We start from the raw sequence: 72,089 nt of genomic DNA, 5'->3' as shown, positions 1-72,089 counted from the left end.
CAGAAAGAGAACACAAACACAATTCTTTTTTACATTCACCCCAAAGTCCTATTGATTTTCAGCACATTCATAACCATGTCTACTCAAAAGTAAATCCTATTGAATTCAATGGGATTTACTCTGGAGATATGGGATTAGCAATGTTTTTACCCCCACAAAAGCAAGTATTGGGAAGGTTTTCAAAACACTGCCCAGGATCTGACTCCTACACACAAGAGGGGGAAAAACTGAAATGTATATACTTACCCAATTTATGAGATGTTCAGATAAACAGGGGAGGAAACCACCTAGAAACTTAATTTTTTTTAAATTAAAGCTGAGAATCAACCCCCTCTGATGGTGTCACCTGGTGCAGTCCGCACCCCCCACACCCCCCTCGTGATGCCACTGTTTGGGTTTGGACCCAGGGCTATTTGGTACGCATTCTTTTAGGATAGGTGCAGCTTCCACAGCAGCTGTTTTGGGATTTGGAAGCACAGCGATTCAGGCAGTGGGGTGCTGGAGATCAGGTGCTTTCCATACTTATGTTAGGCCAGTTAAGGGCCCATGTTGATTGTTGCACTAATGGGTGTATTGTTAATTGTTTCTGTTTTAACAGGTTGGAGGGTGCTGGAGAGAGTCAAGGTACTCATTTGTGGCCATGGCATGGTGTTCTGGGCAGGGCCGGATTATCCATTAGGCTTAGTAGGCTGAAGTCTAGGGGCTCATAGTTCTTGGGGGCCCATGGGGCACTGGCCTGAGGGCCCCTGGAGCTACGGGGGCCCTTCCCTCTCCTTCTGCGATCTGCAGAAGCATCCGCGGACCGCCATCCCCCTGCTTTACCTACCTTTCCGTTGTTTTTTGCAGCGCGCAGATTTGCCATCAATAAAGATGGCAGCCAAGGTTTCCTTAAGGGGCTGAAGCCTCTGCCGCCATCTTGGCTGATGGCACGCATGCGTGCTGCACGCGCACATTGCTGCCATCAACAAAGATGGTGGCAAAGGCTTCAGCTCCTTAGGGAAACCTCGGCCGCCATCTTCATTGATGGCAAACCTGCGCGAGCTGCAAAAACAACGGAAAGGTAGGTGAAGCGTGGGGATAGGGGGCCACAAACAGTACGCTGATGACACGCAGCTCTACTTCTCCTTTTCATCTTCTTCAGGTGAGGCGGTCGATGTGCTGAACCGTTGCCTGGACGCGACAATGGACTGGATGAGAACTTAACAAGCTGAGACTCAATCCTGATAAGACTGAGATGCTGCTGGTGGATGGTTTCTCTGGTCAGATGGTGGATACATACCCTGTCCTGGATGGGGTTACACTCCCCCTGAAGGAGCAGGTTCGTAGGTTGGGAGTCGTTTTAGACTCTTCCCTGTCACTTGAGGCTCATGTAGCCTTGGTGGCACGGAATGCGTTCTACCAACTTTGGTTGGTAGCCCAGCTATGTCCCTATCTGAGTAAGGAGGACCTTACATCAGTGGTGCATGCTCTGGTAACCTCACGATTGGACTACTGTAATGCGCTCTACGTAGGGCTACCTCTGAAGACGGTTCGGAAGCTACAGCTAGTGCAAAATGTGGCGGCCAGACTGCTAACAAGAACCAAGCGGTCTGAGCATATAACACCTGTTCTGGCCCGCCTGCACTGGCTTCCAATATGCTTCCGGGCTAGATTCAAAGTGTTGGTACTAACCTATAAAGCCTTATACGGCGCGGGACCATGATATCTGCTGGAATGCCTCTCCCGATACGAACCAGCTCGTACGCTACGGTCTACTACGAAGGCCCTCCTCCGGGTCCCAACCCATAAGGAGGCCCGGACGGTAGTAACAAGATCTAGGGCCTTCTCAGTGGTGGCCCCCGAATTGTGGAACAGTCTCCCCAAGGAGGTACGCTTGGCGCCGACACTATTATCCTTTCGGCGCCAAGTTAAAACTTTTCTCTTCTCTGAGGCATTTTAATTTTAATTTAAGTTAATTTAAGTAAATGTTATAATCTTATTTTAAATGGTGTTTAATGTATTTGTTATATTAAATCCTGTAATTTTATTGTATATGCTTTTATGTTCACCGCCCAGAGAGCTGTTTGCTAGTCGGGCGGTATATAAGTTTAATAAATAATAATAAATAATAATTGTGATTGCTTTGTTGTTCTTCTTTAGCTTTACTCTGATTTTCGATATGACCATTTCGTGATCTGTACCGCAGTCTGCTCCTGGTCTTGTTTTTGCAGAAAGTATGGAACTTCTCCATCTTCTGTTGCCAATTATATAATCAATTTGATTACTATATTGACCATCTGGTGATGTCCATGTGTATAGTCATCTTTTCAGTTGTTCAGTCTTTTCCAGTTAACTGTCAGGTATCATTAAAGTGCATCCAAACATCTTGTGTCTTAGACAGAGAACTGATCCAGGTGGTTTAAAGATAAAATCAGCAGAATAACTTATATTTTCAGTACAAAATTTCCTACTTGTCCATGGTTTTGGATGCTGTGATTATATAAAAATTATATACTTTTGGTATTGGGGGATCTCAACATTCATGCTGAGGCCGCTTTATCTGGAGCAGCTCAGGACTTCATGACCTCCATGACAGCCATGGGGCTGTCTCAATTTGCTACTGGCCCTACGCATGTGTTGGGGCACACTCTGGACTTGATTTTTGCCTCTGGATTAGGGGATGGTGATCTGAGAGTGAGGAATTTTACATCTATTCCTTTGTCATGGTCAGATCACCGCCTATTAAGGTTTAGACTCACATTGTCTTCTCCCCTCTGCAAGGGTGGAGGACCAATTAAGATGGTCCGTCCCCGGAGACTAATGAATCCTGACGGTTTTCTGATGGCTCTAGGGAATTTTCCGGCTGATAGAATTGACGGTCCTGTCGAAACCCTGGCCATGCTGTGGAATACAGAAATGGCCCGGGCAGTTGACACGATCGCCCCGGTGCGCCCTCTCCGTTGCAGAGCTCAATTGGCTCCCTGGTTTACCCCGGAGCTAAGAGTGATGAAGCAAGAAAGGAGACGGCTTGAGTGCAAATGGAGGCGAACTCCCGACGGCTGTAATCATGCACTTGTGAGGGTCTCTACCAAACTCTATGTGAAGGCAGTGAGAGCAGCAAAGAAGCAATACTTTGCTGTCTCTATTCAGTCATCTCTTAACCACCCAGCGGAACTTTATAAAGTTGTCCGGGGACTTTTACACTCTGGTCCCCAGGACGCAATAACACCATCAATTGCCCGCTGTAATGAGTTTGCGCGACACTTTCGTGATAAGATCATGAACATCCGCCGGGACCTTGACTCCATTATTGTAGCAGTTGATCCTAATGAGGTGTCCAGAGCACAGTCTTGTCCTGTTTTACTGGATGAGTTTCAGTTGGTACAGCTCGAGGATGTGGACAAGGTGCTTGGACAGGTGCGGGCGACCACTTCTGCTCTGGATCCTTGCCCCTCATGGCTAATAAAAGCTAGCAGGAATGGAACAGCCGGCTGGGCCAAGGAGGTGATTAATGCCTCTTTACGAGAGGGAGTGGTCCCACCCTGCCTGAAACAGGCGGTGGTGAGACCGCTCCTAAAAAAACCCTCCTTGGACCCTGATAATTTGGACAACTATAGGCCGGTAGCAAATGTTCCATTCCTGGGCAAGGTCCTAGAGCGTGTGGTCGCTCGCCAACTCCAGGCTCTCTTGGATGAAACTGATTATCTGGACCCATTTCAATCGGGCTTTCGGCCGGGGTTTGGTACAGAAACGGCCTTGGTTGCCCTGTATGATGACCTCTGTCGGGAGAAAGACAGAGGGAGTGTAACTCTGTTGGTTCTCCTTGATCTCTCAGCGGCGTTTGATACCATCGACCATGGTATCCTTCTGGAGCGACTTACGGATTTAGGAGTGGGAGGCACTGCTTGGCGGTGGCTCTGCTCCTATCTCGGGAATCGTCTCCAGAAGGTGATGCTGGGGGAACATTACTCGAGTCCCTGGGTACTCCAATATGGAGTCCCGCAGGGTTCAGTTCTGTCCCCCATGCTTTTCAATATCTATATGAAGCCGCTGGGTGAGGTCATCAGGAGTTTCGGAGTGCGTTTCCAGCAATATGCTGATGATACGCAGCTCTACTACTCCTTTTCATCTTCGTCAGGTGAGGCTGTTGATGTACTAGACCGCTGCCTGGCCGCGATAATGGGCTGGATGAGAGCTAATAAACTGAAACTCAATCCTAACAAGACTGAGATGCTGTTGGTGGGAGGGCCCTCTGCCCAGATGGTTGATGTTCGACCTGCCCTAGATGGGGTTACACTCCCCCTAAAGGAGCAGGTACGTAGTTTGGGGGTCTTATTAGACCCGCTCCTGTCACTTGAGGCTCAGGTAGCCTCGGTGGCACGGAATGCATTCTACCAGCTTTGGCTGGTAGCCCAACTACGACCCTATCTGGACAGGGAGAATCTCACCTCAGTTATCCATGCTATGGTAACCTCTAGATTGGACTACTGTAATGCACTCTACGTGGGGCTACCTGTGAAGACGGTTCGGAAACTTCAGCTAGTGCAAAATGCTGCGGCCAGAGTTCTCACTGGGACAAAGAAATTTGACCATATAACACCTGTCCTGGCGCAGCTGCACTGGCTACCGATATGTTTCCGGGCCAGATTCAAAGTGTTGGTTCTTACCTATAAAGCCCTAAACGGCATTGGACCGCAATACCTGGTGGAACGCCTCTCTCGCTATGTACCTACCCGTTCACTACGCTCGACGTCGAAGGCCCTTCTCCGGGTCCCAACTCATAAAGAGGCCCGGAGATCAACAACTAGATCTAGGGCCTTCTCGGTGGTGGCCCCCGAACTATGGAATGCCCTCCCAGACGAGATACGCCTGGCGCCTTCTTTGTTATCTTTTCGGCGCCAGGTAAAAACCTACCTTTTCGCCCAGGCTTTTTAAACATTTTAAATTGAATTTTAAACCTAATATGGATTTTAATTTATAAACTCAATGGCAATTCTATTTCGGATTTTTATCATGTTATATTTTTCACACTTGCTCATATTTTAATTGTGATTTTATTTGTTGTACACCGCCCTGAGAGCTTTCTGCTATAGGGCGGTCTAGAAATGTAATTAAATAAATAAATAAATAAATATATAAAAATAAATAACCATTCAGTATATTTGCTTTCCCTCTGGTAGGTTTTCAGTGGATCAGGTAGTCAAGAGCACCTCAGTGTCAAACTACATGTTACATGCAAATATGTGTAATGGAGCCCTGATGGTGTTTTTCTTTTCTTCATTTTTAAAGTAAGCAGTTGTCTCCAGAAGCTGCAATTTTATTTATTTATGTGTTAGATTTATATCCCACCCTTCCTCCCAGTGGGAGCCCAGGGCGGCCAATTTTGAGTGGTATGGGCAAAGAGCACTTCAGCATTTTTCTGCCAGCCCCTTTTCCCAGTGAAAATGCCTCCTTCATGTTTTCCCATTTGTTCATATATGTGCTTCTGGGCAATCAGCACTGGACAGTCAGAGCCACTTGAGTGAGATGTAGATATCTCCACAGGTACATCTGAACTAGAATCCTCTTAATTACACATACAAACATCTTAAATATTAATTTGACAATCTCAGTGGAGAAGGGAGACAAATAGACCTCATTCTTCAAAGTCTGAATTCATACAGTCTGGATTCAATATTTGAAGACAGAGACGGTTTTTAGATGTACCTGCAGAGGGAGAGATCTGCATCTAATTTTAATGGGTCAGTATTTCACTTATGTAAGTGAAGGCAACCCAGTATAGAACTTTTGGGGGATTTCATCCAACTGTGTTTTCTTTAGTGAAATGGACTAAAGAACCAGTCCATTACTGAACGGTGGAATACTTTATGAATTAAGCTGTTGCCACAGAATCATCTTGCTGTTGACTGTTTATTGACATAGCTCCCGTCATCTGGCAGTGGAACCCTTTAAAAATTTAAAACCCTTTAAAGTCTGCACCTGTGTTGGAATTGCTTTTTAAACCTTTTAAAAATATTTTTAATCTTAGATGTTCTGAAAGCTTTTTTTAAGTAACATTTTTGAAGATGTTTTGTTTTAATGTGTTTTAAAGTTTGTTTTAATGATGTTTTAATGTTTTTGGTGCTTTTGTTTGCTGCCCTGGGCTCCTGCTGGGAGGAAGAGCGGAATATAAATCAAATAACAACAACAACAATAAAATTACCTTGCAATTGGAGAATTGTCCTGCTTGTGTGGCTCCTTCGGAGTGATTTTGTTTGGGGCTTGTATTAATTTCTTATCCATTGTGTTTTGTACAGTGAGTTCTTCACTATATTATACAGTATATTTATTTGGTTTTGGCAGCCCCTTTTATGGGGATCTCTTTTCCCTCTTTCTTCTGTGCAATTGCAATGGCAAGCGCTAGCTTGACCAATACGGTTTGTGCTTCTGTGCTTTTAGCATTATTTTAAAATGTGCAGTGTCTTAAGAGTCTTCCATTTAAGGATGGAAAGGATTTAATAAATAATATTAAAAATCTTGTAGATGATTTTAAATAAGCATTTAGCCATGGTGGTGCAATGACAGCAGCATTTGAAATGTTATTACAATGTGACCAAAACCAAATGTTTGCAGTATATGCATACCATCATCTGGAATAAACTATTGTGGTGTACACATGAGCCAGCACTTTGCCTTTTAGACATTTCCACCACTGTGGAATGCCAACATGGGCATGTGGTTTTCTTTTGCCTTCAAGTGGGAGCTATGTTTAAATTGGTGCTAAGATCAGCAGAATAGTATAGATGCATTAAACACATGCAGATGTTTTTGAGAAATCTATTACTTACCCCATGGCATGATGCAGCTGCAGCATTGCTTTATTCTGTGAAAGTATGCCACATTCCACATGAAAAAGCTCTTGACTTTACCAGTCATTGTGTGCATGAATTAATTAGAACATAATATAAAGTTCCAAATATCATGAAAATACATTAACACTGATTAAAAAAGAATTATTTTTCCAATCATTGGAAAAAGCTATTTTAAAAATATTTGATTTAGGATAGAAACATGCCAAGTATTTCTCTTTGAGTTACGTCATTTCTTTATTGTACAATTTGACCATCGTATCAGTAATGGAAAGTTTCAATGTATGTCATATGCCTGCATGCTAATTTCATTGCAAAATTAGGACCTTGTGGTTTCAGGTTTCATTGGCTTCATTCTTTTTCTATAATACACTGTGTGATGTTCCTGCTTATAGTGTAAATATGGTAAGTGCTGTTTATATAGAAGACATATGGTAAGTGGAGTGAAAGAGGAGGGGGAAGTACATGAGCAGTAGAATGTCGGATGATTGGCTGAGCGTTTGAATGGCTGGGAGTATAAATGGAAGAATGACAGTTGAATCTGGGTGGATGTTAGTAGGGTGGAGAAGAAGGTGTTTGGTGGTGGATGTTGGGAGTGGGGAGAAAGAGGTGTTTGAGGGTGGAGGTCAGGAGTGTGGAGAAAGAGGGAGTTGGAGTTCTGATTAATAATAAGTCAAGTACAAACCAGGAATAGATGAAACCATATGCTTGTGAAACATTCTAAAACTAACCTTGTTATTTCTGATATTTAATAAATACTTATTTGGTTTACCAAAGGCCTGATCCTTGGCTGGGGGATATACATACCAGAAGGGAGGGCAAGGTAATTACCAAGGCTGAACAGAAACAGTATCTAATGGTGGCAGAGGTGAAGGGAGGAATAATAACAATTCAAGTATTCAGAGCAACCCAGAGTTGTATGCGTTATCTATAAAGATACAAGGGGGTTGGGAACAGCATAAGCATGCAGTCACAAAAGTAACCAGCTAGAGAGAGACTCAGGCAAAGTCTCTGGGAGTATTGGTTATAGGACGTGACTGGTGGTGCTGCCTAGCAGGGGGATCTAGTGAGATCTGTGCTAGAGCGGAGTGAAAAACTATTTAAAGGACGGTCCGGACTGGTGGTATCCCTGGTGGTGCCTAGTGAAAGGCAGTAGCCACAAGCAGGTGGGAACCTGACAGGGAGAACCAGGGAAGGACGTCACACACTGCTATTCCCTGCTCCCACTTTTGATAATTAAGGCATCAATGAAAAGTTAATTCAAATGAATTTATAGCCCTGGAGATGACCTATACAGATTATTCCTAGCCCTAAACCATTCCCTAGACTCATTCTAAGATGCTCTGGATTGTGTTTGTATTTTGATCTAGCACTGGTAACATTTAAGCCTATTGATTCTAAATTAGGGACAATTCTTTTTGTAATAAATCCTTTAATCTATTTCTGGTGCCCAGTGGTTCTGTTCAAATGGCTAGCCCACCCCCATGAACTTAGACTGTGATAGCTGAGGGACTATCTGCAGTCAGATTTTATAATTAAATTGGGATTACACTTTTAGAGAAATTAGACCTAAAAATAATTCCTTCACTCCTTTGCATCTGGTCATTATAGATAGTGTATCATCTCTTCTGAATTTTTTTTTTAAATGTAGAACCCATTTTTAAGGGGTGGGAATTGAAGACTTCATGTTCAATCCTCATGATATTGGGTTATTTGAACCCCAATAGTTGCTTCATCTTATTCTGAAATCTTTTCAATAATGGAGCATGAATGGCTATATAAAGGTTAAGACGTCACTTTAATGTGCTAAACTAAATTATGCCAATTTTCCTGATGAAGTCCGTGTTACATAGTTGCCTTGGGACAAACAAAAGAGGATGAAACAGCAGAAAATACCACATTTGGAAAAGCTAAAGGACCAAAGAAAGGTTACATATGGCTAGAAGGCACATAATTTCATATTTGCATTTATTTTTACTGCTTTCTTCAGCTGAATCTTCTTTTGTGGGAAAAACATTTTATGACAAGTTATCCATTTGCCATTTAGTTAAATTAAACAGAGTCCCCCCACCATACATTAGGAAAATAAGTAAAACAAAAACTGTATGCAGACGCAATCAAGATTCCTTCCTAATGTAAGTAATTTAATCATTTAACATAGTTGCTGGCTAACTGGATTTTTAAAAATTTCACACGCAGGTCTGGAGCCAGGAGCCAGTGAAGTTGGGCCCTGGCCGAGGACCCAACTGCAGCCCAGAAGGGCCCCTAAAAGGCCCCTCCTTAGGCTGGGAGGGTAGAGGTACCTCTCAGTGATCTGTGCCATACTCAGGTTGCAGTAGGGTTGCCAGGTCGGAAGCATCCCAAAACAACCTGAGGTCATGGGGTGGGCCCTAGTGATGTCATGGGGTGGGCCCTAGTGATGTCACGGAGTGGGCCCTAGTGATGTCACAGGGTGGGCCCTAGTGACATCATAAAGCATGATACATTGTATCAACCACAGTTGCTTGGAGCATACCATTCAAACAAACAAAAAAATGCCTTTCCTGTCCAAAACACCTTCTCTCGACTTCTGTGCAAGAACCCAGTAAATTCTTTGCAAACTTCAAGAGATGGACACCTGGGGATATTGGGAGGGGTGTGTGGAGAGAGAGAGGGAGAGAGAGAGAGAGAGAGAGAGAGGTTCTCTCAAGGACAGATCTGTCCTGTTTACTTGCCGCCCTGGACTCCTGCTGAGAGGAAGGGCGGGATATAATAATAATAATAATAACAACAACAACAACAACAACAACAACAATAACAATAATAATAATAAATGAACATTAACACTAGCTCCACCAAATAATATAAATTAATGAATTATTTAAATCACTCATTGCATCTTACAGGAATACAGGAGCATGAAATATGGTCTATCCAGATAATAAATCCAATCTCTTGCACAAATACCTAGAAGTTCAGATTTGATGAAGATCCAAGTACTGCAGGAATTATTTTAGGTAACTGTGATAATCCTTAGGAGAAATAGTTCTTCCACTATACACACCATGTTGTACATTCCCATTACCCTCTGCTTAAGCCAATAACATTTTTCTAAATCCTGTGATGTTAAAATCTAAAGCTCTCCTATAAAATTTTACATTTTATAAATGATATATTATAGATTAATTACAGAACTTCTGAAATATATTTTCCTTATGCTGGAAGCACTGGTTAGTCTCTTTTAAAAAACCCTCCACTTTTTACATTTTCTAGGTTTATTCACTCTCCCACACATGCTTCTTATTTTAAAATGTGTTGTCCTGGAGTGCTCCAAGCAGTAGAGGCCTAAACTCAAGTAGGGAACACATCTCTTCTAGTCTAGCACTGGAAAGCACACCAGGGCAGTTGTTCCACAGAGTCTACAAACCTATAATAGATATGCCATGCATTAATTAGTGCATGGTGTGTGCACATCACCAGCGGCATCTTAAGGCAAAAGGAGGGGCCATATACCTGAGCCTCAGTGTATGAGGTGCAGTCAATGAAGGGGGGGCATAGGCAGCTGCCTGCCACCAAGTCAAACCATTGGGTACATCTATCTCTGTACTGCCTACACTGACTGGCAGCAGCTCTCCTGCATTTCAGGCAGGGAGTCTTCCCAAGCCCCACCTGGAGATGAACCTGGGACCTTCTACATGCGAAGCAGGTGCTCTGCGCACTCAGCCACAGTCCTTCCCCAGGGAGTGTGGGGAGTTCCAGAGGGGAGAGAGGATGCCAGGGGTGGCTCAAGGCATGTTTGAGGGAGAAAGGAAACTGGGGGAAGGGAGGCTCTTTTGGCAGGAGCCCAAACTGAAGTCAACCTGCAAGAAGGTGTGGCATGAGGGGGTGCCCACCTGTATTGACCCAAGTGTGCGAGCAGGGTTTGGTTCAGTTTTGTTTTTTGGGACGAGGGGGCAGGAGACTATTAGAGGGTGGTTAATCCAAGCAGCACCCTATCAGTCCTTGGGAGGGAGCAGCACCAGGGATCAAGGGTGGCTCTCTAGTCCTCATGGAGGATGGTGGGTTAAGAACCTAAGAAGAGCCCTGCAGTGCTGGATCAGGCCAACATGGACTCATCCAGTCCAGCACATCCTCTTCTCACAGTGGCTGACCAGCTGCGGGGCCCCTGCGCTCCCCTTCCGCAATCCGCAGCAGGATAGCAGGGCAGAAGCTTCAGAGCCGCCCACCATTCTCCTGCTTCACCTACCTTTCTCTCTGCTTTTTTTGCAGCATGCACAGGTTTGCCATCAATTAAGATGGCGGCCGAGGTTTCCCTAAGGGGATGAAGCCTCTGCCACCATCTTGGTTGATGGCAGCAATACGAGCATGTAGCACACATGCATGCCATCAACCAAGATGGCGGCAGAGTCTTCAGCCCCTTAGGGAAACCTCGGCCACCATCTTGATTGATGGCAAACCTGTGCATGCTGCAAAAAACAGCAAAGAGAAAGGTAAGTAGAGCAGGGGAATGGCGGGGGGTTTGGGATCTCCTGCCCTGCAGCCAGCCCTGCTGGGTGGCCATGCCACACCACAGCAAACCCCGGAGATCCAGGGACAGGGAGTGTGGTCTGGCCGGGGAGCTAGAAAACACCCCCGTAGCCGGAGACTCCAGCCGAAAACCGGAGATCTGGTAACTCTAGGTTGCAGGACCCAGTGATCAGACACTTCAATTATCCTGATATCTGTTGGGAGACAAATTCTGCCAAACACAGCCCCTCCAAGAAATTCCTGACTTGTGTTGGAGATAACTTTCTCCTACAGAAAGTGGAGGAAGCAACCAGAGGATCAGCTATCCTGGACTTGATTCTAACCAATAGAGATGACTTGGTGGGTGAAGTGGCAGTTATGGGAACTCTGGGGGAAAGTGACCACACCATACTTGATTTCAACAGAAGCAAAAGCTGAGAGTAGCCACACGTGTCCCCTGGACTTCAGGAAAGCTGATTTTAATAAACTCAGAACAATTGTACGTACGGTTCCATGGCAAGCAACCCTAATGAGAAAAGGAATCCAAGATGGGTGGGAGTTTCTAAAAAAGGAAATTGTAAAAGCACAATGGCAAGCAATTCCAACAAGGAAAAAAAGGGGGAAACAGCAGAAGCAGCCAATGTGGCTTCACAAAAAGCTTAGAGATGACTTGAAAACAAAAAAGGACACATACAGGAAGTGGAAAGAAGGCCAGGCCACAAAGGAAGAGTACATGCAGGTATAATGGAATTGCAAGGATGGTGTCAGGAAGGCTAAAGCTGAGAATCAGCTAAGGTTAGTGAGAGATGCTAAAAGCAACAAAAAACTTTCTTCAGGTATGTCCACAGTAAAAGACAGAGAAAAGAAATGGTGGCACAATTACTCAATGAGGATGGTAACATGATAACAGATGATAAAGAAAAGGCAGAAGTGCTCAATTCCTACTTTGGCTCAGTCTTCTCCCCAAAAGGGGTCTATGGCTCTCCCGGGAAACATGAAGTAGAAGGGGCAGGATTGGAGCTTAAGATTGTTAGACAAACAGTAAAGTAATACCTAATCACTTTGAACGAGTTCAAATCGGCAGGGTCCAATAAACTGTATCCTAGAGTATTGAAGGAACTGGCTGAAGAACTTTCAGAACCACTGTCTATTGTCTTTGTGAAATTGTGGAGGACTGGTGAAGTGCCGGATGATTGGAGGAGAGCTAATGTTGTCCCTATCTTCAAAAAGAGCAAAAAGGAGGAACCGGGGAACTACAGACCAGTCAGCCTAACATCAATGCCTGGAAAAACTCTGGAGCAGATTATAAAGCAGTCAGTCTGTAAGCACCTTGAAAGCAATGCAGTGATTACTAGAAGCCAACATGGATTTATGAAGAACAAATCCTGCCCAACTAATCTTATCTTGTTTTTTGATCAGGTAACCTCCCTTGTAGACTGTGGAAATGCTGTGGACATAATATATCTCGACTTCAGCAAAGCTTTTCACCAAGTGCCCCATGATATTCTGAGTAGCAAGCTAGCTAAATGTGGGCTGGATTGAACAACTATCAGGTGAATCCAGAGTTGGCTCCAGAATCATACTCAAAGAGTGGTTATCAATCGTTCCTCCTCAAACTGGGTGGACAACAAAAAGGGAAGAACAAGAGCCCTGTTCCAAAAGATTAGAGAAATGAAAGGGAAATTGAAACCAAGAGTAGCGATGTTAAATAATCAACAGGGGAACACACTGACTGACCGAGATGAAATAAAAGGAAGATGGAAGCAATACACTGAAGAACTCTATAAAAGAGATGCAAGGATGACAGATTCATTCACGGAGAACCATATGATGAAGAACCAGAAATTTTAGAATGAGAGGTGAAAGATGTTCTTAAAATACTTGGAAGAAACAAATCACCAGGAATAGATGGCATACCAATAGAGTTGCTACAAGCTACTGAGACTGAATCAGTCCAAATTTTGACTAAAATTTGTCAAGAAATATGGAAAACTAAACAATGGCCCACAGACTGGAAGCGTTCCATATACATCCCAATTCCAAAGAAAGGGGATCCCAAGGAATGCAGTAATTATCGAACTATTGCCTTAATATCCCATGCAAGTAAAGTAATGCTCAAGATTCTACAACAAAGGCTCTTGCCATATATGGAGCGAGAAATACCAGACGTCCAAGCTGGATTTAGAAAGGGAAGAGGTACCAGAGATCATATCGCAAACATACGTTGGATAATGGAACGGACCAAGGAATTTCAGAAGAAAATCACCCTGTGCTTTATAGATTACAGCAAAGCCTTTGACTGTGTAGATCATGAAAAACTATGGAATGCTTTAAAAGAAATGGGGGTGTCACAGCATCTGATTGTCCTGATGTACAACTTATACTCTGGACAAGAGGCTACTGTAAGGACAGAATATGGAGAAACCGATTGGTTCCCCATTGGAAAGGGTGTGAAACAGGGGTGTATTTTTTTGTTTTGTTTCATTTTTAAACCGCCCATAGCGAATAGCTCTCTGGGCGGTGTACAAAAAGATTAAAATACAAAATATCATGATAAAATCAACCAAACAATAATAAACACAACAAGGAACAACAGAAATATAAAAATTAAACACATTAAAATGCCTGGGAGCATAGCCAGGTCTTAACCTGGCGCCGAAAAGATAGAAGCGTAGGCGCCAGGCGTATTTCTTCGGGGAGGCTATTCCACAATTCGGGGGCCACTACAGAAAAGGCCCTAGATCAAGTAACTGTCCTCCGGGCTTCCTGATGTGTTGGTACCCGGAGGAGGGCCTTAGCTGCTGAGCAAAGTGACCGGGTAGGTTCATAGTGGGAGAGGCGTTCCACAAGATATTGCGGTCCCACGCCGTGTAAGGCTTTATAGGTCATAACCAACACCTTGAATCTGGCTCGGAAACAGATAGGTAGCCAGTGCAAATGGGCCAGAACAGGTGTTATATGTGCTGACCGGCTGGTCCTCGTCAGCAGTCTGGCTGCTGCATTTTGCACTAGCTGAAGTTTCCGAACTGTCTTCAAGGGCAGCCCTACGTAGAGCGCATTACAGTAATCCAGCCTAGAAGTTACCAGAGCATGAACAACTGAGGCGAGGTCATCCCTGTCAAGATAGGGGCGTAGCTGGGCTACCAACCGAAGATGGTAGAATGCATTCCTTGCCATCGAGGCCACTTGCGCCTCAAGAGAAAGGGAAGGATCGAAAAGCACCCCGAGACTACGAACCTGTTCCTTCAAGGGGAGTGTAACCCCATCTAGAACAGGGTAAACATCCACCATCTGAACAGGGAAGGCACTCACCAACAGTGTCTCAGTCTTGTCTGGATTGAGTCTCAGTTTATTAGCTCTCTTCCAGTCCATTATTGCGGTCAGGCAGTGGTTCAGCACATCCACAGACTCACCTGTAGAGGATGAAAAGGAGAAATAGAGCTGCGTGTCATCAGCGTACTGGTGGCAACGCACTCCAAAACTCCTGATGACGGCACCCAGCGGCTGCATGTAGATGTTAAAAAGCATGGGGGACAAAACCGACCCCTGAGGGACTCCACAATGGAGAGTCCAAGGTGTCGAGCAATGTTCCCCAGGTACTACCTTCTGGCGACGATCCGCCAAGTAGGAGCGGAACCACTGCCCTATTTATTTAATCTATACGCAGAACATATCATACGGAAAGCAGGATTGGACCAAGAAGAAGGAGGTGTGAAAATTGGAGGGAGAAATATCAATAATTTAAGATATGCAGATGATACCATACTACTAGCAGAAAGCAGTAATGATTTGAAACGAATGCTGATGAAAGTTAAAGAGGAAAGCACAAAAGCAGGACTACAGCTGAACGTCAAAAAGACTAAAGTAATGACGACAGAAGATTTATGCAACTTTATAGTTGACCATGAGGACATTGAACTTGTCAAGGATTATCAATACCTTGGCACAATCATTGACCAAAATTGAGACAATAGTCAAGAAATCAGAAGAAGGCTAGGACTGGGGAGGTCAGCTGTGAGAGAACTAGAAAAAGTCCTCAAATGTAAAGATGTATCACTGAACACCAAAGTCAGGATCATTCAGACCATGCTATTTCCGATCTCTATGTCTGGATGTGAAAGTTGGACAGTGAAAAAAGCTGATAAGAGAAAAATCAACTCATTTGAAATGTGGTGTTGGAGGAGAGCTTTGTGCACATACCGTGGACCATGAAAAAGACAAATAATTGGTTGTGAGAACAAATTAAACCAGAACTATCACTAGAAGCTAAAATGATGAAACTGAGGTTATCATACTTTGGACATATAATGAGAAGACATGATTCGCTAGAAAAGACAATAATGCTAGGGAAAACAGAACAGAGTAGAAAAGAGGAAGGCCAAACAAGAGATGGATTCATTCCATAAAGGAAGCCACAGACCTGAACTTACAAGATCTGAACAGGGTGGTTCATGACAGATGCTCTTGGAGGTCACTGATTCATGGGGTCGCCATAAGTCGTAGTCGACTTGGAGGCACATAACAACAACAACAACAATAATAAGCCTGCCCCATGCTAGGGCCATGATCTGGATCAGGCTTCTGCATCCCTCAACAAAGATGCTACCTGAGCATCCAGGAACAAATGAACATCCAGGATGCAAAACAGTAGCATCTCTGGATTAAAAAATGGAAATGAACATAAGAACATAAGAACATAAGAAGAGCCTGCTGGATCAGCCAGTGGCCCATCTAGTCCAGCATCCTGTTCTCACAGTGGCCAACCAGGTGCCTGGGGGAAGCCCGCAAGCAGGACCCGAGTGCAAGAACACTCTCCCCTCCTGAGGCTTCTGGCAACTGGTTTTCAGAAGCATGCTAGTAGCCATTGATAGCCCTGTCCTCCATGAATTTGTCTAATCTTCTTTTAAAGCCATCCAAGCTGGTGGCCATTACTGCATCTTGTGGGAGCAAATTCCATAGTTTAACTATGCGCTGAGTAAAGAAGTACTTCCTTTTGTCTGTCCTGAATCTTCCAACATTCAGCTTCTTTCAATGTCCACGAGTTCTAGTATTATGAGAGAGGGAGAAGAACTTTTCTCTATCCACTTTCTCAATGCCATGCATAATTTTGTACACTTCTATCATGTCTCCTCTGACCCGCCTTTTCTCTAAACTAAAAAGCCCCAAATGCTGCAACCTTTCCTCATAAGGGAGTCGCTCCATCCCCTTGATCATTCTGGTTGCCCTCTTCTGAACCTTTTCCAACTCTAGAATATCCTTTTTGAGATGAGGCGACCAGAACTGTACACAGTATTCCAAATGCGGCCGCACCATAGATTTATACAACGGCATTATGATATCGGCTGTTTTATTTTCAATACCTTTCCTAATTATTGCTAGCATGGAATTAGCCTTTTTCACAGCTGCCGCACACTGGGTCAACATTTTCATTGCGCTGTCCACTACAACCCCAAGGTCTCTGTCCTGGTCGGTCACCGCCAGTTCAGACCCCATGAGCGTATATGTGAAATTCAGATTTTTTGCTCCAATATGCATAATTTTACACTTGTTTATATTGAATTGCATTTGCCATATTTCCGCCCATTCACTCAGTTTGGAGAGGTCTTTTTGGAGCTCTTCGCAATCCCTTTTTGTTTTAACAACCCTGAACAATTTAGTGTCGTCAGCAAACTTGGCCACTTCTCTGCTCACTCCTAATTCTAGGTCATTAATGAACAAGTTGAAAAGTACAGGTCCCAATACCGATCCTTGAGGGACTCCACTTTCTACAGCCCTCCATTGGGAGAACTGTCCATTTATTCCTACTCTCTGCTTTCTGCTTCTTAACCAATTCCTTATCCACAAGAGGACCTCTCCTCTTATTCCATGACTGCTAAGCTTCCTCAGAAGCCTTTGGTGAGGTACCTTGTCAAATGCTTTTTGAAAGTCTAAGTACACTATGTCCACTGGATCACCTCTATCTATATGCTTGTTGACACTCTCAAAGAATTCTAATAGGTTACTGAGACAGGACTTTCCCTTGCAGAAGCCATGCTGGCTCTGCTTCAGCAAGGCTTGTTCTTCTATGTGCTTGGTTAATCTAGCTTTAATAATACTTTCTACCAGTTTTCCAGGGACAGAAGTTAAGCTAACTGGCCTGTAATTTCCGGGATCCCCTCTGGATCCCTTTTTGAAGATTGGTGTTACATTTGCCACTTTCCAGTCTTCAGGCACGGAGGAGGACCCGAGGGACAAGTTACATATTTTAGTTAGCAGATCAGCAATTTCACCTTTGAGTTCTTTGAGAACTCTCGGGTGGATGCCATCCGGGCCCGGTGATTTGTCAGTTTTTATATTGTCCATTAAGCTTAGAACTTCCTCTCTCGTTACCACTATTTGTCTTAGTTCTTCAGAATCCCTTCCTGCAAATGTTAGTTCAGGTTCAGGGATCTGCCGTATATCTTCCACTGTGAAGACAGATGCAAAGAATTCATTTAGCTTCTCTGCAATCTCCTTATCGTTCTTTAGGACACCTTTGACTCCCTTATCATCCAAGGATCCAATTGTCTCCCTTCAAGACTGCCTTCAAGTCGATCCCGACTTATGGCTACCCTGTGAATAGGGTTTTCATGGTAAGCGGTGTTCAGAGGGGGTTTACCATTGCCTGCCTCAGCCTGCCACAGCTGCACAAGCCAGCCCCTTCCTTGTCCGCATCTGCCAGCTGGGGATTAAGCTTCAGTTATTAGCCCTCATACAGCTTTTACTGCCTCCTACTGATTCAGAACATCAACAGCTTCCCTGGAATCAGAAGGAAGGGGGGGAGGAGAGAGAGAGTCAGAGAGCGAGGGCACTGTGTATTCTCTGTGTACTTATGACACACACTCCAAATTCCTGGAAGATCTCTCCCTGCAGTTTCATGTGTCAGCTGTGACAGTTAATTTCAACAGCATTTAATATAGCCGACAAAGCGCAACATGCCATAGTTTTAGTATCTGACAGCACTGATAATTGACATCCAATGGCATATTACTGGTGTTCTGAAAAGCTTTACCTTCAGGGAACCCTTTTCACATCAGCTTATCTGCCAAGGAGCTACTGAAGTCTGCCACTACTGAAGTCTGCAAAGGATTCTGAGACATATTCTGTGTACTGCTCATTAGTAGATTTTCAAGGGAGGGGGTGACACACAGTATTGGGGAAACAGATTTTATCAATATGCCCAGAGCTTCTGGTTGATCAAGCCAGAGGAATGGGATTGTTGCAGGAAGAGTTTATGGAAGTTTTAAAGGTTTTATTTGAAAATGCCCAATTAACACAGCCAGGAGTGCTCTTGTGAGTCACTGCAATGCAAGAAAAGTAAGTATGCTAAACTAGGTATGCCCAATATCCCCCATCTTTCATACTGAGACCAGTTATGCAAGCAAGTGCTGGCCAAGCATTGCTGTACATTAGAAACCGAAGAAGATGGTGATGTGTGTGCAGTCCCTTCATGCTGGCTGTGGTGGAAAATTCAACTTGCGTCTGGGTTCTGGGGTGTCTTATAGTCCTGATAATGTCAGATGCCCTTTGATGTCTTCAGTGAGCCTCACTATCTCCATTTGTCATTTGATAGAAACAATATAAACCATTGGCACATCTCCACCCGTTTAGGATTGAATATCCTTTCCCATACCAGCTTGGTGCCTATAGCGCCCAGGCTGCTGATCACAAGATTCTCTGTTCTCACCAGGGTGCTCAGGCTTTGCATTCAAATGTTAACATTATTTATATTTGATGTTCTCCAGACACTCTCTCTTCCTGTCTTCATTCTGGCCTTGGTAACGCTACATGTTATCATAACATAGGCCATACTGTTATCTATGCCCTTGGGCAAGTAGCTAGTTCCGTAGTGTGTACTAGTAGTGTAACAGACACCTTGCTTCGTTTTATAAACAAGATGGACAGAGTTGTAAATATTGGGCCTTATTTAAAATGTTGTTAAATTGCAGGAAACTATGTTAAAGACTAATTTCTACAAATCACACATCTAAAGCGTGAAATGTTTCACTTGTACAAAATTTCCTGGTTCCTGCTTCAGGCCCAGGTATGCTTCTTATGTGTTTTAAAAGATATGATTATAAATGTACAATTATAATTGTGAATATAGAATAGTGCTTGTAATACAAGCATAGCAATAAGAAATATGTTTTGTTAATATGGTTTTTTAAATAATGTTTTAACCCTTTTTTAAAAGATGTTTTTAAAGGTTTTTTTAAAAATGTTTTTAACGTTGTTTTGTTTTAATGTATTTTAAGGTATGTTTTTACGATGTTTTAAAGTGTTTTTAGTGCTTCTGTTTGCCACCCTGGGCTCCTGCTGGGAGGAACGGCAGGATATAAATAAAATAACAAATAAAATAAATAAATATAGTTATGTCAATACTAATAGATGGATCAATGATACAAATGCAAGAGTAAAAAGGAGTGTGTAAGTGTTAACACACAGAGAAGGAGGAAAATATACTTTAATTCATGTCAGGGGCTTACCAGGAGCAGTGGTATTTTTATTATTATTAATAATTAAATGTATATCTCACCCTTCCTCCTAGTAGGAGCTCAGAACAGCAAACAAAAACACATCCAAAACATCTTAACAAGTAGACATTAAAATATATTAAAATAAAACATCTTTACAAACTTATTAAAAACACCCTTTTAAAATACTTTAAACATCTTCAAAAGCAATTCTAACACAGACGCAGACTGGGATAAGGTCTCTACTTAAAAGGCTTGTTGAAAGAGGAAGGTCTTCAGTAGGCGCTGAAAGATAACAGATGGCACCTATCTAATATTTAAGGGGAGAGAATTCCAAAGGGTAAGTGACACAACACTAAAACTCTGCTTCCTATGCTGTGCGGAACAGACCTCCTGATAAGATGGTATCTGCAGGAGGCCCTCACCTGCAGAGCGTAGTGATCGACTGGATATATAAGGGGTAAGATGATCTTTCAGGTATCCTGTTCCAAGCTGTATAGGGCTTTGTACACCAAAACTAGAACCAACTTGGCCCGGTAGCAAATGGGCAGCCAGCGCAATTCTTTCAGCAGCAGGGTGACATGTTGGCGATACCCTGACCCAGTGAGCAGTTGTGCTGTTGAATTTTGCACTAGCTGCAGCTGGACCAAGTTCAAGGGTAGCCCCCCCCCCCATAGAGCTCATTACAGCCATCCAGCCTGGATGTTACCAGTGCATGGACAACAGTGGTCAGGCTATCCTGGTCCAGAAATGGCCACAGCTGTCTTACCAGTCAAAGCTGATGACACTCCTATCCACTGATTATCCCATAACCAGGCCTGAACCTAGACTGGAGTGGGTTAAGATCATCTGTTTCATCCTAGAGTACTTGCAATTGCTGTGCCACAACCCTTTCAATCACCTGTTTGCGGCTGGGCAGTAGTTGTCACAAACCAGTGGGTCCAGGATGGGTTTTTTCAGGAACAGTTGGATCACTACCTTTTTCAGGGTGGCTGGGACTACTACGTCCCGCAGCGACACGTTGATTACACCCTGGATCCACTCAGTTATACCCCCCTGGCAAGCTTTAATAAGCCAAGAAGGGCAAGGGTAGAGAGGACACATTGCTGGTCGCATCATTGCAAACACCTTGTCCACGCCATCAGGCACATCAGCTGAAACCAATCCCAAGAAGTTGCAGCAGACATTGCACTGGACACCTCACTGGCGACTACAGTAGATGTAGCATCAAGATTACTACGAAGGTGAGTAACTTTCCTCTCAAAGTGCCTTGCAAGCACATTTTCCTTTCTATTTTATTTTTCTATAAATCCTTTGATTTTAAAAGGTGGGGAAAAAACCTTGATTATTTACAGATCATTGTGGTGCGTGGTAGGATTTGGCTGACACTAGGTAAACTACTGCTGCCTTCAGCACCTGCTAAATGTCCAAGGTCTTTTTGCTTTTAAAACCAATGCTATAAACAAGAAAAAGTGGATGCCACTGCTGTTTGCAATAAGTTCCCTCCCAAGAAGTTGGCCAGTGATTTTCAGAGCCCCTTAAATTCTCTCCCAAACTCTCCAATTTCCATCAAATAATTTTGTTTTACACCCTTTGAAGAAATCTATGAAACGTTCATCTACATTAACTGCATGATTATGTGATAGCAATTTGGAACAGCTATTAGAGTGCAGCTCTAGTTTATGGATGCATATTCCATTGATGTGGTGCTGTTGGGCCCAGATGTGGTGTCAATTTTTAGAATATTCAGTTTGGAATTCCTGAGGCCATTACAATCTAGGTCATCTCCTGCCCGTAATGAACTTGGTGTTAGTCCCAGATTCGGTACTTCTTGCAGTCTCCCATTCACTTTCCTATTCAAACCTACCTCAGAGTGGTGATGGGATATGCTGACACTAAGGCCTGCTGCTATATGGAGTTTCCTATGGCTCCTAAGCCCTTAGTCATCATGCATGCTGGAAAATTATATTTCCCAGTTTCCTAGAGTTGAGGAAGCTGTTGTGGCAGCTTTTTGGACCTAATAAATGTCTTGGTGCTAGCTTTTCTTGGCTCAAGGCTTTCCCTGCTGTCACTGTCAGGTCTTGATGGTGGTGTCTCAAGGGTGGGATGGGGGGGTTGCATAAAGGTTGATAGGAAGCATTTGTTTCAAATGTTTTCCCAGTCCATAGGGAGAACAATGGGTCTGCACTTCAAAATGGGTTTGAAAATAATGCAGTTTACTTCACTTTTTTTTTAAAAAAAAATTGTTTTCACCGAGCCAATTCCAAATCAAGATATTTGTGAAAAGTGTATTACGAATTATATTTTTGAATGTAATACTTTCTCTGTTACTTATGTATAAATTACACTAAGACAAAAAAGTAACAACTTTATGTTTCAACTGAAGTGAAGTGAAAGGTTGTGGCAATTTTTAAAAATGTAAAATAAACAGTATTGTTTCTTCTAAAGAACAGGAACTAGTACAATAGGAAAAGTGAGAGAAACAAATCTTGAAAGCAAACAAAAAATAACTTGTATGGCCTGTGTGTGTGTCATTCACATTAGTGTCATGGGTCCCAAGAAAATCCTTTGGCAAGATTGGGAGAATGAAGAGTGGGTTACAGGTGTCATGGAGGTGGCTGGGGAAAACATGGGAGAAATGTTTCCAGAAATTTCTGGCAGCTCTGAGTCTGGTGCATCTAATGGTGCCCATAATCCTCTGCATCTATGATAGAGGGAAAGGAATTCCCGCTGGTACCCAGCCCAGATCTAGCTGTTGGACAGATGAAACTTAATTAACAGCTCCAGAGAGATCAAAGTGAAAATAGTATGTCAGAGTCAGAGATGACACTTTCGCCAAGGTTGTATAGATTAGAAAAGAGACAGTGTCAGCTAAAGGAAATGCTCTCCTCTCCTAGAAGAAGCCTTGCAGCAAAAAGTTGGAAAGTACTAAAGAATGCTCAGACAAGTAAAGTGTCCGCCCATCACTCTTATATTTGGAATAGCTGGACATAATTAGGTTGTTGTGACAACAATCAGCTGTTGCCTCCGCATGCCTAGTTTGTATCTTGAGATATGCCTAGTCTGTTCATGTTCTGTATCCTGAATCATGCCTAGAATGCTTGATGTTACATTTCTGGAATAAGGCTTTGTGTAAAAACCAGTCACTGAGTCCTGAATCTGCTTCTCTCATTGGGAACCAGGACAATTTATTTATTTATTATTTTATTTAAACCCTCCCTTCCTTCCAGCAGGAGCCCAGGGCGACAAACAGAAACACTAAAAACACTTTAAAACATCATAAAAAGACCTTAAAATGCATTAAAACAAAACAACGTTAAAAACATTTTAAAAAAACTTTAAAACATCTTTTTAAAAAGGGTTAAAGATATTAAAAGACATATTAAAAGCAATTCTAACACAGACACAGACTGGGATAGGTCTCAACTTAAAAGGCTTGTTGGAAGAGGAAAGTCTTCAAAAGGCGCTGAAAAAATAGCAGAGATAGCACCTGCCTAATATTTAAGGGGAGGGAATTCCACAGGGTAGGTGCTGCCACACTAAATTAGGGCTGTGCACTGTACAAATCACAAATAGCAAACCAAATAGGGTTGATTTGGGTCTATTTGTATTCTGCCCAGATTGGGTTGAAGTGCTGCAAATCTCTACAGAGTGCATTGGCTAGTCCCAAATTAATTTGTAGAGATTTGTACAGTATCTAATGAACCTAGATACGGTGTCTCTGAAATGGAGCAATTACACTAAGGTGGGCAGAGAGTGAGGAAGGCTAGACTAGAATGCTATCACCCCACCCAATGCTCTCCAGTCACAGTGCTTGGAAGGGCCGAAGTCTTAAAATGCAGAAATCTTTTGTAAGGTCTATCTCCTAGAAATGTTGGGTGGGGGTTGGGTGGCATTTGTTCAACCTGTGTATGTTTCCTGTTCTTTCCCAATCAATCCCAGATCCATCCTTATTTACATTTTTTTAAAAAAATTGTTGTCTATTTTTTAATTCGATTCTCATTGCTGATAATAATTATTAAGCCTTATGGTCATATTTAGTCACAGCTTTCTAAATTCATTATTAATATTTTCCAGTTACTTCCCACTAACAATAAGAAGCAGCCATCTTGTGTGGTTACACTTTAAAAGTATTAATATTAGTTAGCCAGCAAGCCAGCCTTGTGGGCATATTAGCCAGCATTCTGAGTTAAGTATCATTATCATTATTATTTCCAATTGCTAACTACAGTGAATATTATTAATATTAAATGTTATTTTTATTTTTCCCTCATTCACTATGGCTGTGGCAATCTGCCCCCTATATGACAGGGTTTGTTTTTTTAAAAAAAACTTTATTGGAAAAAACTAATTTTAAAGGTGGCTAGCATGAAAACCCCTGGAGCAATCCACCAGCAACTTGGCAGGTTTAATCCCCCGTATGGCAGCTCCCATCTCAGCAAATGTCATGTCTCTATGTCAAAACACGAGAAAGTTATGGCTGTTTTGGTTTTTTGCAATGTAAGTCAATGGGATTTTCTGAGATTTGTAATGTCTAGATTGTGAGCCACATTCAGATCCAAATTGGACTGCATTGGGTCCGACTCTGTCCAGACTGCATTGGGCCTGATCTGTATTTACAAATCAGAGCCACAAATCGGATTAGAGGATACATGCACAGCCCTAATTCACATAGCCCCTGCATGGATGCATTGCTCTGTGTGAGGGGAATGGGCCCAACAGTGCAGGAAAGGTGGCAGCAGGGCAATTCCATGTGCAAAGCTGAGCTTGTGGATGGGAAATATGCAATAAGGGAATGGATCATTCCCTTGTTTTTAAAACATTCTAAACTTTCCCCCATAAACATACTTTTAGACTAACAACTGGTAGAGGGTTATGCAGCAAGTTTGTACAGGTTTCTTTCTTGTTAGATGCCCTGCTATGGATTCTCCCCTGCCCCCATCCCTTGTCCTGCCGAAGGATTTGTTTATCTCCATGACCAAAGGCAATACTCTTTGACAAACTTTCCTGTTGGCAGCATCAAGTGACCTCTGGATTAAAGTGGCCAGATTATTCATGTGTGTCAAACCAGAAATACAACTTTGACCTTAAGAAAGCTGTATGTAGTGCCTAAAGGCCAAAACCCCTAAGAAACATAAGTTGGGATAAGCCAACAGACGAGGCAGTTTGTATTATGAGCCAGGGGAACCAGGGTATAGTCCTGGAACCAATGTTCCAATGTACAACAAAGATGTGGAGTAGAAATTGCAATAAGCAGAATAAAACTGGACAACATGCAGAACTGTCAATCACCACCTCTGCATAATCATAGCTAGTGCTTACCCAGGTTGGCCACAGAACTCCTAGGTCACAGGGTGCAACTTCAGCATCCTGATTGAAGATCCCTCCCCTTTTAAAACAAATCCTGTAGATTCATCCCCTGACAGAAAACACAAGCAGATACTGGGGGTGAGGCAAAGGGGAATATTACAAAAAATATCAAACTAATTCCAATTAATTATTTTTTGCAAAGGATTTCCTTATTGATTGATTGATTGATTGATTGATTGCATTTATATACCGCTCCATAGCTGAAGCTCTCTGGGCGGTTTACAACAATTAAAAACATTAAAAACAAATATACAAATTTAAAAACCCATTTTAAAAAAGCAATTTAAAAACACATGATAAAATGCCTGGGAGAAGAGGACTTAAACAAAATAAATAAAAATACTTTAAAACAATCAATAGCATGCAATCTCAAGTTCTGACTAACCTCCACTTTTGAAAATAAATCCAAATGAGATCAACATTATTTTAGAATTCATGCTCAAGTAGTTTAACTAATGCTTCACATAAGTGAGAACATTAATTCCTTCAGGGAAATCTTCCAGTCCCGCAGGGAAGAAGTGACATTCTTTGCATTTTCTCATCCGTTTGCTCTCAGTATGTCTTCAGGATGGGGAGAAAAGCTCCTCTAGAAAAGTATAGAAATGCCAGTGCTAACTACATCTTACTAATCTAGGCCTTCTTTTCTTGGTCATACTTAACTAACATACAATTGCACCCAACCATCAGTGACCACACTTGGGATTAATCTCACCATGACTCTACCCACTCCCAGCCACAGAATGATAGGGCAATGTGAAGACTGGCTCTGAGATGGCCACCGTTTCACTATCTGCAGTGGAAAAACTCATCAACAACTGATCTTTGGTTCAGTGTGTTGTTGAATTGCCTTTACAAAACTGAAAGAAAAACAGATGTAGTGAAATGGTCACTTATTTTGTAGAGCACTAGAACAAATTGTCTCAGTATAATAAGAAGCGTAAAGCAATCTGCCCCTTGTCTCATGCAGTGTACCGAGTGGGCAAGAGTATATTAAGAAACAGAAAACATATAAAGTGCAATCCTAGTACAGTCATTCTTTTCTTTAGCTCCAGCTTGATCAGGGTTGATGGGTTCTAGATAAATAAAAAACTCACTCTTAATAGTTGTTTTGAAGGGAAAAAAATTGAATGGGAAACTATGGAGACAGTAGGAGAAATAAAGCCGTGGTGAGAGACCAGATCTGGACTGGCTTGCACTGATGCTTTGCTAATTCCACAACCGCTTCCAACCACAACATAGTATCTAGCTTATTTTCCACCAGTTTAAGGAGACTTATGCGCAAACGATCTAACTTACTGGAGGATAGCAATTTGCTATTGTCTGCCTGCCTATTTGATACATATGGCATGTTTATATTTATTTACAAATGGTGGTGAAATGATTCTATTCTATCAAGAATTAAAGCATGACCTGGTGCTTTGTATATTTTCTAAATACAATTAGTGAGGAAGAAACAACAAGCAATCGTTCTGGAAAAAAATCTGGCCTGAAAGTCCTGCTAGGTTGCCCCAAATATGTAGTTTTAACATTCCCTCCCTGTTTTATCCTGTTTCTCCACCTTCACACTAGCAGCAGTGAGATGTGCATTTACTGTTTTCACCAAAAGTGTAAAAATTAATTGTGCTGACATTCTTTCATAATTGCAGGTATGTATGGAGGCTTAGAAACTGAATGTGGAGATGTGGCACGTAGCACCCTTTTGCATGCAGGGGACCTGATTCAGTAACAGGATCTTTGTGCAAAACAGAGGGGTAACAAATGAGCAAAAATTACATTTTAAAAGGGAAAATTTCAAAACAAATGACCACCCCCCAAACCAGGGAGCTGGTAAAAGAAAATTACATTTCTTAAAATGTCAAGACAAGGTTAGATTCTGCTCAACCCCATTACTGAGATAAGGCTCGCTGCCAAAAAATTTTTAGTTCTCCTATAGTAATATTAGCATTCTGTTTCATAATAATTTATGTAGTGTTTGAGCTGATTAGTACTTCTTATAAAATATATTGCAAGCATGTATGAAATACATTTTTAGTTGGCTGCAAGCAAAATATGAAAAAAATAATAGTCTTCGTTATACTGAATTATATTTGCATCTGTAATATAAAATCAGTGTTTTAAAGTACCTATAATTATTAATAGTTCTGAACTAGTAACAAATGATGTATCTGTATAAAGTGTGAAAAATATAAGAGCACCCGTGCTGATTAGAGTGTACAGATTTGGCTGCATTCCTTAAATCATGGATGCAGATAGACACTGATGTCAGTGCACCAAATCCAGAACTGATGACTGACATTCCTTTGCCAGAGGAGAGCAGCAGCTTAGAGATAATTCACCCACATTCTCCTGCTTTAAGGTTATAAGCCCCTGAAAGCAAAGACTTGGCCCAAATATGCTCTACCCAATTTTTCACTTTTTAACAATCATCTAGTTCTTCTGTCCCATCCCTCATTCTGGTTCCCGTACACTACCTCCTTACTTCTTTTCTCCTGGATGACCAAGAGTCATTTGCTGATGGTGTCCCAAGAAAGTGCTTGCTAAGGAAAGTAGCAGTGCGTGAGGTCAGTCCAGGTACAGTGGGGAGAGTGTGACCGAAGAGATGATAATGCTGGTGATCATGGAGATATAAAAATGTGATAGTGAATGGCAGGGGTGGGATGGGATTTAACCCAGCCCTAAGTTTTAGTTGCAATGGAAAGACTGTGGTTTCACAAACTAAGAAGATTCCTCTAAAGCCTGATGCATGAGAGAGAAGGGTCAACAGGAAAGGAGTGTGCAAGCTGGTCAATTATTTCCACTACAAAATAATATGGGATTGTGGGATTGGGAATATTATATATAAACTGGGTGGTAGAGATCTCCAAAATATTGATAACAGCCATTCAAAATTCTTCTATTTGGTTAAAGAGTTAAATTAAAGCCACTTCATAGAATGTATAATATAACCTTTATTTTTTTATTTCCTCCTGGAAAGTTACATAACAACCGTGCTTTAGTTAGGACACCATTTATAGACATTTAAAATGCATCTTTATAAATATTTTACATTTGGTCCATAGAACATTGCAATTTTCTAAATTATATTGTACTCTCTCTTTAAAACAGGCTCTATATATATTTTAGAATATGTATATATTACATATATATTTTTATATAGAGATAAATCTGCTTGGTGTTTAGAGAATAATTAATTATTGCAAAAAGCATATATGATCATATATTATTTCTCTTTTAAGGGCAAATACTACAAAAAGATACAGCTATTCACAGTTTACACACAGTAGTTCTACAACACTATTTTTGTGCTATATATGATACGTTTGTACAGAATTTTGCTAAAGAGCAAATCTGTCAAACATCTGTCGTAATTGTTTTACAATCAAACATTGAATACTGCATTTTTCTGAGAACAACATGGGACTTGGTTACATAAACAAAGAGGAAGTTTTAATTTGTCTCTTAAGTCTAATGAAATTCACAGTTATAATGTATATGGAGCATGTGAAGTATGACATGTTTTATTTTTTTCTAAACCCTGAAAATCTACAAGACATTTGGATTTTGTGAGTTCATCTATAGATATTTAGCATGTATCATAGATTTCTGAATATTTTACAGTTGATCTACTGTATGAAATAGTTTAGAACCTACTAAACAATACTCTTTTTACGAGATTATTTATTTGTTGAAATATATGTATATATATATTTTCTACAATGTGCTTGACATTCTGAGAATACCTTATTGCAAGAACATATGTTTGTTACCTTCAGACGAAAAACAACAAAAACCCCAACATTCACAGTTAACATGGTGTTCACATAGTAGTTCTACATGAAGTGTGTGCTATCTAACATTGTACGTTGCACAAGGTTTTGCTGAAAAGCATGTTTCATTGCACAGTTCTGTCACAGTCATTTAAAATCAAACATCACATACCATAGTTCTCATGATTCTCACTGTCTCATAGCTGCCAAACAAGAATTGCTTTTACAGACTCTAAGTCTTGCAGTTTTCTACACAGGAAGAAAACCATTAGCCTTAGATATCTGTGTGGAAACTGCAAGCTAGAGCCCAAAGTGCAGCTGTTTATGGCAAGACCTTTTCTTCACATTGGCATCACTACCATGAAAAACACATACCTAAAAAAAAACAAAAATAAAATTCTTTCTGCAAAGTGCTTTATAATATGCTTGCTAGTCAACAACCTTCATTATTGATAGATGTTGAACAGACTGACTAGAGAAGTGTGAATTTTAAAGCCCTAAATTATATTCTGTGGGGAGCATTTTGATATATAAGCTATTTGTTTGGTTCTATTTCTGTGTTAAGGTGTTACACCTGTCAATGACACAACTGAAAGTGAAACTCAACCTGGCTTAAATGAAAGATAATTTGTACAGCTTTAAATGTGGCAACTTGGGGAGGGACTCACAGTTTGAAATTAAATATGTAGTCATATTATCGCTCATGTTTTTTTAAAATTATCCCAATATTTTGAAAGATGCTTACATTGAAAATATTCTAAAAGACATATTGCTATAAAATAATATATTAAATGTTAGAAGCCCAATAGGTAGACTTAGGTAGCAGTGCAATTTAGTCTATACGGTGTAACCCAAACCAGCTTACTAATGGCATTAATTCAATATACTGTTGTACGTCAGGAGATTTTCAAGAAAATTAGAAAAACCAACTCAAGAATACAGTTGGTTAATATATTTTGGGCAGTATTTTCACTGTAAATTTTCTTTGTAAAAAATACTTTGCTGGTGAATACAAAACAGCTTTCCAATTTAACTGTTCTCAGAAATAACAGTCTTGGGATTCAAACAGTAAGAAATATATTAATAAAAATCAGCTGCACAAATTGTGTGTTAAAAGGTAGATTAAAAATGGCCTACATGTGTTTATAAATTCTCAAAAGATATTCAGCTCCTACTGAGAGAGAATAAAAATGTTAACAGTCTATGGATTGCCAGAAAACTCAAAACATTGTCAACAACTAAGCCCACAAAATGGTTAGATTGTATCCACATTGCTTCCCTTATAGTGGTGATGGTCTTTTGTGCCACTAGAGGTAGGTAATCTTATTCTCAAACATAATTTTGTGGTCATATTCAACCATGTTTCTTTTTTGTATGTTTTTGCCCCCCCCTCCCCCGAGGAAAGCTTGTATCATTTCAGTGACCGAGACTATATATATGCTTCTTTGTTTGAAGAGTTGCTCTGCTGAGCTTGTTCAGGTCCATTTTCAGGATGAGTAATGTCTTCACTTGGTTGAATCATTACCTGGATTCGCTAAAGTAAAAAAAAAAGAGAGAGGGAGACAGAATACAATAATTTCACTGTTCTTAGTTTGATTGGTTTCCTTATATAGAACTTATACTCTTGTTTTTTAGTTGTGCTTCTCAAAGGGTGCAATTCTGAGGAGGGAAGAAAGGGGCCACATTTCCTCAACAACTTTCTAACATATGACATCATCATAACTTCATGGACGGTAAGTTTATAGAGCAGTAAATAGATAACTGGCAGTAAATCCTGCCTAATCAAAATGTTTGTCCTAACTATAGTTAGAGGATGCACATGTAACAGATGAGATTCTGTCCAAAGTTTTGAGTTCAGATGTTGGTGAAGCTTGCTGGGCTAAGATTTAGATACAAGCTTGTATGTGTGTGTGTATACACACGCAAATGCTTGCTTCAAAGAGCAGCTACACACGGAGAGACCTGAGGCAGAGAAGAATTCCGATCTCTATAGTAATAATCCTAATTTCTATGTGAATTCTAAGGCTCAATTTGTCTTCATTGGCATTAGGAAATAATCCTGTATAATGAAGTTCCACATCTTTGTCCATCTGACCGCCTCCTGCTTCAAACTGATTTGCTAGTATGGCCAGGAAAGGTACTCTCTGAAAGCTGAGAGATAACATTTGGGAAAATCCATTAAATGTCCCTTCTCAGAAATAATAAGACTAAAAAGTCTCCTCCTCTGACTAACAAGTGTAAAAAGTCTCATTTTCTTATATCATTCTGCTTACCTGCTGAGATCTAATGGAAGACATGTTCTGCCACCCAACCCTAAGAGTATCAGGCGACGGGATGTTTTTGCAACCTGGGTGGCAGAAGGGGTGGCCACCTGACAAGCTGTATCAGAGTGCATGTTCATTAGGAGGTGGGGCCGGCTGCTCCCTCCCTAGCTCACAGTGTGATTTGTTTGGTTGCTCTGAGCTGAGTAGGAATCTTTTTCTATCCACTGATTGGCAATGGTGGATTGGTTTTTTCACCTATTCCGTTCTGTGTGGCAGGTATGTGATGCTTTTAGTTGTCCCGCTGTGCTTAAATAGGTTAATTTGGTCGCTCGGGCAGTTTTATGCAGGAAGGAGAAAATTTCTGTTTGGTAGGTACCTTAGGTACTGTTCAGGGTGATGGGTAGGATGAGAGGCTTACTGTTCAGGGCTATGGGACCAGGGAAAGGACAAAGACCACCTTTGGGGCCAACCTGTCTCATTCAACTGGAGCTATGGAGCCCCAGGGGATGGTGATGCCTCCCTATTCATCCTCTGGGTGAGACTTTCAGAAAAGGGTAGGCGATACAACCGTATCCTATTTCAGGCAGGCAGAGGTTGTCATCCTATTGGCTGCAGGCTCTGCCTGAGATCCCCATAGTTATTTTCTTGCATTAATAGTTTTCCTCTGCAGGTGTCTCCACCCCCCCTAAAAAATAATAATGAAGTAGCCCATAGTTCAACCCAGGCTTTATTGTCTGACTCCTTATTCAGCCCTTGGGCCACAAAAGCCCTTCTCCGTATCCTGACATGGGAAGATGCTAGGTTAGCTGGAATGCATAACAGCCCCTTTTCTGTATATAGTAAGTTTATTGTTGTTGTTACCACAGGTCAAAGCATACACAAGAACATTAATACCTCATAGATCCAGTAGAATTTAAAAGCATTAAAACATCATACATCCAAAATTAATAAAATAAAAGTAAAATAAAAGTAAAACTGTGAATTCAAAGTTCACAGTTCATGGCTCAGATTCTAGGGCAAGTCCTAAAACTACAATTTAGCCAGGTATCTGGTAGGATTTGCAAATACAGATCTCTTTGTGATTTGAAAAAATAAAAGGGTAAAAATGGTGAGCAGAGGGGAGCAGAGCCCTCATGTCATTTAAAAGATTTATATGCCATTTTTCAACCAAAGTTCTCAGGCGATTCACAGGTCATAGAAAGATAAAATAATATATCTAACCATTGCAACTGTTTTGGACAAAGCATAAGAAAAGACTGACCCAGAGACAATTTACTGTAGCTAAGAGGTATATTTTAATATTCTAACCAAGCATGTAACAGCAGTTTGTGATTTCTAAAACTGGAAGCTTCCCAAGTATAGCGACACATTGTTTACCTGTTTTAGGGAGCCTTTTAATGTAAGGAACATGTATGCCATGTAGCCTGGAATCAGCACCATAGATGACAGAGCCATAAACCAACCAACACCTTGGCCCCACTTGGGGAACACATAATCGCCTAAAGTGAGAGGAGTCATTTGCACAGCACTGAAGATAAATACACCCTGGAAAGAATATTTTAAAAGTTAGTTAGCAGTGGTTGTTTGTTGTTCTTGCTGATAGTTCTTGCTAGGACATGAAAGTGAAGAGGCATTTTACTTTTTAATTCCAGACATCCATCTGTTTACCTATCCAGTTTCTATTGGTATGCAGATGTGTACTTGTGCTTATAGAGAGCTACTATGGGAATTGCCATAAGAGAAGATGTCCTCTCGCTGAACTATGTATGGAGGGGCTGCATTGCTGACCTGGCTTCCCATTCGGTGCTGATTACTGAGAGGAAGAGGGGAAGGGAGTCAGGCTCCCTGCTATCTTGCCTCTTCCTCTTCTGGTAACTGGCAATGATGGGGGGGATTGCAATGGGAAGCCAGGTCAGCCATGCAGTGTGCCTGTGCCACCCTACCAGCCACTACAGCTTTTCTACCCTACAAAAATTCCACACATGCACACACCCCAAATACTCAGGAAGGGCTATCACTCAGCTCCAGAGCTGAGCCTTTTAGTGCTAAGAAGCACCACAGGAAAGATTTTAGGAAAATGAGAAAGGGATAAAGATGGCCTTTTTTCTTTCCCTCTTCCAGCAACCTTCCACCGTGCAAGTTTCAAACAGTGCCTACAAGACTCCTGTTCCAGGAAGCCAGGAGCCCTAGAAGGAGCATTCCTGTTAGAAGCTGGTTAGAAGACATTCTACAGCAATTTCAGTTATTTTATTCTGTCCTTTCAGCCAAACAGCTCAGAGTTGCACACATATGTCTCTCCTCATTTTACCCTCACAACAATCCTGTGAGGTAGCTTAGCCTGACAGACAGAGACTGGTCAAAGATCATCCAGTTTTTCCTTCCAATACCAAACTTAGTGATCCCTTGCCCAGCAGCTGAGCAGTGAAATAGGGCAATGACAGGCAAAGTATTTATTTACTAATGGATTAAAAATACATTCTGCCTCAATATGAGACACTCAAGACAGGTCACAACCAATACAAAACAATACAAAATATAAAATAATAAATTATTAAAAAACAAACTACAATTCACATCCTAGAAGCTAAAAGTAACAGATAGAATCAATAATCTCAGGCACCCAAAAAGCATCATAAAGCCCCCCCAAAAGAGAGCCAGGAATGAATATAGCAATTTCTGTATCCCCAGGAGATACAGTATATTAGGTTGCAAATTTTAAAATAAAGGGGGGGAAACCAAGAGAATGATTGCTGCCTTCCAGGAGGCATGGAATGTAGACAATGTCATGGGAGTGGAAACAGGGTCAGAGAGAATTAGCCTGATTGAGTCCCTATCAGTTTAAAGATTAAGGCCCTGCAACGTGTACTGTGATTCATGCAGCCCCAAACCTAATTCTTTCCCCCACTTCCCAAATTCATGGTGCTAGAACAAGGGCTGCCAACCTTTTGGACCAGAGGGCAGGTTTCAAATTTTGAGAGAGTGCTAGGGGTACCGGTTACAAAATGGCTGCCATAAGGGTGTGACATAACACAAAATTAGATAGTACTCATGGTGAAGCTTTTCCCATAACTGTATCATCATGCCAGACAAGGCTTGACATGTTGAATTTCTGCTTGCCTTAGAGCTGTTAAAGTCACAAGAACCCTGTTTTACCCCAATGCCAACCCTAAACCAAAGCCTAGGCTGCCATCCTATACCCACCTATCTGGAAGTAAGCCCCATTAAACAAACAAGACTTAGTTCTGAGTAATCATGTATACCATTGTACTGTAAGGTAGTGAATTCTTAATAAGACTCTGGTCTTTAGTTCCTGCAAAGCATGGAACATGCCTACGCCTCTTTGCAAAGTTTTCACATTTGCCTTTTGGGGGGAAGGGGATTCTTTACCATTCACCTATAGTATTATGTAGTACTATAGGCACTACATGATCTCAGGCAAACCCTCACAGGATTCATTCTAGTTGCTAGGAAAAAAGGAAGAACAAACTATGAAGATTCCAAAGACTAGAAAAAAGTGCACTACATGGAGGGGAAAATGGCAGCTCTTTGGGGCCCCAGGAATTCTGAGTGCCTGGTGGCCAAACAGCTCACTTACCAATCACAGCTCTGACTTCACTCCTTGGCTAATAATCCTGACAGGCAGGAGCATACTCCCACATTCTACTCCATAACTTACTTTCTCGGAGGGCTGGAGACTTTTAAAAAAAATCAAAACTCTGATTCTGGACTACCTGCTGGGAGTGCCACTGAAGGCCTCTGCAGGTGCCACCCCATCTTCAGGCAACAGGTTAGTGACCCTTGTGCTATACGTTTTTAAGAGCTCTGACTACCTTGAAGCTAAAACAGTCCTGGTGGTGGGATTAATGGGATTAATTAAGATTGAATTAACAGTGCTTTCTCTAATGTTATTTTTCACTCCTCCAAGAATAATTTAAGTTGTGAAAATGCAGAGCCCTTAATAGCTTGAAGTCCCATGGAAGAAATGAAATTAGGGTTTGAAAATTTACACTGTGAGACACACATCCCTGATCCCAGTTTTTGACCCAGTGTCTCCCAGACCAGAGCTGGGTGCAAATGGCTTCTCAAAATACTTCACCCTATTTATAGGCAGAGAAATTGGGGTGGAGGTGGGGTTCTCCACATCTTTCTTTCTTTCTTTCTTTTCTGCTGCAGCAAGTGGCAACAGCCACAAATCTGTTAGCAGGTGGGTCACAATTTTGCATCCTCTTCAGTGCCCTAGAGTAGACATAGCACAATTCTGTGTGTGTGTGTGTGGGGAGAGAGAGTCCATACTAAAGATGGTGGGAAATGTTCATTGGAAATTCTGCAAAATGTCTTCTGACAAATTTTAGCTCATCTCTATCCCAGGCACTGTGGTGTGGGAGATGTAAATATTCCTCTATTTTCCATCACTGAACCATCAAAGTTCAGGACTAGATGAGAAGCATCTTTCTCTCCTAACTCCAAACCTCAGCAGTCAAGCCCCCACACCTAGGACAAAGGCACTAGAGCTCTAGAATGCTGGTTCAGATGAGTAGGAAGGTAATCCAGAGCTCATCAGTCTCATAGTATTGTGATATGGTGGGGGGGCATATCCCATTAATTTATTCCTCCACCCCTGAAATTCCTCACAGGCCCTCAACCTGCTGCATTTGTGCACTGCAAAATTTGGCTCATAGACTTTAATTACATGTTAAAGCATTTGATAATAATAAAAAAGATCACTAAAATTTGCTGTCTAACTTAACTAGAAAAGTAGCCCTAAAAAGTCTGGCATGCATTTCTACATGCAAAAGAAAATATTTTGGACCTTATATGTTAAAAGTGTTGAAATGATAGTTGCACAGATCTTAAATTCCCCCTAGTTTCTTGTTATTTTGTACATTTTGTTTTGTATGTGCAGAATAAAGCAAACAATTGCTTTGAGGTTTGAATCTGCTTTACATGTTTTTCTCTTTGCTTCTCAATATCATAAAATGTTTTTTTCTGTGCATTTGCATCATGGCCATTATTCTTGCCTGTTGCCAGCAACAGTCCAAAGCTATATTTGCTAACCGAATCAGCAAAGAAAGACAAAAAGGAGAAAGCTTCTGGAAAGAAGAAAACCTAAAATGGCACCTTTTATATTGGATTATCATAACCTGTGCACTAAAAATAAACACTGAATTCTCTAGAATATTGTGTCTCAGGACAAATGGGCAGTTGTTATGCTTCTTCCTTTCACACCGTTAGAAGATTAGCATTTCATTTAAAGTTATTTTAATTACAATTATTTTAATTAATATTAATCCCAGAAGGAATAGTTAGACCAAAGTATTTAGAAAATAAAAACACAGGAAAAGGTGTACTTTAAACAAAAATTAACCTTGTGAATATTTTGCTTGCATTAGAAGTTCTGTAAATCATTGTTCATTATAGGAAAGCACAAGTTTGTGTGTGATCAAACAGCCAAATGTAGAGATATGAAGGACTGGGGGGGGGAGTCTGAAAAATTAGGGAAAAATGTGTGTGTGTGTGAAAAATATTTGGAAAAAACTGGGTTTGTTTCCTTCAATGTTTACATTTTTCCCCAGCCCTTCATATCTCTAGCCAAGTGTAGTTGCAGTTGCTTAGAGGGTTTCCAGATTTCCATTATATTATGCATTCATGATGATTTAACTTAATTTAATTCTTTAGACCTTTTTATATAAAATAATTATTCGCTTTTATCACAGGATAATTTTAAGTAGATAGCAAACATTGATAATCCAGGGACTGAGGGGTGATTCCATATTATTCTGGGAAGCATCTCGCTTTGGGCTAGATCCAGCAAAGTATTTCCATTAGTGCAAGGAATTTTGCTTACACAATGTGACTTTCTCTCCCCCTCCTCACATCCTGTGCATCCCCAAACTGTTTGGGGGATTCTCTCAATCTTCTCGAATATATTTGGGTGGTGCAGGAGCACACAGTGAGAAGAGAGGGAAAGTCTCATTGTGCAGGTGGAGATCCTTGTACTAACAGGACAACTTTGTTGGATACAACACTTTATTTTGAGTTTGAATGTTCTCTGACTTACACCAGAGAAAAATGGCAGAAAGCAGAACTCTTATTTTTTTTAAAGCCTGCATTCATTATATCTTACTCGGTAAGGCCATTTAATATCTTTCGCTTTATAAGATAAATATTTTGTTTCTTACTGCCACAACGATTGGAGTGAAGAAAGACCAGCAGAGTTTCCACCAGATACAGGGTCTGTATCCAACCATCTCCTGGATATTGTCATAAAATCGGTTTACACCTAGATAGATAGATAGATAGATAGATAGATAGATAGATAGATAGATAGATAGATAGATAGATAGATAGATAGATAGATAGATAGATAGATAGATAGATGAAATACAGTGTCAGTTGGTTGAATGCAACACTTAATAACTATGAGAGAGAAATTGTATGTGTGTGTTGTGGTTTTTAAATATATCATAAAGGCTCGTTAGAAAAGCTCCCAAAACTCTTATTAACAACACAGTGCTGTTAATAATTCTATAGTGCTAGTGGGTCAAATTAAAAGGATGAGATAGTCCTCTCTCTCTGTCTCTCTGTCTCTCTCTCTCACACACACAGAGCAATACCATTCCCCACACATTTAGTGGTAGGAGATGCTGCCACTGATGGTTTAACTAGAAATAAGAATAATATCTCTCCCACTTCAACAGTTGGGATGGCTCAAAATTGCCTTTCAAACTCTGGGTATGGCATTAATTTGTTATTGTTAAGAAAAGCATGACAATTACAGAAGATAGCAATTTCAGCAATTTGAAATAAACCTAATAGTTACTTATTTTTATCTGGTGACACCGTTACATACTTTGTACATTTTTATGGCTTATTTTCATAAATTTCAAGATACTAAACCGTCACATACCATAGCACCACGATATGGAGATACACTCAAAGAACACAAGAAATAAGAGACTCATTCCACTCGCAGAGTAATAGTCGAAAAGCTTGAACACATATAGTCCCCCCTGCAATGTATAAAAGTAATTCAGTGCATAACACATACTTCTGAGATTTCCTTCCCTATTTTGTTTAAGATTGACATTAACTTTACTTTTCCATTTCATTTATGTTTGTATATTTGGAAAGATTCTGAAGGTTTGTGAGCATTCATTGATCACCTACCCTGGGTACATGTGACCTCTGAACCATATAACTGCAAATGGCTAGTGAATTACCCAATTGTATATCACTATAAATACCTATGGTGTGTAATGTTGCAGAAGACACTGAACAACCCCTTGTCCCTACTACAGCTGTCCCTGCACCCCTGTTTATTCCTTTTAATCTAAGCAAACACACAATGAATAGGGAAGAAATAATAAATGTGTAGATGTTGTGAACCTGAACAAAGAAAATACCATAAATATATACACATTTTGTGTATTGGTTTTAAATGTTGCCATAGCTTTCAGCTTTTGCAGTAAAGCATGACTAACTGATTGACATTCCATGCTGTGTAAAATATTGTTCCTGAGCGCAGCAACTTCATTGGCTAATACTGAAGATAACCAACACTTTATGTTTTTTTTTTCTATTTAAGGATATGAGAGAGTTAGCAAAACAAGATGGAATCTTCAGTGGTTGTAAATCAATTTAAGCTGAAACAAGCTTTAAGTTTTAAGAGGGGCATTAAGCCTCGCACCACCCCTGCAAATATAGGTATTATGCTCATATACATTATGCTAATCTCAAATCCTTTAGACGATATTGACATTTGAAGGTTTAGGAAAAGTTGAAATCTCTCCTGTCTGCCCATCCTCTTAAATTCATAGGCATACCAGAAAGGACTCTGATTTCTTAATTCTGTTGAGTAGAAAATCCAACCATAACAAATTAGAGATATGTAGTTCCCAATATGTGACTTACCTGAGTAATATTGGACAGTCCTATCAGATAGGAAACGATACACACAACGGCAATGAAAATTTCTCTTCGACTTCGTAACAACCTTGGAAATTCATCCACCAGAGCTGTTATGAATCCTTCAACAGTACAGAACTGAAAGTGGAATTACACACAAACCAAACCAGCAACATTAGATTGCTTTAAATCTCTAGCTTTATCTTAACTTCCCCCAATTTCTTTTCTCAAAATTCTTTTATTGTGGTGCAGACTAATAGGTCCATGTCCAGCTGGAATAGTTGCCTAGTTCTCATATATTTTGATAGGACTAATGTTCAGTTATTTCATGAGTAATGGTGCAATGTCTGCATTTTGATCCTGCAGTCATGTTAAAACACAGGTGGGTTATTTATGGGACATCTTTTCTGAATATATCAGTATATGCCAGAAATAAAAAATGGGAAAGACATGACCATTTCACCTTGTAGAATTGGGACAGGTCTCTGGACTAACTATAATTAAGCTAACTTGTTCCTGCTGAAAATCTAGACCTCAGTTTAGAAACAAAATACTCAGCCTGACTTAGAACCCCTTGTGCACTTCGATGCACTCACAGAACCCCTGTGCATACTTAAGCTCATACTTAAGTTCCTTTTTAAGGACAGAATAAGTATTTTGTTCAACTTGAAAATACAACTGAAAGCTGCCTCTTTGTGGTGAGTAATAGCTGCCCTGTTGAAAGAACAAAGCATCTGGCATTCTGCCATCACGTTATGAGTATTTACATGCCTGACACGCATTTCTGACAGCCACTCAGAAGAGAATGAAGACATAATAGTAAGTGATTCAATATGTTATAGCTGGGCTATGGAGAATATATCACAAGGACCATTTAAGTAGTATCTGCGTGGTGACAGTAGAGTGGAAATATTTCATAAACTACAGATGAAGCAGTTGAAGAAGGTACAAAAAGGAGCCTGAAACCCTTAGACACAAATCTAGTTTAAAAAAAAACACACAGGCTGCTTTTCTCAAATTTCAGTAGCCTAAAACCCCACTTAGTTAAGGATATATTTGATTAAATATATTCATATATTTGATATTAAATTCACAGCAGTTTCTTCAAAATGAATTATTAATGTTGCTTTTCTTGAGAGCCAGTGTGGTGTAGTGGTTAAGGTGTTGGGGAGACCAGGGTTCGAATCCCCACATAGCCATAAAGGTCACTGGGTGACTTTGGGCCAGTCACTGCCTCTCAGCCTCGTGAAAACCCTATTCATAGGGTCGCCATAAGTCGGAATTGACTTGAAGGCAGTACATTCACATTTTTTTCTTTAATAAAAGAACTTTAGGCTTCATGAAAGAATGAACGAAAGAGTCCTAAGTTTATTTTTATCCTATTATAAAACAGCTATTGCAATTGCTCATATACTGTGTATGCACTTTCACGAAAAACTAAAGTAAGGTGGGCCATATTTCTTGGCATTGATTATTTTGTATGTGGGTATCTGCATTCTACTCTGTTTTTTTTTTGATGAGTAAAGGGGATTTAAAACAATTCCATATTTTATCTTCTCATTGCCCTAGAAATGTAGGTTAGATCTATGACTTGTTCCAGACCACCCAATGAATTTCATGGCTGAACTGTTTGTTACAGTATATGAAGTTGAGCCTTCCATACTCAAAATGCAACAACTCTAGCTTTATTGGTACAATGCTAATTGAAGTTTTCAAACATAGTGGTGTATAAATAAGAAGGCAACCTTTAACAAGAACAAACAAGAATATGACCTTTAAGACATAATACTGTGGAAATTCTTGTTTGTCAGGCACTACATCATAGGGCACAGAGGCTCCACTTTGTGATGGAAGTAATGTGGCATCACTGGTGCTGGCATATGGGTATCCTGATAACGTGCTGGCACCCCCACAAAAAGCTTCTCCCAAGGTGCACTGGAGAAGTGGAATACTTGGTTGTGGGGCCAAAGACAGTAGCTGAGCTGCCATTAGTAAAGAAGCTGCCACTGTTGATGGCAAGAACAGCCTCATTCGAGGGAACTTCCATATAATGTGCCCAGTACCTGAACTACTAATAGGGAGGATTCTGTAGATCAATGGAACTGATGTTGATGATGTGGTGAGTACGTTCCCTTCTTGCATAGGACACTGGGGAACAGAACCCAGGGCACTCAAGGGATGTAGCCAAAGCGGGAATGTGTCCTCTGAGGAAACAATAAATGGGGGACATGGGGGTCAAACCTTCACAATGTTTGGCAAGATCAGTATCCTGATGGTAGTTAGAGTGAAGAAAGGTATGCTACTACCCAGGCATTATCTCATGAGATAGGATAATAGCTTGCTGCCCATTTCAAGAAAATATACATAATTATTTTGCGCTCAAAACTGTCTTGAAAATTATTTATACACCAAAAAAACTCACAAATTAACAAAAAATAGCATTAAAGATATTAAAGGAAGATGCCTCACAAGACATTTTTTATGTGTAATTTAGCATGCTTGTGCCAATTCTACTTTGGCACAATGAAACAGCAGTGTTAAGGGTGATCATTGGTTCAGGAGAGGAGAACCTTTAATCCTGTTCTCAATGTGACTAAGAAAAATAACAGCAAATGTTGCTGCTTTCATGAACCAAAAGCACTTATAGGAACCAAGACAAGAGGAAGGTTCACTTTATTGGATACCATATTATAACCAATGATGGAGATGTACATTTTAAAGGAAATTAAATTTATGTGTACCACAATGCACAGCCCTATTGGTATTGCAATTCTACCATTGCTAAGGACCCAAGAGTATAGTGTGGCCTCCTCATTTAACTTCTTCGTACAAAGAGGAACTTCATGTCCTGTCCTTTGTCCTCTTCCTGCACTACAATAAACACCTGACGTGACTTACTGATTTGGGTGCAGCTGAATATTAAGTCTACTTTTTCTGGCATGAACAGGTTTCATTCTGTTGGACATACTTTCTTCCTCAAGCAGATTTCTTTAAAAAAAAAAAGCTCTAGAATATATAATATTTGCATATTCATTGGTAGAAATATTGTTTATACTTTTCAGTTTCCTCCCTTTATCTCTCATTTTGGCCTCTTGAGTGAAATTAACCTTCCTAGAATTGAACAGGTTAGTCTTACTTAGGATTGCTGCTTTCAGAACAGAACCCTGTGCCCGTGAATTATGGGAGAAATTTCACAGATACATCTTTCACTCCTAAAACACTATTTCAGTTGTATATTACGTCTGATAACATGTCCAACTCAGACTCTGTCCTCTCTGGAAATCAGAGGTTCTAGCTTGTCTAGGTGCAAATATTATTTTAATATGCTTGCTGTCTTTTCTCCTCCAGTCTATTAAATATGAAGAGGAGTATTTGTAATTCCAATGCCAGTAAAAACCATTTCACCTCCCATTTGCCACTAAAACAACTCTAAAACAACACTAAAAGAAAATACTTGTTAATTACTGAAGTTGCTGTTTTAACTATGGTTATTAGTTACCTTATTGGCTGTTTTTTCTATATTGTTTTATTGTCTGTAGAAATACCCTAGAATCACTAAGAAATTTTAATAAATAAATGGTTACCCACTGTAGATTTTTCACTGTGCCTAGAGCTAATGGTCCAGTTCTGGCATAGGCCTCATTCTGACATAGTGCTAAACTTTAGTGAAGTGTTATGTGAACGAGCCTTGGACTTGTGCACTCCCTTCCCTTTTCTTCCTGTGAAGCCACTACAAGGAGAAGATGAGAAGCTTTTACTTCCATTTTTAACCAACCATAGTTTAGTATTATGTTTGAATTCCACCACACTGGTTAGTCTTAAGTATGGTTTAAGGAAACAAGTCAACTTCAAACTGTGGTTTATGAAGATGCCTTGTATCAATTAATCAATAATAGCATTTTTAAAATAAGAATCCAATACTGCATCTTTGTTACCTGACTGTCAATTCCAAGCATAAGCAGCATGGAGAAGAACAGTACTGCCCACAAAGGTGAGACAGGAAGTTGTGTTACTGCTTCTGGATAGGCTAAAAATGCTAGCCCAGGACCTGGCAATGAAACAAAATATACACATTGTTAATTTTACGAATCATTCAAAATACAGTGGCCTATTTTGTATTATAAATATACTGAATCTTTACTATACATTTAATATCTTATATCATAGTATAACAACATTAAAGATGAAAAACTGTGAAAGATGTGAAATGGAGCTTAGAAAGAGCAGAGATAAATGTGTTCAGACCAAATATTATAACCAAGTATGAATGAATCCTAATCACATATGACAAATATATTAAGTCAACTTTATTATGTGCACATAAATGTCAATATTATAATTATGCTTTTGTACAATTATTGTAAATTTTGTACAATACAGTTACAATATTTTCTTTTTTCTATGCTATAGCAACATTATGAAGTTGTCTCATGTAAACATAAGAAGTTGCTAAATATCAAGTCAGACCACTGGTCCACCTAAACCAGTACTGCAAGGGTGGGGAACTTTTCCCTAAATTCCCTTGTGGCAGGGCCAGAGACAAAAGTGGGCAGAACAATGGATACCACTCTTAGTTGCCAGCCACGCAGAAGTTTTCTACATACATCTCCCCATCCTCCATTTCAGCAAGGAAGAGGCATTATTACAGTTCAAGAACACACGCCAGCCAGGCAAAACCACTTGATAAGAACATGGAGCAGGGCTAGTGAGGGGTGTGGCCTGAGGAGGGACTTCACCATAGAGTCTCATGGATCTGATAGTGCACTGTTTTTCAATTTTGTTGTTGTACTACAACTCCCATCAACCCCAGCCAGCTTAGCCAATGGCAAGGATGTTGGGAGTTGTAGTCCAACAACATCTGGGGACCCAAGGTTGAAGAACAGTGTGATAGAGAGTCTTGGAGGGCCACATTTGGCCTGGGACTGAGGTTGCTCACTCCTGCGGTATTCTCTGCACTGATTAGTGGTAGCTGTCCAAGGGGATCTTTCTATGGACAAAGTAGTTTATTTTGGAAGACAATCTTACTCGGTTACGAGTGATCGCCAATGAAATGAATAAATGAATGACTAAAACAGTGCTACAGAGAAAACAACACTGGGCAGTGTAAGTCTCTTTCTACAGTAAAGATTTATCTGTTTTTTATTTCTCCAGCTATTTGATTTATTGGTGTGTATGGGCTGGGGGATACTATAGGACAATTGGGAGAAATGGTGGCCTTTGTCTTTCCACTTGGACTGTTGGGAGGGGGTGGTTGCTGAAGGTGAGTTAATTTCCCATTTCCATGCATGCACAGCCTTCATGTGCTTTTTTTGGGAGTGGGGTGTGTCTGCCTTCCTCTCCTGTAAATTTGTTTGCCCAGGAGAGCCTTTGGAAAGTTGGGAGGAGGTGGTGGATTGTTGTTCCAATCCAGTTTTTGTTCCCCTTTCTAAGGCTGCAATCCTAATCCAATTTACCTGGGAGTAAGTCTCCATGGACATACTTCTATTTATTTATTAGATTTATATCCCACCCTTCCTCCCAGTAGGAGCCCAGGGCAGCTAAGATTACACTATGAGATTGTGATCTGCCTGACTAATAATTGTGGTATTCTTTTTAGATCTCTGGCTGCATCAGTAAAGTTTACAGTGCAGTCCTATATATAAAAAATAAGCCTGGGTTGATAACTGGCCTAAGCCAAGAAGTGAGCAAAATCAATGAGTTAACTGGATTTAAAATGTTACACTGCACATGCTCAGAGGATCTTTTGTAGCCCATGAAAGCTTATCTAACTTATATTTTTGTAGGCTGTCATGCATGAGGGTGCGGTGGCAGGCAAGGTGAGGGAATGAGTGAAGCAAAGATGGTAGATAGGTGAAAGCAGGAGGTGGGTGAGTGTGGGGGAGCTGGCAGACGAACAAGCAGTAGCAATAATGCAGGAGGATGTTAAGCAGTTGTGGTGAGGCGGTGATGGCAACCTGGGCAGGTGGGAGGCCTGTAAGCTGCCTAAACGTGGTGGCAGTGGGTGCCGGGGGGTGGGCATTTTGGGAGAGGTTTGCGTGTGTATGTGTGCTTGAGAATCCCCGTGTATGTGTTTGGGAGTGCCTGGTGTGTGTGTGTGTGTGTGGTGCCTGGGAGTCTCTGGATATGTTTGTATGTGTGTGTTTGGGAGTCCCTCTGTGTGTGTGCACACGCGCATTTGGGAGCACCTGTGTCTGGGAGTCCTGGGGTTGGGAGATTGTGTGTGTATGTATGTATGGGGGGGGAGTTGGCACACAGACTGTGCAGGGGCAAAGCCCCTAGTATCATAATAAATTTGTTAGTCTTGAAGATAGTACAAGACTTATCTTGTGGCACCTTATTTCATAGGAAAGGGGAGGCCTATTCTGGAAACTGCATGGGGGCTTTTTTTTAGGTGGGGTTTCTTCATGATTACAAACCTCTTTACAATCAGCCTTGTTGGAGGGGAGATATTTCTGCATTTCTTATTCCCAACGCATCTGCCGATGCCAATCTGGCAGGGTTGAATCAATCACCCACGTCCTGCTACACTGTTCATATTATAAGGACATTCATTCTTTTTATATTGCTCCAATTTTAAAAAATGTAGCAGGTTGATCTGATACATTTTATACCTCCTCCCTTCTCTCAGATTTGAGAAATGAAATAACTTTTAAAGTGGCAAAGTTTTTTGCTACTTTGCTTTATCGCTTTAGCATGTACTTACTATAAGGAAACAGATGTTTAATGCATCTTAACTTTAGCATACCAGGTTTTATTTTTTTAAGTTTGTTCATATACGAGTTATATAATTTAACTTGTTTACTTGTTTATATGTAATTCTTCTGCCTTTCTGTGTTTAAATATTTGTATCTGTATCACTGGTCAATGACCACAAACAATAAAGATGAAGATTACAGACCTGCACTCCCACCCCTCCCCCAATTCAAAACCAGGGACAAGCAGGCTGGAAATAGATTTCTTTTTATTTTGATTACTCCTTATTTATCAGTATTACATTTATATCCACTCCACCTTTCTTCCAAGGAGCTCCAGGTAGCATTCATAGGTCTCCTTTCCTCCATGTTATCCTCACAACAACCCTGTGGGGTAGATTAGCCTGACAGCCAGTAACTGGCCCTAGGTCACACAGTGAGTTTCACAAATGAGTGGTGATTTTAACCCTGGTCTCCCAGATCTAAGTCCACTGAATTTTCCTGCAATTTATTTCACATTTTGGAAAGATGTAGAAATGACTAAGCTGGTGTTGATGGGTAATATTTTCCCATAGATCTAGAAATGTATGTTGTTCCTTCTAAACAGTCCTGTGTGGCACCATTCAGACTAATATCCTGTATATACATACCAGGGAACAATCCCCATGGAATTCAGTGAGGGCTTACCTCTGAGTAATGAACAGTTATTGTGGTGTGAGTGCACACTAGAAATGGTGACAGCAGGGACCCTTCTGAACCAGAGTAAGACATTTTTCAGTTTAGTTATGTGCTGCTTGTACAACAGTAATGCTTAAGCGTCTACTGTATCTTTGCATGCCCCACCAGGTCTTATATATCCAGTTGATCAATGCACTGTGCTAGTGATGGTCTCCTACAGATACCATTTCATCAGGGGGTCCATTCCGCACAACATAGGAAGTGGACCTTTAGTGTAGTGGCACCTACCCTTTGGAATTCACTCCCCCTAAGTATTGGACAGGTGCCATCTCTGTTACCTTTTCAGTGCCTACTGAAGACTTTCCTCTTTCAACAAGCTTTTAAGTAGAGACCTTACCCTGGTCTGGGTCTGTGTTAATTGGGACTGAAGGTATAGCCTGAAACTGAATTTATTTCCCCTCTTTAGAGTTTTACATCTTTAGCCCCCTTTTAATATCACTCTCCTAGATTTCTTAACTGTATTTTATGTATTTTTATCTATTTTAATGTTTTTGTGTTTTTATTGTGTATGATTTTATTGTGAGCCGCCCTGAGTGCCATATTTTAGGGTAGAAGGGCGGGATAGAAATATTTTACATAAATTGTTTAAAGATGTTTTTAAACTTTTTTAAAAAAATTTTTTTTGAGATATTTTATTAGAGTTTTGTCCCTTGTTTGCTGTCCTGGGATCCTTCTGGGATAGAAATTTAATAAACAATAATAATAATAAATAGTAGGCACCAACCAGCACTGCCTTTCATTGGAAGTGCAAGAACTGAATCGAGGATCTTACATGCTTGTCCTCCATCACTGAGCTATTTGCCTACAACTGCTCTGCCTAGGATAATATAATTATGTTATTTGCTTTATCCACTTTTTAATCAATTCACTGATAAATTGCTGAATTACATTGATCTATATTTTGTTGACAGTGACACCGATATGCAGTTAAATCCTGCCAGTCAAGATTTTTTTTGGTTACTTTTCTAAAACAAACATGATTCTGTGGAGCTCTTTATAATACAGCAATATGTGGTCAAAATGAAAATTATCACACATACTGTACAGATGTACATCTAATGCAAAATATTTGTGATACCATTGGTCAAGTACTGACAAAGTACTTTTAATGATACAGTATATGGAACTAAGAATCATTCTATCTCCCCATTTTATCAGCATTATTGTTTAAGAAGCCATTGCTAAAAAGTAATTGACGAAAGTAAGGCTCACTATAGAGGCCACTGAGAATTGCTCTCTAAGTAGATGGCACATTCTTTTAAATGTTAGTATTTGTATATAATATACAGTTTTGCCAAATTGGCTTTCTAAGTTCTCACTTTGGCAAATTGCCTTGGGTCAGGACATTTAAAAAATAAATAACTAGGGAGATTTCCACTTGATGGGAATGCATGTGAACATGTTAGAGATATAGGCAGAAATATTTGACCAGACTTTTCCAGTAATTTGGGGAAGTGGGTGGGGCGAAAGGGCTGCCATTTAATCGCAGTATTTTCAGAGGGGTTATGTATTATTTGTGTCGGGGGGCTATGCATTATGATGAGAGGTGGCAGAGGGTATTCTCCATTTTTTCTTTAAACAGAAGACACATTGCTGCCACTTGTGATTTCCATGCCATACAATGTGGCTGGTTGCCAACTGCAGCTCCACTGCTATTGCTTGATGTTGCAGCAAAGCTTTGTTTTATTTAAATAAAGATAAAGGAGAAAATCCACTGCTGCTCTTATAATAGGCAGCCCCCCAGACCCAGAAAATAAATTAGAATTCTCCTCTCCCTTGTGAAAGCGGCCAGCCTCCCAATGACAGAAAATGTATCCATAAAGAGGTGGTGTAGTTCTTCTTCCCAGTTGTACTATCTTTACCTTCCTTTCTCTCTGCCCCTGCTCCTCCTCTCTCCATCCATTGAGACTCTTCCCTCCTTCTGCTTTCCTTCTTCTGTACCCTGGCCTCAGGCTCCTGCCTCCTCCACTTCTTCCTGAAGCCCCTCTCTATTTGACCATCTTAATGATCTGTCAACCAAGTTCTCCAGACTTTGGAGAATGAACATTTGGGAGTGTTCTCCTAAGTGCAGTTTCCCCAATCATAGACTATTATCTCCCTCCATGTCAACTTTCAATGTTTCTTTTGCTTGCACTAGTAAAGCAATTCAGGAACAGAAGGGAAAGAGATAGACAAATAGACCTACAATGGCACAGGACATTATTATAGAAAAATTAGAGTGGTTTAAGAACAAAAACAGAAGTATCATTGATGTCCATGTCAAAGACTTCCTAAACATATCCAGACCAATTGCTGCTGGTGTGGTAGAATTGGTGCGGTAGAGGGCAATAGGTCTGCCCTCTTTGGCCTTCCCAAATCATAGGACTAAGTCATATCATTTATAGAAGACAGCCGAATAGTGAGAGATTAGGTGACTCTCACAATGTTCAGAAAGAGTTAATTGCCTTTCAGCTTCTGAAAAAATAATAGGATGCAACTGTTAAGAGGTAGCACACCTGATTTTGCAACTTCTTCAATAGGACGTTTGGTGACATGAGCCATGAATCCAACAATGGAGAAGATAACAAAACCGGCAAACATGCTGGTGCAAGAGTTTATGCAGCACACTATGATGGAATCCCTGAAAGATAAGTAAGTAAGTAAGTAAGTAAGTAAGAAAGTAAGTAAGTAAGTAAGTAAGTAAGTAAGTAAGTAAGTAAGTAAGTAAGTAAGAAAGAAAGAAAGAAAGAAAGAAAGAAAGAAAGAAAGAAAGAAAGAAAGAAAGAAAGAAAGAAAGAAAGAAAGAAAGAAAGAAAGAAAGAAAGAAGGAAGGAAGGAAAGAAGGAAGGAAGGAAAGAAAGAAAGAAAGAAAGAAAGAAAGAAAGAAAGAAAGAAAGAAAGAAAGAAAGAAAGAAAGAAAGAAAGAAAGAAAGAAAGAAAGGAAAGAGGATAGTAACTGTACTAAGTCAGGTTTTTAATAGCTGTTCTGTTGACATGGCAGATTGTTTAATGCTTAAAGACACAGGATTGTATATTTAAAATAAACTTTTTTTTAAAAAAAATCAGTGTACTATAGTTAGCTGTTCTCCATGTGAAAAACAACTTATTCCTTGGTCTGTCCTTATTAAGAGTTGTATCTGTTCAGTATGGGAAAGTACCCAGTTCACATCACATTGATGTGTGGTGGCTGAATGAATCTCACCAAGGAATAACCATTGTATTGATGTATCCAAAAGCAACCTTGCTTTCCTAGACATTCTGAGTCTCAGGAGCTTGTATGGAGGGTCATGGCTGACATTACAAGTGGGGATCTGCAACAAAATATTGCAGTGAATTCATAGCTCCTAAGAATATTGCTCCTGTTCAGAGTTCCAGCTATTCTTGCATGGCTGTTCATGACTCCCAGGAAGAAGGGAAGGTTTCAGGATGATGGAAAAGGGATAATTTAATCTTTCTTAATCTCCTGAAAGCTTCCCCTGCTATGCTATATGCTAAAAGTTGCCAGATCCAACCAGAATGCTTTATAGCTATATAGCTTGAAGGAAGGGATTGCAGAGAGGGAGGTGTGTGGAAACTAAGGTCAAAGTTATCATTTTTCCTTTCCTTCCTCATAAAACATCTTACATTTAGTGCAGGAGGAAAGTATTTTTAACCTTGTGACATACTTCCCTGCATGTCCTTCACTTGCATACTATAAGATGAGGAGCAGAAGCAGACCAATTTGCAGAATGTTGAAGCTTTCAGTTGGGGGTGGGACAAATATGGAGGACAGTTTAGGGTCTCAAGAAGAAATTTGTCCTCCGTATTTGTCCGCACCCCCAGCTGAAACCTTCAACATTCTGCAGATCTTGGTAAAAGCCAGTGAATGCAAGCCTTTGTTGTGATTTTTTTTTAAAAAAATGTAGAATCTACTACTATATTTTTGAGCGGTCTCATTTTGCTGCAAAACTGATAGGCACCAGATCATCCAAGTGAAGTATTAAGAAGGAATGATGGTGTCCGCTTTGCATCTCATCAGTACCTCGCCTCGAACAATACATCTGTCACTCTAGCATGGAAGCAGTCCAGTCAATCCTACATGCCCTTTAGACAGAGCTTGGAAAAGTTACTTTTTTGAACTACAACTCCCATCAGCCCAATCCAGTGGCCATGCTAGCTGGGGCTGATGGGAGTTGTAGTTCAAAAAAGTAACTTTTCCAAGCTCTGCCTTTAGACAAGTGGACAAAATAATTTCCTTTGGGCTTCTGAGGGCTTCTGTTTGTGCGCTGTGAATTGTATCAAGCTTGTAGGGAGCCTTGTAAAGAATAGTACCTGCTTTACCTGTAAACATTGTTGTTGAAAGGGTTGTAACTTCCAAGAGCAATCAATGAGCCAAGACCCAAACCATAGGAGAAAAAGATCTGTGTGGCAGCATCCAGCCATACCTATAAGATTATGATTGGTGGATTATATACAGTTTCAAATAGGTGATAATAAGCAATAAATGCATAATGAATACATAGTGCCAATAAGAGTAATATTGCTAATAATATGATTATTCAGTTAAAAGCCTGAATGCTTACCTCAGAGTCAGAGAGCTTCTCAAATTTAGGAGTTACATAGAATAAAATGCCTTCTTTTGCTCCAGGTAATGTAACTCCACGGAAGAACAAGATGAGCAACATGACATATGGATATGTGGCAGAGAAGTATACTACCTGATAAAAAGAATTAAATGCATAGTATTAGAAACAATTACCATGTTGAGATCTCTCCGAGTTTAACATTGGGCATAAGGAATACAGTGGGAAAGAAATGCAGTGATGATGTACAAATCTGAAATCTGATACTAGAGATTGGTAACCTCAGGCCTGGGGGCTAAATGAAGCCCTCAAGGCCTCTCTGTTTGGCTCTTGGGGCTCTCCCCAGGCCATACCCACTCCCCAGCCACACCTTATACCAGCCCTGCTTTGCATCCCTTTAGTGTTTTTGCCAGGCTGGACTGTGTCCTTGAATTCTGACAATATTTCTTGCTTTGCTAGATGGGGGATGGAGGGGGTGTGCAAGTGTGTGTGTAGAAATTAGCTTACTGAGCAAAGGTCAATTTCCCATTGATTGCTCTGGCCACTTTTGCCTCTAGTCTCACCCACCACTGGTGTGTGGCTCCCAAGTTTGCTAATAAGGGAATGTGGCCCTCAGGCTCAAAAAGACCCCTAGATAGATGTAATAGTACAGTATTCTGCTCTTTCTTCTTGCCATGTTAAGCTCAGGCTTGCAGAATTCACTACTTACTAAACAGCTCTATAATCTGTTCTCTCATGTACTGCTTGTCCCTTCAATCTCAATTCTGCTCTTAATCACTTTTAAAAGCCTACTTTCATAATAATATCACCCAAATAATTAAAAGTTCAATTTGTACAAAATGGATAGGATTTCAATATAATTTACAGTAAAAAACAACAAAGTATCTTGTGGCATCTTAAAATCTGACACATTTTATTCAAGCCCATAAAAACATACGACATAATAAAATTTGATAGTATTTATGGTGCCAGAAGACTCTTTGTGGGTTTGGCTGCAACAGACTAGCTCTGCTATGCCTCGGGGTATAGAGGTATCCAAAGGGGTTAAAAAGACACCAGCATTTATAGTATATAGTATACCTCATGGAAGGATGCACCAGCAAGACTAGTCTATCTTGATAAATAAATCTTTAAAATACCGTGCTGATTCAGAGTACCATGTATAGGTTTTCAGAACGTACTCTTACCTTTCCTGTCCAGCCTACCCCCTTCCAGATGCAGAAATACACTAAAATCCAGGCAATTGCTAGAGTAATTGCTAATGGCCAACGGATCGGGCCTGGTTTTTCCAATCCATCTGACATTTGGTGCATATTGCGTCTAAAATCAAAGAGGAAATGTATAAACTTCTCTAATTTAACTGGCTGTGCATATATAGTAAGAGATTAACTACACATATTCACGGGAATGAGAAAAAGATGTTTTCAGCTTACTCCCAGAATTCCAAAACAGCACTTGTCATGTTGGTAGTATTTGTTATACTGTAATTTGAGAAACAGTGGTCAGTGTTCCAGGGGTTATCACAGTGGCTCCATGGAAGAGTCTAATTAAAAAGGAAGGGAGGACGAGGAGGGATGAGGATAGACGGGGGAAAAAATCAACATTTTAAAAAGTCATCATAACCTCAGGTATATCCTGCGTTTCTAGAAATAATAGTCAGTGTGAAAACTAATCTGGTTTCAATTTTTCAGCGCATTAATCTTCCTCAGGGTTCATGTCTGCTATAAATTGGACTTGTTTATTGTACAACCACAAGAGTGGCTATATACTATAGCCAGCATGGATTTTTCACATTCTGCCATGTTACATTGAAAATACCCCCATGCCATTCTGCTTCCCATAAATTCATTTCAAAACAAAATCTTACAAAACATATAGTCCTGAACTCAGAAATGCTTGTGTAACAACCATCTAGGTTTTCATGACAATACACAAAACACTCAGAAAGAATCCAGAGTTCAAAGTCTAAAACAAGAGAAAAAAATATCCAGAGCCCTGTTGGACTTTTTCTGTCAGTAGTCTCATAATCTGCTGAAACTAATTAAAAATCAGCCATCTTCACAAAGTACCTGTAATCCTATTACTGACCTTGCCCCATTCTCTGACCTTCATCTTCTGCAGTTTAAAATGCCTGGCTGATTTTTAATTAATTTAAGAAAATTAACACTGGAGTCTTATGATAGCGCAGGTATGCTTGGTAAGAAGAACCAACTGTCAGTGTTCTAAAACGCAGACTCACAGTTGTTTGGCTTAGCTAATCAGGGGGCCACACCCACAGCAGACATTTTTTCCACTTTAAACAGCCATGGTGTCTCACAAAGAAGGAGACTGGGAAGTGTAATTTGTGAAGGGTGCTGAGAGTTGTTAGGAGACTCCTATTCCCCTGACAGAGCTCAGTGGCCAGGATGGTTTAACAGTCAGCCCCTCTTCCCAGAGAATTCTGACCTCCCCCACCATAATTACAAATCCGCTTGAACTCAATAAGAATTCAAATGATCAAACCTGCCCTCCCCTCTTCCTCTCTCCTATCCCCTCCTCTCCCCTTTTCCCCCTTCTCCTCTCCCTTCTCTTCTGCTCTCCCCTCCTCCTCACCTCCCCATTCCAGCCCTCCTTTCACCTATTCTAAGCATGATTGCATGGGAGTAAATCCCATTGAACTCAATAAGCATGCAAATTATCAAACCTGCCCCCCTTTTCTCTTCCTCCCTTATGGTCAGTTTCACATATCCTAAGCATGATTGCATAGGAGTAAAACCCACTGAACTGAACAGGCATGCAAATGATAAATCCATTCTCAGCAAACTTGCAAAATCCCATTTCTTACCTCCCAGATTAAACAACAGAGAAATTCACTAATAGGCAAAAAAACCCCTTGCGGTTGAAGATAGCATAGTGGGGAGGAGAGCCTGGCTGGTAGTCCAGAGTCTGTGAGTTTAAATCCCCGCTCGTATCTCCTGGGTGTAAAGGGCCAGCTAAAGATCACCCCCACAGTGAGTGGCTCAGGGGTTACATGCCCTGCCACCTGTGCAGCCGTGGGCAAGCTGCAAAGTCCCAAGGAGCCCAGTTGCCCCCCAGCTGGCAGTTGCGGACAAGGAAGGGGCCGGCTTGTGCAGCTGTGGCAAGCTGAGCAGACCCTAGCCAGCTGGGGAGGACGAGCCTCAGAGGGAGGCAATGGTAAACCCCCTCTGAATACCACTTACAATGAAAACCCTATTTGTAGGGTAGTCATAAGTCGGGATCGACTTGAAGGCAGTCCATTTCCATTTTCCATAGCAAACTGCTATTTCTATCAAATTTTTAAAAAGAGGGGAAATTGGGCAGCTATAGTGAATGCACTAGGGCAGCAGGAGACCTGACCTCCTCTTTGAGATATTGTACCACCCTACAAATCTATAAAAATGCAAACACAATTTGGGTTGATCTTTCACAGTCCAATCCACTTCTTCTGTAGCTTGGAAGAATTGGGCAATATGTGCCTGTGAGCATATGATGAGTGGTGGCTCCTTGGGTAATGTTTTCCTTAAATGAAATGAAAATAAAAACTAATGCATAGTTTGAATTGCAGTTAGTGAAAGCTACATCATTTATATGCCAAGACATCAGGCAGGGTAAAGCAGGCAGATATGTAATGGTTGAGAGAATGGTGTTTGAAAGACAACTCACTTTGGTTTGAATTTATGGGCCACACAATTCTCAGGGCAGGATTTACAAAATATTGTCTGAGCAGTTTGAAAATTTTGCTGTGGGTGATCTTATATTAGGGGTATAAATTCACGTTTAGATAGACAACTGGGAAATAATTTCATTGGAAACCTCCATAAGAGTTTTCACAAATTAACAGAGGACGGAATCCTGGAGATATTTGAACAGCAGAGAATGAGACTACACCTTTTACTTGTTATTACAAAATTCTTATTCTGGAATTGACTATCTAGTGTCCCCAGCTTTAATAGGTCAAATTAAAGTGAACCTATGATTTGTGCAAATCATGGCCCAATTGGTAATTATAGATGCATCGTGGTCTCTCTATATCTATATATATGTCAGCATTATAACGTCCCAGGTTTTAGTATTGTTAGAAAAGGAGGCAGGAGCAGTTAAATCATTTTTCGTCCACCTGCCTAGGGTAGCCTGGTGAAAAAGAGAAAAAGACTGCTGCTGGATCTTTAATAGTTGGTAGAAGGGGGAATTTCAGACTATGCAACTTATCATACAAAGATGAGTCCTATTTTCTTTTGCATCTTGCCATCCTACACCAATCTCTGTCTCTTTTCTCCCTTCTAGGTTGCCAATTATGCTAGTCATGGTGAAACATTGTTGCCACAAGTGCAATATGATATAACATTATACACTTCAATAATCATTCTGGGTTTTTTTCCATTTCCAAATTTTTGTTATGTTTAGATGTTACTTTTCTACAAGAGTTTTCCTAACACCTACAGGCCACTGCTAGAAACAATATTTTCTATGGTGATATTTGGAGAATACTAACAACCAATTGGATCTGGCCAGACCCACTGTAGACAACAGAATAGACTGGCTATTATAGTCAAGACTAGTGAACTCAGACAGAATATAACAACTGGAGCTGACCTTATAAATGAATACATACCACGACATTTTCAAAAAATTAGTTCAGCTTATCACACTGAACTGTAATGAGGGTTTTTAAAACAAGAGAAGAAAGATCACTTACTGTGGTGAAAGAGTTATATAAGTAATATATAGCCCAGGAAATAATAACAATGTAATAAATATTAAGCCAGAAGGACAGGACAGCAGCAGCTAGTCCCACACCTGTCAGGAGGAAAAAACAAAACCAACGTGTTAAGATGACTCATGTTCTTAGCAGCAGAGCTTTGGAATATAAACATTAGTAAAACAGTAACATTTAGAAGAGTTTAACCTCAAATGAGATAGAATTGCTGTGTTTTCTTACATTTATACTAAGATGATAATCATGATCATGACCATTCATGACAGAGTAATGTCCGAATGAGCTGTAGTTTTGAGTTAAGAGTTTGAAACCTTAATGAGGGTTGCATAGTGGTGTGTGAAACTGCACCTTCTGTTTATGCTTCTGTTAAGTTAGATAGCCCATTTTTTATGGGCAGGGAACAACTATAGGAAGGGGGGGACAGAAATCACAAGAAGGGTGGCTGTGTTCATTAGAAGCCAGCAAATTCAGGTTGTTAGACAACAGAAAGTGGGTGCATCTTTAGATACTGGTCTTCTGTTGCCAAATGAAATAGCTTTAGTTGCCAAATGAACGCTTAGCCATTCTACAGCTGGAAAATAACATACAGTGAAACAGATGATGACAATAACACATTGCAACATTGAAAATATTCAAGGGATCTATATGGAAAGAAAGAAGATAAAGAATGGAGACCCAAGAGTGGGTTTAAATTCCTGCTCAGATAGACAAGACTTTCCAAGACTACCTGGTTATTCCTCTCTCTCTCTCTCTCTCTCTCTCTCTCTCTCACACACACACACACACACACACACACACATTTCCTCTGGTTTCTTGTACAAATGTAGAAGACAAAATTGTAAAGTACTTTAAACATTAGAAGTGCCATATAAATGTCAATAAATAAATAAATAAATAATTAGTTGAATGCAAACTAAGTTAGCTGAACTTAGGCAGTGTTCAATACTAGTCCTACTCAGAGTAGACACACTGAAGTTAACAGATATGACTAACTTGTGTGTGTGTGTTATGTGCCTTCAAGTCGATTATGACTTATGGCGACCCTATGAATCAGCGACCTCCAGTAGCATCTGTTGTAAACCACTCTAGGTTCTTTAATTTCAATGGGTTTACCCTGAGTAAGACTTAGCTGAACTTAATGGAACCAAGTTTTAACTTGATTTCAATAGGAGTAAATTTCAACCAACTTTATCTGTAACCAATTCTATGATTATTAAGCCTAACTAGAATTCAGGGGGTGGTTTCTTCATCTGAAATTAATAGGTATCCCTGAGGAAAGGATCAGTTCTCCCTTGTTTCAGGAGATCATGCTATCACTCCACAAATCTGGCCAGATCCAGAAAAGAAGGAGAGGAAACAGTGCCTTCAAAACATTTTAACAACATGGTGTTTGCTGGAGAGATAAGATGTAAAAATTGTACCTAGACAGTGACAAGCTGCAGCTACTCATCAACAGACATGCAGAGATGTCTTTGATCAGATCTTATAAGAAATAATACATTGATCAAAGGGAATTATATAGCCACAAGAGTGGCTGTATACTATAGCCAGCATGGATTTTTCACATTCCGCCAGGTTAAACTGACATACCTCCCATGCCATTCTGCTGTTTCCATAAGCTGATTTCAAAACAAAATCTTACAAAACTTCTAGTCCTGAACTCAGAAATGCTTGCTTAACAATCCTCTAAGTTTTCATGGTGATACACAAAACACTCAGAGAGAATCCAGAGTTCAAAGTATAAACCATGAGGGGGAAAATATCCAGAGCCCTATTGGACTTTTTTGTCAGTCATCTCATAATTTGTTGAAATTAATTACAAATCAGCCATGTTCAAAGAGTACCTATAATCCTATTACTGACCTTGCCCAATACTCTGACCTTCATCTTCCGCAGTCTAAAAGTTAAAAAAAAAATGCATGGCTGATTTTTAGTTAATTTAAGAAATTTAACTTTGGAGTCTATGATAGCGCAGCCATGCTCAGTAACAACCGTTAGTATTCTAAAACCAGACTAACAGCTATTTGGCATGACTAATCAGGGAGCCACACCCACACCAGATATTTATTCCACTTTAAACAGTCCAGGTTTCCGCCAAAGAATCCTGAGAAGTATAGTTTGTGAAGGGTGCTGAGAGTTGTTAGGAGACTCCTATTCCCTTGACAGAGCTCCAGTGGCCAGAGTGGTTTTACTCTTGTAGTCAGCTCCTCTTGTGGTAATGGAAAAAATTTAAAGACAATTTGGGTTGGTCTTTCACAGTCCAATCCACTTCCTGTGTAGCTTTGGAAGAATTTGGTAACATGCGCCTCTGAGCGTATGGTGACTGGTGGCAACACCTGCAATCAGGACTGCATCTCCTAAGATGAAGAGTTGAATTTTTGTATGTTTGTTGGTGTTCTTACTTTGCTTCTTTCCTGTGTTACTACTGTTTCTAGAGAGAATCTAATCTAGAAAAGTATATTTCTCTAATTATTCATTCTAGAAATCTGTGAAATTTATTTTTATTAATTTCAAAGCCTTTTCACTGATCAGAATCATATGATGGTGAAGACAGCCTTTTGTGTTTCAAACTGAAAGTTGTATCTATTTGGGGTGCATTAATAGTTGAATCTGAAACTGCAGTTTTATGTAAAATTAGACTTATGTTGCTACTTAGGCAACGAATCTAGCTGTTGGAAAAAACAAACTTGGCCTGCCCAAGATACATGCTTTCAGCCTGCTGTGCTTAAACCATTCCACTTAAGAGTGGACATGGTCAATTAAAAACAGAGAGCACTCCTAGAAATTTGCTAGAATATATTTCACCTCCCACTGTTTTATCTTGTGCAAACTGAGACACTCCTCATGTCCACTGGAGACTATTCTGCAGAAAAGTCAGCGCCATTATTCCACAATTGTTTTTGGAGGGTTTTTTTTAGTGTAAATTATGCCAAGTGTTGTTGTGCTTGTTATTATGCCAAGCATTGCTGTAAGTGTGTTCTGTATTCATAGAAACAAAAGCAAAAGAAAATGATTTACTAGAGGAAACTTCACTAAAATTGCAAAGTAAATCAAAGATATTTAAAGTAATTATTTCAATTATCTACTGTCTCAATATTGTTGCTTCCTTCCTGCTAAAACAAGATCAGCACAGCACATGCCTTGTTTTGGTTATTTGGGCTAACTGCACGTGTTGCCATCACTCACTCAGTATAATATCTCAGATAGGAGGTCAGGTCTCCTGCTCCCCTTGTGCATTCACTATAGCTGCCCAATTTCCCTGCTTTTTAAAGTTTGATTGAAATATCTGCTGGCTTTTGGTACATTCTTAAATTGCAAGGGGTTTTTTTGCCTATTAGTGAATATATACTAAAGTATGGAGCGTGATGGTATTATGTAGTTTGAAAGGCTGAAGCTGTTGAAAATTGTACTAATGTGGTATGCAATGTGATGATGGAAATACAACACTTATTCTTGTAATTGTTCATAACTAACTTAACTTAATTTATTTTTTAGCTTTCAATTTATACCAGGCTGTTTTACTGTTTAATATGTATGCTTTTTACTGACCTTTGTAATTTTATTGTATTTTACTCTATGCTGTGCACCGCCCTGAGAGCCTTTTGGCTGTGGGCGGTATAGAAATCGAAATAAATAAATAAAAATAATAAAATAAACTAAGAAAAAAGAATCTTATTTATTTTGTTTCTTTAAACTTTGGAATGGGTATTCTTTCAATCGTGGCATCTGAGATCTCAGTTTCAGAGGTACTTAAATGTTGTTTTATTATTTCTTTTACAACAGACATTTATGAATTTGGTGGATAGTTTCATATGCTTGCATAACTTTGAATTTCTAGTCTAGAAAAAATGGACACATTAAATTGCATTTAATTCAATACTACCTTTGAACATTGGAGCAAGCTTCCAAACTCCAAGACCTCCTATGGACGTGTATTGGCCAAGCGAACATTCCAAAAGAAATAGGGGAACTCCAGCAAAAAATAAAGTGAGGAAATATGGAATCAGGAATGCGCCTAAAGGGATACAAAAAATGAACAATTAAAATCAAATTCACATGTTTCATTAAGTAAGTTACATTAATTTGCCTGTAAGTGCAGCAGAAGTGTTGCTCTTAAAATCTGTAGTATTTGCCTACTTCTACTAGTTATGGAGTGTTATCTCTAATGAAAATTACTAGAGGCTAAGCTTCTTTAAGTTTAGAAGATGGGCTAAAACAATGGGCATCATCAAGCCTAAGTTAAGCACTTTTCAGTTCCGCTGATTTTTGTCTGAGACATTGTCAGGGTCAGACCACTTAGCTCCAGCAATTATAAGATAGGTCTCCCTTGATACCATTGCCCTAAGCGTATGCATGCCATCTCTAAGCATATGCTTTTTCTACTGTGCAGTATGAGTTTGAGTCACATGCTACAAACAGTGCTTGTATATGAGTTTCTGTGATTGTTTTTGAGTGGAGTAGATGAGAGCAGACACCCTTCACCAACAGATGGGAACACAAAATACATATATTTCTTGCAGCATACACATTTGTTCTATACTGCAACGATGTTTAAAAATACCAGAGAGCACCAAAAGTGGATTGTCATCCTTCAGTGAAGAAACCTCTTATTGTAGCCAAGGCATCTAGTGTGCAATTGCAGAAATCATCTGTTGTAAAATTTATTTAGCAAATATTACCAAAAAGCATTGTGCATTTCCAAAATGCATTTCTAAGCTTTGTTAACAACTGTAACCTGCTCTCATGTGTCCCTTCTCTGCTGCTGATTTTGTAAGATTAACAGGAAGTAATGGATTCTAAACAAAAATATTTAGCATTTAATTATGTAAACTGAAATATGTACCTCCTCCATTTTTTCCACAAAGGTATGGAAACCGCCACACATTCCCTAAGCCAATTGCATAACCAACACAGGACATAAGAAAGTCAAATTTTCCTTTCCAAGTGTCTCTGTCTGGAATATCTCCTTTTTTCTTCTGCACCTTCACTACCAGTGTCTTAGGCTTATCATTGGTGATTGAGGCATCACTGAGTTCTGTGGAGATCTGTCCATCAGCTACTTTTGTTCCATTGGTTGCCATGTCTCTAGGTTTAGATGGAGAGGCTCTCGCAGCTGGACGAGAAATGTCAGCACCAGTCCACGTGGACAGCAGCTTTGCGGCTGTTGACTACCAAACTAAAGACTGATGGGGTTGTCAAATTAACAACAGAGATGATGCTTGAACGTGTTTGGATTTTAACAGGTACCTTGTAATAGCAGTCAGTATTAATCTGTAAAACAAGATTAGGAGACATTTTATTGGTGCTTATATGGACATTAATCACAAGCAGTTAGATTCAAAGCCTTCTAGTAATTTGAATATTATCCTTGGTTCAGACTATGCCTGTGATTCAAAAGCCGCCATGAGATGACATTTCTTATCTAAATATGGGAGACTTTCATGGAGTGAATGGGAGTTTAACTGTTGACCTTCATGAAAACTCAACAATTCACAAAACAAATAAGGCACAAGGAGAGATGCACAAATCTATGTTTTTCAAAACACATCTTTTAGAGTTAGACTCAGATTTTCAAAGTTTATTCAGAAGAAATGCCTGCAGCAATAATAAAAGCAGCAATAATAAAAACAAGGCACCTATTAACACTCTATTTTATGAAATTGAATCCTGGCAAGATGGACGCTGTGTGGCGAGCAGTTTTCAAGTTCAGGAAATAGGGCAGTTGCCTGTTCTTGATGAGGTTTGCACTCTTTTTGAAGGAGCAGGTACACAGCTTGAGAGTAATCCTAGATAAATTGCTACAACTAGAGGCACAGGTGTTCTCAGTGACCAGGATTGCTTTCTTTCAGCTCTGGTTGGTGAGATAGCTATGGCCATTCCTGGGCACAGATAGTTTGGCCATAGTGGTGCAGGTATTGGTAACCTCTAGACAGGAGTACTGTAATGTATACTACATTGGGCTACCCTTGAGGGTGGCTCAGAAATTGCTGCTAGTGCAGAATTTGGCTGGAACAGATCTGTATCAGCATATTACTGGAAACTCTGTAATGGCTAGTAGTATTTTATCAAGCTAAATTCAATATTACTGTAAAGATAGAAACATACTCACTGTTCTGCTAATGCCAGTGCATCTCCTCCTCTCTCTACTGAAAGGGGGGACACCCAACACTAGTCAAACCCTACCCTTTTAACTGTAAAACCTGGTGAAAACAGCTTGAGTGCATTTTTTTTAAAAAAAATCAGCTTCAATAGACTTTGCAAGTGATTGGCAGATCAACCCATTCCCCCTCTAGGTGCGGCTAATGGAAAAGCTTTGCTCTGGTGACTAGTGTGTTCACAGCCTTATTATAAAGCGCCCTAAACTGGGACCAGGTTACCTGAAGGACCGCCTTATAGGCCAGCAAATCACTGCAAACATCTGGAGAAGTCATCCAGATTGACCTATAGTTACCACACATTCATTTATCTTCTACTTGATTCAATGGTTTCAGTGGAGTGGCATCTATATGTTGTAACACTGTTCCTATTGAAATTAGACAGCCAACTACAATTCTGATGTCTGCTGAAAACATTTTCATTTGTCAAGCATTTTTAGAGAATTAGTTCCATTCACTGTTGGTCATTTGGTTTGATTTATTCAAACCAAAATAATGCTTTATAATACTTCTAATGCTTTTAATGCTTTTTAATACTTAGTGTACACTACTACAATATTTTTCTTATGAGTTGGTGGTTTATATGTAAAATAAAACTGTTTGGTGAAAAATTTCATCCTTTCTCAACAGTTGGACTATAAAAGATTAGCAAATCTTTACACTTTTGACAGAGATTATGGATTTAAAGATAGGAAGTTGTCTTACACTTTGGCCCATCTAGCTCAGGGATTGAACCTGGAATCACCTGCATGCAAGGCATGTGTTCTGCCACTGAACTATGACCTTCCCCTTGTGGGGTTGAGTCAATTGTTCACTGAAAAGCTGCTCCCATGCAGTTAGGAGAACATTCAGGTGTTTCTTAAGTACATGAATACAGTGTATAATTGTTTTGCCCAGCAAATTATTTTAATTGTATTCTTACTTTAACAGCATAAGAGACACAGAGAAACCTTCTTAGCAGTCAAGTCTGACTATGTATCTTAACTTGTAGGTTCCTTTTATCATTGCTGGATTTCTTTGAGGAAAAAACAACAGGCAACATTCATGCCAAGTACATTTTATGGTTAGGATAATGTAACACTGTTTAATAGCATTAACCATTGCTTTTGTAATACACCTCTCAGGGAAACAAACCAGAACAAAGTAGATAGAACCATCCTAATCTGGACAAATGATTGACTATGCCTGTAATTTCAGTTTATAGTAATCTCATCATTATTTTTATGATGTCACATTGTATGCTATTGGAACTTTAAAAGTGCTATTTGAGGTAGCTGTCATGCAAAAACCAAATTACCATATATACCTCTGTTTGGTTAATCACAATTACGTTCATATATATATATATTACAACATGCTACATCTCTGTTTATATCAATGAAACTAAAACCTGTCAAAATAGAACCCTATGAATATAGAACACAGACTCATACATTTTAACTTTTACTATTTTAAAGAACTAGGAGATAAAACAAATATTTAATATTGAACATATAAGGAATGCAAGCTTCAGTTTAAAACAACTCAGTGAATGCCATATGGACAACTGCTGCATTGCCAGAAAGACTAATGAGAAACCCATCATATTAAATTACAATCCAAATGTATTCATTTTCAAATACAGTCTTGCTGCCATTATTTCCAATGAAAACATCAGTAATCAGTACTCTTTCTATAAATTCTTAGCTAAATTGTTCTCTCCTTTATTCTTGGGTTGCATCTCAAAGCAGCTGCATTGTATTTGGACAAATCACCTTGAATGTGCTGGGTTAAGAAAGATAAGAAGATAAGTTTAGCATGCATGCATTTTGTCCACCTTTGCATTTAGTCACTGGCAATTAGCATTTTTAGATATCTGTGCATCTCTGTTTGAAGTACATGCCTATCTGATTGTTGAGATTATATTACACAATCAAATCTATTTTATATACTGAATTTGGTGGAGCAAGACTATGTAAAGACAAGTTACTCATTTTATTGGGACCAGCTCAAATTCATCTGTGATTTTCAGTGGTTCTCTTTGGTCCTCAAAGTGCTGGCTTCTTTTTTCCATCATAATCCACACTTGATTAAATTTCACTTTATTATGGTGATCTTCCATTTCATTTTATTGTGGTAAATTTCCATATGTCTTATAATATTTGATATTTCTTGCATTTATTTTATTTCATTACCCAGCAAATGAAAAATTGAAAGATGAGCTAATGAAGATAAATAAAAAGATGAGCTGCTGAAAGATGAGTTGATGAAGTTGTCATGATTTTCTATTTCCAAAGAGCATCACTTGCATTGTATCCATTTGGGCTTGTAAAGATTGCTGATCCACAAATCCAAGTAGAATTCAGTTTTTCCACGATCTGTTAGTTCCAACATATTTGGTGATGAATTGAAGATCATGGGAAGATAACCTTCATTAATTTTTTTTGTAATGTGCTTGTAAATGCAAACAAAAAGGGGTAATGGGACAGGAGTGATAATGCTCAGCCTCATATCAGAATAAACATTTGCTAACAGCACTATCCCTATTCTCAGAAACAATGACACATTATTTGTCTACCCAAGTTAACACAAGAACTGTTCTTTTAGAATTTAGTCCAGAATATTATACCTACACTTTCCCCTGGCCCACATATTCTTTATTTACCTAACACTCTGACACACAAAAGAAATCTAGATTTGTCCTTGAAGAATACTGAGACACTTGTGAAGAATACTATCAATGAATGTTTCTTTATCTGGGAGAAAGATTAATTATATCACTGAATAAGAGAAATGTGCCTGAAATAGTTAACACACAATTTTGTAGCACCACCTACTGATGAAAATAAGAAGTGCAAATGAAGTGTTTTTGCTTTATATCAATACACTGTAACAAGAAGATCCAAAATATAATCCAGCACTTTGTTTTCCATTTTAAAATAAGTGTAATCTAATTTGCTCAGATCTCCAACATCATTAATGTTTAATGCGCAGCATCACTTTAAAATCACAATGAACTATGAATTGGAGCACGTAGAATCCTAATAGGTACAGTCCAAAGTATATTGAAATGCACTATGTGGGAACAACCCAACCAAAGTTGAACATGTAATCAAGGTACCTTCTTACATGGGATCTGAGAAGTCAAGATACAATTAGGCTGATATTCATATGTGTGAGTATTGGTTTTCATGTTGAAATTTAAATCCTTTAAAAAAACCAAAACAGATTGTGGTCTTCCTCCACAGTTCCTGTGAGGAGTACTCTTTATTTAGGATTTAGACAAAAATAATGAAATTCTTGAGATAACTGTTGAAACAAACACACACAGGGAGGGAGGGAGAGAACAAGCATGGGGTTGCTGTGGTCTATAGGAATACCATCTTGCTCTCAAGGCTTCCTGTAATCTGAGTATCAATCTGAAGCATTTGTACTTTGCATTAGGCCAGCAGGACAAACTAGGGATTCTATTGGTGTACTGCCCACCCCACTATCCAACAGTCTTCCTACCTGAGCTGATGGATGTGGTGTTGAGGACCCCAAGAGTGTTAATTCTGAGAGATATCAACATTCAGGCCAAGGCTGTTTTGTCTGCGGCAGCTCAGGACTTCATGGTCTCCATGACAAACATGGGGCTGTCCCATGTCATCGGACCTTCAAATCACAATGGAAATGGACTGCCTTCAAGTCGATCCTGACTTATGGCTACCCTATGAATAGGGTTTTCATGGTAAGCGGTATTCAGAGGGTGTTTATCATTGCCTCCCTCTGAGGCTAGTCCTCCCCAGCTGGCTAGAGCCTGCTCAGCTTGCCACAGCTGCACAAGCTAGCCCCGTCCTTGTCCGCAACTGCCAGCTGGGGGGCAACTGGGCTCCTTGGGACTATGCAGCTTGCCCATGGCTGCACAGGTGGCAGGGCACGTAACCCCTGAGCCACTCACTATGGGGGTGATCTTTAGCTGGCCCTTTACACCCAGGAGACATGAGTGGGGATTTGAACTCTGAGACTCTGAACTCCCAGCCAGGCTCTCCTCCTCACTGTGCTATACCAGCTAATCAATTTGAAGGTAGGGGACATTAAAACAGTCCCTGTGTAACGGTCAGATCACCTCCTGGTGAGTTTTAGACTTACAGCCATCTTTTCTCTTTGCAGTGGTTGGAGACCTATTAAGATGTTCTGCCTGCAGAAACTAATTGATCTGATTGGTTTTCAGAGAGCTCTGGGGAGTTTTCCGGTTGGCATGGTTGGCTTTTCTGTCAAAGCCCTGGTTGATCTGTGGAATATAGAACAGAATATAGAGATGTCATGGGCAGTTGACCTGAGTGTCATCTCCTAACTGGCAGAAAGTTCTGTGGTATACCCCAGAGCTAAGAGCAGTGAAGTGAGAAGGGAGACTGGTTGAGAGCAGGTGGAGAAAAACTCCCAGCAAATGTAATCAAACACTGGTATGAACTTAAGCTTGAGCCTATTCAGTGGTAGTGAAGGCAGAGAAGAAAATTTACTTTTCCACCTCCATTGCATCCTCAACTTGCCATCAGATGCTGTAGGGTGCTTCCTGACCTGCTGGCTGGTGTGTGTGGCCTACGCTAGATGGAGTCACATACACTCTGAAGGAATGGGTTTGAAGTTTGGGGGTTCTTCTGGATCCACTGCTGTCCTTTGAGGCACAGGTGGCCTCAGGTGGAGTGCCTTCCATCAACTTAGGCTGATTGTCCAACTACAACACTAATTTGACTGAGATAACCTGGCTAAAGTAATCTATGCTCTGGTAACCTCAAGGTTGGACTATTGCAATGCACTTTATTTGGGCTGCCTTGGGAAATGGTTCATAAGCTTCAAGTAGTGCAGTATGCAGCTGTCTAACTGTTGACAGGTTAGAGGCAAACAAATCATGTAACACCTATTCAGTTAGAACTAAACTGGCTGCCTGTAGGCTTCCAAGCACAATTCAAAGTGCTGGTTTTGATGTATAAAGCTCTTTGTTGCTCAGGACCCCAATATCTTCTGGAACACCTCTTCCAATATGAACCTACCAAGACCCCTAGATCTTCTGATGCCCTTCTCCAGGTTCCTCATCTGAGGGAGGCCCGGAGGGTGGTGATAAGGGAGACGGACTTTTCAGTTGTGGTTCCCCATCTGTGGAACACTCTCACCAGTGAGGTCTGTCTGGCGCCTTTGCTGACATCTTTTCAGCGCCAGGTAAAGAATCTTTTCCCCAGGCTTTTGATAGACGGAGATGATGTTTTGTTCTCAGTGTGTTGCCAAGTTTCCTGTGGCTGTTATGGGGGGTTTTTGTTCTGTTTTCATGGTATTATGTATTTATATTTATGTTTTTAATGTATTGTAAGTCACCTGGAGACCTTCAGGTAGCAAGCAACAAACAAGTATAATGTATACTATTAACACTGCAGTCTCCCTTCCTTCATATCCTGGCCACCCATCTTCTAACAGCCTTCAGACAGTTGATTTTGAACTCTGAACAAAGTCATGCAGGGATGGTATCCAATATATATGATACAATGGGAATGCAATGGTAGGAATGCAGTGGGAGACAGACTTAGGTCAGACATTACATCCACAGGCTTGGAAAAAGATTTGGACCTCTGTACCACTGAAATCAACAACCATGCACCTTAGGGAAAATGCTTCTAAAACAATACATCAGCGGTTCAGAACACCCTGTACAGCTCGACAAGACTGTTGGTGAAATTGAGGGAGTAGGAAAACTCAAATACATCATTGATGGGAGTGCCCTGTGTGGTGTAGCTCTGGTCATCAATTGCACAGGAAATGTTGACAATATTAAATGAATGAGTAGAGTTTTCCATATTTATTTTATTTTAAATATGTTTGAGGGTAGCAATTCATACATCAAATCAAAGGACTTAGGATATTCCTGATAACTGCACCTCATCTAAACATTGCACAGAAATGGAAGACACTAGAGGTTTGGCTTAGTTTTGTGGTATCATGATATGTGGAATATAGTAGTGGCTGAGAAACCGACACCCCACCTATGGGTTGTAAGAGTCAAGGAGGCTCCAGACAAATTTTATGCAATATGGCACAGGTTTATTATGTTCTCTCATCATATAGAACTGGGCCACATATATCCCTCTGAAATACAAAGATAATTCTGGGTATCCAGCTGAAAGATACTTTGGGAAATCAGCTCTGGGACTATCTGGATGGACAATTTTACCTTGCTCCTAGGGAACTTGATCTGAAAAGGGGCAGAAAGGACAGAGACAACTTAAATTGGCCTTGTAATGAACACTGGCAACTTTTTTTTCATGTTACATTTCATATATTTTACTTGTTTTCTTTTCTTTGAAACATTTTTATTTTATTTATGTGTGCTGTTTGCTCAATAAAGCTGTTGCTAATAGTTTTTTTTAAAAAAACTAATCAGCATCTTCATGACCAAAAAACAACAGAGCCGTTACAAACATACCAAGTAAAATTAACTCCAAAACAATTATTCCTAAATTTAATAATATTGTTATAACTTTCCAGAAGCATTATTTATTCCTTTGAAAGAATATGCAATAACTTCCCGATTTGTGGTTACTTACAAATTGCCAAAAAGAAGATTCATCACCAAAAGACTACAAAAGGTGACATGCATTTGCATATACTAATATATGTATTGATTCAAATTTAGAAATAACCCACCCAGATCATGCCAAATAATTTATTTACACCCCACCGCAAATAAATATCCACCCATATTGCCCCAAATTCCATTAATTTACTAATTTTCCACTCAGATAGTGCTCCCAATAAATTCCCCTTCAGTTAATTACTCCAATTGTCATTATTATGAAATTATCTCTAAATAAATTATTCTTAAATTAATATATTTCCCCAAATTAATATCCTACTCAGGTCACCCCCAAATTATTATCTCCCCAATTCATTATGCACACAGTTCCTCTCCTAAATCAGTTCCTCAGTTAAGCCTCTCATTTCTTCTCTTTTCCCAGCCCCAAAGAAAGAAATATCCCAAACTCTACCAGAGAAGTGGAGTCAATAGGTACTTGTACTATAACTGCTGTGAGGCTAGTAGAGCTTCAGGGAAATGGTTCCTCAAACAGCCTGTCAGTCTGGTTCTCTGTAGAGGCTTCCTTCTGACTCGTCTCTCTCTGCCTTTCCTCTCCAGGGCCAAAGTTCCTGTCACATAAGAACAGCATCCAGTTCATACAGTGGCCAACCAGATACCCATGGGAAGCCTGCAAGCAGAGCCTAAGGACAACAGCTCTCTGCCCTCCTGCAGTTTCCAGCAACTGGCATTCGCTAGTAGCCATAGGGTTAATGTTATCCTTAATAGTGTTATCCTCCATGAATTTGTCTACTTCTCTTTTGAATCTATCCATGTTGGTGGCTATCACTGCTTCTTGTGGGAGTGAATTCCATAGATTAACTATGCTCTGTGTCACTAGAATATATAAGTCCTAGTCATCTGGAGATAAGGCTTTTCCCAGTTTTGTCCCTCTCGTCTCTACTGCTTTAGGGTGCCTTGGTGTACTCCTTTCTTCTTCAGCCCTTCCCTTCTGCCCAAGAGCCTTCCCTGCCTCTGCCTTCTCTTCCCCTCACTTTCTCTATGCCATCCACCCTCCATTCCATGGCTACTCTACTTCACAACCATGAGCACTCACTTTGCTTCCTTCCTCCTCTTCTCTCGCTTGCACTGCTTCTTTGGTCCAGATGTGTCGACCTGCTTATTCTTTCTTTTACTCTTGAACTCTCCACTTTCAAATCTGCTCTGGACAATCGAAGGAACCCCTAGAACTGTGCAAACAGTACAGCTTAGTTTAACCCTAAACCCTAAGAAATTCTGCATTTCAGTTTCCTCTGACCTCACAGTTTACAATATGCATCTGGTAAATTTTTGGATAATAGGCTGTATTTTATGTATTTTAATTCTTTGTGTTTTTATTGTGCATGATTTTATTGTGAGCCGCCCTGAGTGCCCTGTTTTAGGGTAGAAGGGCAGAATAGAAATATTTTAAATAAATAAATAAACCTTCATTTCTGAAACTATTAATGTGCTGGATCTATGTGCAGCTGGGAATGATGCAGGTGATAAAAGGAGGCTTAAAGGAGACTTACACCAGAAGGAGATTCAAGTGAGAATGTAATTCCTATGTGAAAGAACCACTCACAGAATTGTTGGTGTCTTCAAAAATACTGACTTCTAAAATGATATTATTTGCTTCTGAATTCCATTCAAAGTTAATGTTTTTTATATGTCATTGAACAAAAAAGATTGAGATAATGGCCTGCGCCTAGCTAAAACACTCAAGAAATGAAGAATTAAAAAGAATACAAAATTAACATATTTCAGACTTTAATGCCAGTCATGAGAAAATTTTAAATATTTGAGCTTGGGAAGGATGAACAAACCTGAATTAGAAAAATGAACACAGTCTATACCTTTGCATGCCTTGAGAACCATGAAACACAAGGCCTTTAGTTCCTGAGACTACATAAAGGCTTTGTCTCAGACTGCCCTGATTCTAGCTCCTAGCAGAAATAAACCCCAGGCTTCACCATCATGTCTCTCTACAGCAATTCAATTACTCAGACTGCTTCCACTCCCGTTGGCTACTTTACTGCTACACGACTGACTCTTTATATTAGCTGCAGCTGGGCTGGATGGTGCCTAAAGACATGGGCAGGAAGTAGCAACTGCAAGTCTTTGCATATAGCTGGACAGTCAAAACCTCTATGTTTTCTTCATATTGAGGTCATGTTTGCATCCACGGATGAATTCTGTCAATATTCAGTTAATACTGTCTCCTTTTTCCCAATGAGAACTGCTAGTTCAGTCCCTCATATATATGGAGGAAACACTTGATGAGTTCAGAATACAAAGGCTGAAATGAAGTTGTTTATTCACTCATTACCTTTACTATAAAGTAAAGTGACTGTTTCTATCCTTAGCCCATTTAGGACTGCCAGCTTACAACCCAACAAATCATCCTGCAGCTACATCATCTTTCTCAGCCTATAGAGAGGAACAACTTCTTTTGTCAACAAAAAGGTCCCTTAAAATCTAACACAGCAGAGGAAGTGGTAAATGGAAATGGAAATGAGAGGCAGTGACTGGCCCAAGGTCACCCAGTGAGCTTCATGGCTGTGTGGGAATTCGAACCCTGGTCTCCCAGGTCATAGTCCAACATTCTAACCCCTACACCACACTGGCTCTCAGAGGAAGTAGTAAACAGGAGAAAAATCAATGACACATACTTTGGCTTCATTTCAGTAAGGAAAACAACAATAGCAGCACCAGCACCTAACTGCTGTCAAATCCTAAGTGCAAATCCCATGTGAATTATAAAATGATATCAAACATTAAATACTAAAGTTAAATTACAGACCAAATACCTGCATCAAATATTTGGACATTATTCAGAGAATGTCCTGCAAATATTAAATATGAAAATAAGAACTTGGAGCATTTTTAAAAAATTCAGCTCTAGCAGAATACTCCCCTTCCCTCACTCCCAGTAATAGAATGGACCAATTTCTGTTTTCCGCTTCTGGTACTCTAAGATGTGGACAGTAGAAGCATTCAGGCATTTTCACATGGAAATCTCCACTGGCTTTGGCTTCATCTGTAATCTATTACCTACATTGGCTGCAGTGGATATTTCATTTTTGTTCTGCAATGTATCTCACATTAATAAAGTTCACATCTGGCACAAATCAAATCAAATTGTATTGCTTGTTGACTGATCAGGCCATACGCATACACACACATAATAATATAAACATCATAAAACAATAATAAAAACATCAGAATGAATGCAATTGAAATTCATTACCGTAATAAAACTGGTTACAAACGTTCTCTCACAGAGTCTGGATGATGTATATTAGTATATATAATCTTCAGAAACAATCAGTGGCTTCCGCTTTCCCAGGGCCACATCTGGCACAAATAGAACAAGACAGACTCAAATGCCCATGTAAACTCAACACATGAAAACAGACTTTGCATACTTAATGATATTGCCTAAGTGAGGTAGGGATGAATTAGGTGATCTTCATTTTCTTTCCAGCTAAGCCAGCCCAATCATAGACACAAACTAGGCAACCATATGGTGTCAAAATTTAAGGAACACCTGATTCATATCAGCTTTGTAAAATTC

General features: G+C 40.1%; 1 protein-coding gene across 1 annotated transcript; it reads right to left on the bottom strand.

Moving 5' to 3' along the window:
* Positions 1-30,370: 30,370 nt before the first annotated feature.
* Positions 30,371-60,879, bottom strand: SLC6A1 (solute carrier family 6 member 1). Its single transcript, XM_061621992.1, has 14 exons — positions 60,642-60,879; positions 59,682-59,813; positions 55,778-55,878; positions 52,515-52,624; positions 52,269-52,401; positions 51,082-51,216; positions 50,840-50,943; positions 49,036-49,160; positions 43,046-43,158; positions 39,117-39,248; positions 38,113-38,215; positions 37,385-37,485; positions 32,583-32,750; positions 30,371-30,475 (listed from the first exon to the last, which is right to left on the bottom strand). The coding sequence occupies exons 1-14, from the start codon at positions 60,877-60,879 to the stop codon at positions 30,371-30,373; spliced, it is 1,800 nt and encodes a 599-aa protein (XP_061477976.1).
* Positions 60,880-72,089: the final 11,210 nt, after the last annotated feature.

This window comes from Rhineura floridana, chromosome 3 (genome assembly GCF_030035675.1).
Source record: "Rhineura floridana isolate rRhiFlo1 chromosome 3, rRhiFlo1.hap2, whole genome shotgun sequence".
NCBI lineage: Eukaryota > Metazoa > Chordata > Lepidosauria > Squamata > Rhineuridae > Rhineura > Rhineura floridana.
This window is presented reverse-complemented; position numbering and strand designations above follow the sequence as displayed.

Excerpts from the sequence above, each read along its gene's own strand:
- SLC6A1 (XM_061621992.1), bottom strand. The coding sequence starts at position 60,879 with ATGGCAACCAATGGAACAAAAGTAGCTGATGGACAGATCTCCACAGAA. Across the intron at positions 52,625-55,777 it reads TATATAACTCTTTCACCACA|ACTCTTCCATGGAGCCACTG; the intron begins GTAAGTGATCTT and ends CTTTTTAATTAG. Across the intron at positions 32,751-37,384 it reads TCACTCCAATCGTTGTGGCA|GGTGTATTTATCTTCAGTGC; the intron begins GTAAGAAACAAA and ends TATTCTTTCCAG.